The sequence below is a fragment of the Zea mays genome, chromosome 1 (genome assembly GCF_902167145.1).
Source record: "Zea mays cultivar B73 chromosome 1, Zm-B73-REFERENCE-NAM-5.0, whole genome shotgun sequence".
In the NCBI taxonomy this organism is placed as follows: Eukaryota; Viridiplantae; Streptophyta; class Magnoliopsida; order Poales; family Poaceae; genus Zea; species Zea mays.
Window position 1 is genome coordinate 232,602,977 of NC_050096.1, and position 71,680 is coordinate 232,674,656.

Sequence of the window (71,680 nt, forward strand, 5' to 3'; positions counted from 1 at the left end):
AACTTAACTTATAGCCACAAAAACTTGTTAAAGGTTAGCACAATAATTGCCAAGTGGCTAAAGAGGAGATCTTGCACAATACGACTATCACAGAGAATTCAACACAGAGGAGACACGGTGATTTATCCCGTGGTTCGGCCAAGTACAAAACTTGCCTACTCCACGTTGTGGCGTCCCAACGGACGAGGGTTGCAATCAACCCCTCTCAAGCGGTCCAAAGACCCACTTGAATACCACGGTGTTATGCCTTTCTTATCTTTATCCCACTCGCGAGGAATCTCCACAAATTGGAGTCTCTCGCCCTTACACTTAAGATTCACAAAGAAACACGGAGTAAGGGAGGGAAGCAACACACACAAATCCACAGCGAAATGCACACACACACGGCCAAGAATCGAGCTCAAAGACTATCTCACAGTTTCTCAAGAGAACGGAGCTCGAATCACTTAGAATCACAGACGGATGCGCAGAGACTTAGTGTGGATGATCAAGAATGCTCAAGAGTTGCTTGGTTTTTCTCCTCCATGCGCCTAGGGGTCCCTTTTATAGCCCCAAGGTAGCTAGGAGCCGTTGAGAGCAAATCCAGAAGGCCAATCTTGCCTTCTGTCGTCGGGCGCACCGGACAGTCCGGTGCACACCGGACACTGTCCGGTGCCCGATTTATTTCCATAAACAGCGCAGCCGACCGTTGCCAACCGTTGCAGATCTGGCGCACCGGACAGTCCGGTGCACACCGGACAGTCCGGTGCCTCCTTCCGACCGTTGGCCAGACCACGTGTCGCGCGCAGATTCTGCGGCCGACCGTTGGCTCGGCCGACCGTTGACTCACCGGACAGTCCGGTGCACACCGGACAGTCCGGTGAATTTTAGCCGTACGCCGTCGGCAAATTCCCGAGAGCAGCATCTTCAGGTCGAGGCAGCCTGGCGCACCGGACACTGTCCGGTGCACCACCGGACAGTCCGGTGCCCCAGACCGAGACAGCCTCTTGGCTGTACACAGCCAACTTTCTTCTTCTCTTCTTCTTCCTGTTTCTAACACTTAGACAAGTATATTAGTACACAAAACCAATGTACTAAGACTTAGAAACATACCTTTACTTGTGATTTGCACTTTGTTCATCCATGGGCATATATTCACATTTAAGCACATGTGTTGACACTTAATCACCAAAATACTTAGAAATGGCCCAAGGGCACATTTCCCTTTCACTTGGTTCTTGCTCATCCTCCTTTTCTTGATCATTTGCATCTCCCCCTTGATCATTGCCATCATTTTGAGGTGACTCATCTTCTTGATCTTGTCCTTCATCAAATTGAGCTTCATCCTCATTTTGAGTCGGTGGAGATGCTTGCATGGAGGAGGATGGTTGATCTTGTGCTTGTGGAGGCTCTTCGGATTCCTTAGGACACACATCCCTAATGGACATGTTCCTTAACGCTATGCATGGAGCCTGTTCTTCACCTATCTCATCAAGATCAACTTGCTCTATTTGAGAGCCGTTAGTCTCATCAAACACAACGTCACAAGAAACTTCAACTAGTCCTGAGGACTTGTTAAAGACTCTATATGCCCTTGTGTTTGAGTCATATCCTAGTAAAAAGCCTTCTACCGTTTTAGGAGCAAATTTAGATTTTCTACCTCTCTTAACAAGAATAAAGCATTTGCTACCAAAAACTCTAAAATATGAAATATTGGGCTTTTTACCGGTTAGGAGTTCATATGATGTCTTCTTGAGGATTCGGTGTAGATACAACCGGTTGATGGCGTAGCAAGCGGTGTTGACCGCCTCGGCCCAAAACCGATCCGAAGTCTTGTACTCATCAAGCATGGTTCTTGCCATGTCCAATAGTGTTCGATTCTTCCTCTCCACTACTCCATTTTGTTGTGGGGTGTATGGAGAAGAGAACTCATGCTTGATGCCCTCCTCCTCAAGGAAGCCTTCAATTTGAGAGTTCTTGAACTCCGTCCCGTTGTCGCTTCTAATTTTCTTGATTCTTAAGCCGAACTCATTTTGAGCCCGTCTCAAGAATCCCTTTAAGGTCTCTTGGGTATGAGATTTTTCCTGCAAAAAGAACACCCAAGTGAAGCGAGAATAATCATCCACAATAACTAGACAGTACTTACTCCCGCCGATGCTTATGTAAGCAATCGGGCCGAATAAATACATGTGAAGGAGCTCCAGTGGCCTGTCACTTGTCATAATGTTCTTGTGTGGATGATGGGTGCCAACTTGCTTCCCGGCTTGGCATGCGCTACAAATCCTGTCTTTCTCAAAATGAACATTGGTTAGTCCTAAAATGTGTTCCCCTTTAGAAGCTTATGAAGATTCTTCATTCCAACATGGGCTAGTCGGCGGTGCCAGAGCCAACCCAAGTTAGTCTTAGCAACCAAGCAAGTGTCGAGTTCAGCTCTATCAAAATCTACCAAGTATAGCTGACCCTCTAACACTCCCTTAAATGCTATTGAATCATCACTTCTTCTAAAGACAGTGACACCTACATCAGTGAATAGACAGTTGTAGCCCATTTGACATAATTGAGAAACGGAAAGCAAATTGTAATCTAATGAATCAACAAGAAAAACATTGGAAATGGAATGGTCAGGTGAAATAGCAATTTTACCCAAACCTTTGACCAAACCTTGATTTCCATCCCCGAATGTGATCGCTCTATGGGGATCTTGGTTTTTCTCATATGAGGAAAACATCTTCTTCTCCCCGGTCATGTGGTTTGTGCACCCGCTGTCGAGTATCCAACTTGAGCCCCCGGATGCATAAACCTACAAAACAATTTTAGTTCTTGACTTTAGGTACCCAAACGGTTTTGGGTCCTTTGGCATTAGAAACAAGAACTTTGGGTACCCAAACACAAGTCTTGGAGCCCTTGTGTTTGCCCCCAACAAACTTGGCAACTACCTTGCCGGATTTGTTAGTAAGCACATAAGAAGCATCAAAAGTTTTAAATGAAATAGCATGATCATTTGATGCATTAGGAGTTTTCTTCTTAGGCAACTTAGCACGGGTTGGTTGCCTAGAACTAGATGTCTCACCCTTATACATAAAAGCATGATTAGGGCCAGAGTGAGACTTCCTAGAGTGAATTCTCCTAATTTTGCTCTCGGGATAACCGGCAGGGTACAAAATGTAACCCTCGTTATCCTGAGGCATGGGAGCCTTGCCCTTAACAAAGTTAGACAAATTTTTAGGAGGGGCATTAAGTTTGACATTGTCTCCCCTTTGGAAGCCAATGCCATCCTTGATGCCCGGGCGTCTCCCATTATAGAGCATACTTCTAGCAAATTTAAACTTTTCATTTTCCAAGTTATGCTCGGCAATTTTAACGTCTAGTTTTGCTATATGATCATTTTGTTGTTTAATTAAAGACATGTGATCATGAATAGCATTAACATCAATATCTCTACATCTAGTGCAAATAGAAGTGTGCTCAACAATAGATGTAGAGGGTTTGCAAGATTTCAATTCTACAACCTTAGCATGTAACAAATCATTTTTAGTTCTAAGGTCGGAAATAGTAGCTTTGCAAACATCAAAATCCTTAGCCTTAGCAAGCAATTTCTCATTCTCAATCTTAAGGCTAGTAACAGAAATGTTTAATTCTTCAATCCTAGCAAGCAAATCATCATCATTATTTCTAGGATTGGGAATTGAAACATCACAAACATGAGAATCAACCTTAGCAATTAAACTAGCATTTTCATTTCTAAGGTTGGCAATAGTGTCATGGCAAGTGCTTAGCTCACTAGATAGTTTTTGACATTTTTCTACTTCTAGAGCATAAGCATTTTTAACCTTAACATGTTTCTTGTTTTCTTTAATTAGAAAATCCTCTTGGGAATCTAAAAGGTCATCCTTTTCATGAATAGCACTAATCAATTCATTTAATTTTTCCTTTTGTTCCATGTTAAGATTGGCAAAAAGGGTAAGCAAGTTATCCTCCTCATTACTAGCATTATCATCACTGGATGATTCATATTTTGTGGAGGATTTAGATTTAACCTTCTTCCTTTTGCCGTCCTTTGCCATGAGGCACTTGTGGCCGACGTTGGGGAAGAGAAGCCCCTTGGTGACGGCGATGTTGGCGGCGTCCTCGTCGGAGGAGGACTCGGTGGAGCTCTCGTCGGAGTCCCACTCGCGGCATAAGTGGGCATCGCCGCCCCTCTTCTTGTGGTACCTCTTCTTTTCTCTTCTCTTGCCCTTCTTGTCGTTGTCCCTGTCACTGTCACTTGATAATGGACATTTAGCGATAAAGTGACCGGGCTTACCACACTTGTAGCAAACCTTCTTGGAACGGGATTTGTAGTCTTTCCCCTTCCGTTGCTTGAGGATTTGGCGAAAGCTTTTGATGATTAAAGCCATCTCCTCATTGTCGAGCTTGGAGGCGTCAATTGGTTGTCTACTTGGTGTAGACTCCTCCTTCTTATCCTCCGTCGCCTTGAAGGCCACCGGTTGCGCCTCGGACGTGGAGGGTTCGTCAAGCTCGTTGATCTTCTTTGATCCTTTAATCATACATTCAAAGCTCACAAAATTCCCGATAACTTCCTCGGGGGTCATTAGTGGGTATCTAGGATTACCACGAATTAATTGAACTTGAGTGGGGTTAAGGAAAATGAGAGCTCTTAGAATAACCTTAACCACCTCGTGGTCGTCCCACTTTTTGCTCCCGAGGTTGCGCACTTGGTTCACCAAGGTTTTGAGCCGGTTGTACATATCTTGTGGCTCCTCCCCTTGGCGAAGACGAAAGCGTCCGAGCTCCCCCTCGATCGTTTCCCGCTTGGTGATCTTTGTTAGTTCATCACCCTCGTGCGCGGTCTTGAGGAGGTCCCAAATCTCCTTCGCATTCTTCAACCCTTGCACCTTGTTGTATTCTTCCTTACTTAGAGAAGCAAGGAGTATGGTTGTAGCTTGAGAGTTGAAGTGCTCGATTTGGGCCACCTCGTCCTCATCATAATCCTTATCCCCTATAGATGGTACCTGTGCTCCAAACTCAACAACATTCCATATACTTTTGTGGAGTGAGGTTAGATGAAATTTCATTAAATCACTCCACCTAGCATAATCTTCACCGTCAAAGGTTGGCGGTTTGCCTAATGGAACGGAAAGTAATGGAGTATGTCTAGATGTACGAGGATAGTGTAAGGGGATCTTACTAAACTTCTTACGCTCTTGGCGTTTAGAAGTTACGGAGGACGCATCGGAGCCGGAGGTCGATGTTGATGAAGTGTCGGTCTCGTAGTAGACCACTTTCCTCATCCTCTTGTGCTTGTCCCCACTCCGATGCGGCTTGTGGGAAGAAGATTTTTCCTTCTTCTCTTTGTGGTGAGAAGAAGATTTCTTCTCCTTCCCTTTGTTGGAGGAGCTCTTCTTCTTCTCCTTCCTCTTGGTGCGGGACTCTTCCGATGAAGTGCTCCCGTGGCTTGTAGTGGGCTTTTCGCCGGTCTCCATCTCCTTCTTGGCGTGATCTCCCGACATCACTTCGAGCGGTTAGGCTCTAATGAAGCACCGGGCTTTGATACCAATTGAAAGTCGCCTAGAGGGGGGTGAATAGGGCGAAACTGAAATTCTCAAAAATAATCACAACTACAAGCCGGGTTAGCGTTAGAAATATAATCAAGTCCGCAAGAGAAGGCACAAAACAAATCGCAAGCGAATAGTGAAGTGAGACACGCGGATTTGTTTTACCGAGGTTCGGTTCTCTCAAACCTACTCCCCGTTGAGGAGGCCACAAAGGCTGGGTCTCTTTCAACCCTTCCCTCTCTCAAACGATCCCTCGGACCGAGTGAGCTTCTCTTCTCAAATCAAAGCCGGGAATAAAACTTCCCCGCAAGGGCCACCACACAATTGGTGCCTCTTGCCTTGATTACAATTGAGTGTTGATCACAAGAGCAAGTGAGAAAGAAAAGAAGCAATCCAAGTGCAAGAGCTCAAAAGAACACGGCAAATCTCTCTCGCTAATCACTAAAGCCTTTTGTGGAATTGGAGAGGATTTGATCTCTTTGGTGTGTCTAGAATTGAATGCCTAGCTCTTGTAAGTGGTTGAGAAGTGGAAAACTTGGATGCAATGAATGTGGGGGTGGTTGGGGTATTTATAGCCCCAACCACCAAACTTGACCGTTGGTGGAGGCTGTCTGTTCGATGGCGCACCGGACAGTCCGGTGCACACCGGACATGTCCGGTGCCCCCGCCACGTCATCACTGCCGTTGGATTCTGACCGTTGGAGCTCCTGACTTGTGGGCCCGCCTGGATGTCCGGTGCACACCGGACATCTCCTGTTCATTGTCCGGTGCGCCAGTATGGGCGTGCCTGCTTTCTGCGCGCGCTGCGCGCGCATTAAATGCACCGCAGGTAGCCGTTGGCGCCGAAATAGCCGTTGCTCCGAGGATGCACCGGACAGTCCGGTGCACACCGGACATGTCCGGTGAATTATAGTGGAGCGGCTGCTGCGTGTTCCCGAGGCTGGCGAGTTCCGGAGGCCGCGCTTCCTTGGAGCACCGGACACTGTCCGGTGTGCACCGGACAGTCCGGTGAATTATAGCGCGCCGGCCTGAGAAATTCCCGAAGGTAGCGAGTTCGAGTTGGAGTCCTCTGGTGCACCGGACACTGTCCGGTGGTGCACCGGACACTGTCCGCTGTACACCGGACAGTCCGGTGCCTCCAGACCAGAGGTGCCTTCGGTTGACTCTTTGCTCCTTTGTTGAATCCAAAACTTGATCTTTTTATCGGCTGAGTGTGAACCTTTTACACCTGTATAATCTATACACTTGAGCAAACTAGTTAGTCCAATTATTTGTGTTGGGCAATTCAACCACCAAAATTAATTAGGGACTAGGTGTAAGCCTAATTCCCTTTCATAGGCAAGCGGAAAATTTTCCAACAAAAACTAGAAACGAACTGGGTAAAATCGGTTCAACCGGTATCAAAACCGATTCAACTCGTTTGCACGAGCTCAACTAAAGAATGAGATATAAAACTGAATTAATCTCGAAATTCACCCAATTAACTTTGTAAATGAGATGTTCTAGATGATCTACAGGGTTCAAAGTAGTAGATCTGAGAAGGGCACTTCTCAAAATCCACACAACAAAAAGATATGAACAATTCTTCCACTAAATGGTGAGAGAACGAAGAACACGAACAAAAACAATGAACAAGAACACAAGAGACACAAGATTTATCCCAAGGTTCGGTCACACCACCAAGGTGCCCTACTTCCTCGTTGAGGCGCCCACAAAGAGCCGGGTCTCTTTCAACCCTAATCCTTCCTTTGCCGACCATAAAGACCAATCCCATACACTAATCTTTGCTCAAATGAGTGGGTAATACAAACTTTCTTGTGGTCTTCCACAAGATTTGGAGACTCACAAGCGACACCTAGTCGTCTAGGAGCTAGAAGCTCCAAGAGTAATGAATCCACAAAGAACTCGATGTAGTACCAAAGCTCGAATCAAGAAGAGCAAGAGGGATTTAGAGATGAAGCACAAAATCCGTAGCTCTCAAACTCACTTAAAGATTTTTCTCCAAAGATTTGAAATGGGAGAGGCAAGAGATGTGTGAGAGAGAGTGGGAGGTGTTTCTCATGCTAGAAATGGAGTTCAAATCGTGCTCTCATGTGGGAGAGAGGTAGGAGTGAGTATATATAGGCGGGGCTTCAAAACTAGCTGTTGGGCTGATTTTTCCGGGGAGAACCGGTTGAACCGCCCCTGGTCTGACTGTCAGCCTGTCTGTCAGTCTAACTAGCAGACTACTGCACAGTCTGGTCAAGTTGACCAAAACCTGTTGAACCTCTCTGGGGAGGGTGGTTGAACCGCCCCTGGCATACCGGGCAACCTGTCTGCCAATCTGACTGGCTGACTGCTGGACAGTGTGACCAGAGGGGTCAGACACCGGTTGAACCGCCCCTAGGGACCAGTTCAACTAGTCTTAACCAGAAAGTTTAGGAGAGAAAACCTTAGTTCAACTGGCCCAGAGGCAGGTTCAACTGGTGTATGGTCAAAGAGGTTCACAGTTGAAGTTGAAGTTCAACTGGAGTTGAGAAAGCTCAACTGCAGCTGAAAAAGCTCAACTGCAGCTTAAGAAGCTCAACTCAGCTGAAGTTCAACTCAGTTGAAAAAGCTCAACTGCAGCCGAAGAAGCTCAACTCAGCTGAAAAAGCTCAACTGCTTTTCAACAAGAATACTCTCAGTTTCTCAATCCTAACAACAGTCAGACATATAGTGTCCAAGGGATTTTGTTTTTTTGAAATAGCTTTTGAATATAGAGGCTTGAGCTTTGGCAAACACCAACCTTCTTTTTGGATCCCCATTGATAGTATGACGATTTCTATACTCAAGTTAAATAAAATATAATTAAGTAAACTCCTTGAGTAATTGGTGTCTCGTGTGTGATTTCTCCATGGCATTGCTTCATAAGGATCACAAACATCTTTGTCTCACCTTTAGAAGCAAACACAAATCAAACCCTGTGACTTGTACCATTTCACCATATATGAGTTCAAATCATGGCTTCAAGTCACCTTACTGATGCATCAACATATTATAACTCTTCAAAGCCGATTAGTTCATCGACTTAGTGCAAGTACTCTCTTCTTCACCTTATCCATGGTACCTCGGTGCACAAGCCGTCTCTTGGACTTCACCTTCGCTTAGTTCCTCGAAGCCCTTTCCTTGCTATCTTCACCCTATCAAGCCATTATTGAGTCACATCATATTGAGCATCCATTGAGAGAATCATTTCTTCAATATTGTGAACCTTGTTTGAATGTCTTCTAGATATAACTGTTAAGATCAAACAAGCTCTAGTTTGATTCTCATAGAAGCATATATGGAATGATAGTAATATGGTCAAGCCAATTCACTATTCCTCATATCTTATTCACTTTGGCTTGACCAATCCTCTTAATCACTTCATCCTCTATTCTGATCATATGTATGTAGTGATTTCTCAGGTCTTGTCCATATATTCAAACCAATATAGAGATCATATTATATCCATTTGCATTGTCTCACTGTTATTGAACCTTGTGTTGAATCTTTGTTCACTGATCATTATACACTATTCAAGTATGTTCATCATACTGAATTTCTTGTTCAACACTTAGTAAACTTGTTATACCATTAAATGTGTTGTTATCGAAATCACTAAAACTCACAAAAGGGATGAATGCACTTTCAGTGACCTAATCATCCACTATGGTATTGGGCGGTTGAAGCATCACGGTGCTGAACGAGTTGGTGATCTACTGCTGATCCTAGCCGGAGCTGTTCCAGGCACCTAGTTTGGGGCAAGTGTAGGAGCCAATGGGGTAGCCTGCTAGTACAGGGTTGTTGTCTAGGAGCAAGCCTGGAACGGCCATAGAGCTAGACACGACTACAAAGGCATACAAACGTTGTTGTACGGGTGGCATCAGGCTAGGGAACATGGCGATGTGCCCCTACCAGGGGTGGAAGTACATCGTCCACGAGACCAATCCCTTATCGTTGGTGCCTCTGGCACCTAGAGGAGGCATGGCAGGGGTGTTGGTAGAGCCACCACGACCGCCATTGTGGTCGTTCCGTTCGTCGTTGTCGTTGTTGCGAGGATTGTTCCCCTTGCTACGGCCGTTGCCGAAATTGGTGCTGCCATCATAGTTGCCGATGCCAGAACAGGACGGTGTATAGGATTGTTGGGGACTTGTTCTCAAGTGCTAAGAGTTAAGAACAAGGCAACATAAAAAGTGTTAAGTGTTAAAATCCTTCGTCCTTCGAAGCATTATGTTCCTTCGGGAAATAATGAGTCTCGGACGAAGGTCATGAGAGACATACCTTCGTAAACATAACAAGTAATGACGAAAGACTCACATAAAGCATGAAATATGATATAAGCATCACCATAGAATCATTTCTATTTTATTAACATGGAAAAACAGAAATGATTCCAAATTACAAATGTACCTTCGGTCCTGAGAGAAGGTGAAAAATACGAGCGTGATGCCAAAAGCAAATGCCAAGTCAGCGTGAACAGTACGGGAGTACTGTTCATCTATTTATAGACGCGGGACGCAGCCCACGTAAAATTACATCCATGTCCATTACATTTGTTAACGGCTTATGGAAATCTGTCGAGGCCCCCGAAGTCTTTTCATCTTTAAGTCGGTTCCCCCTTCTGCCATCGCGCCGAAGCTTCCCTGCGCACAGCTTCGGCTACACTCGACCTTCGTCTGGTTCAGGCTTCGTCCTGGCCGTGCTCCATATTCATAATTCTGGATCCGAAAATACCTGTTCACATAATCCACTCGGAAAACATTGTCAAATCATGTTTTTGAGGACCTTCGGAGGACGAAGGCCCCCAACAGTAGCCCCTCGCAATATTAATTTGTAAATAATAAATTCAGATTGCGATATGGACGAAGGCCTTGAGCCGAAGGTCCGAAAAAACACCTTTCCTTTGCTAGAATAGCAACATTCAATGACAAGTGGGGTCTTTCAACTTTCAACGCATCAAGCGTATAAATATGGCCATGCCGCAAACTTATTTCGCACGCTTTCTGGCCAACCACTCCTGCTCATTCATTTTTTAGCTCTTGTGCACTGTGATCTGCTAAGTTTTTAGCTTTGAAGCTTCGGCTTTTAAAAACAGTTTTTTAGCGCTTCCGAAGATGTCTGAAGCTGCTAAGAAGGCTGCTGCTGAGATGAAGCTGAGTCTTGATGAAGAGAAGAACCTAGGGTTTCTTATAGCGATGTCGAAGTCCAACACAGAAAAGATTACCAAGGAAATTCTGGAGGGGCTGTCTGAAGATACTGGTGACAGTGAAAGTTATGATATGGACAGCGGTGGCGAAGACTCCGAAGATCGCCCCTGGCGACCAAGCCATTCAGTTTATGGTAAATCAACTATCAAAGAGAATCATCTTGTTAATATGAGAGGAAGGTATTTCCGGGACCTGTCCATTGTGAGGGCGGACGAAGGGGAAAAAACTTGTCCACACCCTGAAGAAAATGAAGTTGTGGTGTACCGAAGCTTTTTGAAAGCTGGACTACGATTCCCCTTGAGCAGCTTCGTCGTGGAGGTGTTGAAAATCTTCGAAGTCTATCTTCATCAACTTACTCCCGAGGCAATTATAAGGCTAAATATCTTCGTGTGGGCTGCGAGGAGCCAAGGTCTGAAGCCTGACGCAAGAAGCTTCTGTAATGTTCATGAATTATTATATGAAACAAAGCCTTGGGGCAAAGAACAGTACCATAACAACTTTGGCTGCTACAGCTTCGTTTCTCGGTCCGGGGCAAGCTGTCCCGTACCAACCTTTCGGAAGAAATGGCCCGGGGATTGGATGACAGAATGGTTTTATGTGAAGAATGACTTATCAGCACGAGAAGACATCAAAGGTATAATTATGCGTCCTATTTGGCAAAGCTTCGGCCTTCGGAGGCCGAAGGTTGAAATGAACGAAGCCGCCGAAGAGTGCCAAAGAGCCTTCGGCGTTGTCTGCTCTTTTATAGGAACAAGGGACTTAGTACAAGAACATATCGCCTTCAGGGTGTGGCCGCTTGCTGAGAAATGGGAAATGCCACAAGAAACCATGAAAGAGGCCGACGAAGGTGAGCTTGTGAGACTGAAGTACACCTTCAAATTTGGAGATAAATTTATTGAGCCAGATGATGAGTGGTTGAAAAGCATTGACAATTTAAGTGATGAGCTACTCGGGACCTACTCGAAGGCTGAAGATAATGCAATGTCAGCAGCCTTCGGAGGCCGAAAAAAGAAGAGACTGAATCGGGTATTCGATGCCATTGGGTTTGTCTACCCTGACTATCGTTATCCCACTCGAGGGCAAAAAAGAAAGAACCCAACCTCTGCAGAAGAGGAAGCTGCAACTGCTCCTAGCGAGCCAGAATCAAAGAGAAAGAGGATAAAAGTCCTCACACACCGGCCACGCTATATTGAACCAGCTTCGGTGCCTGAGTTCACCGAAGAAGCTTCTTCGGCCACCGAAGCTGAACAGCCAACCTTGCTGCCAGAAACTGCAGAGATGGCCGAAGCACCATCCACAGAAAAAATGGAAGAAGCGAAAAAACCGACCAAGGAAAAAACATTAGAAGTTTTTAGTCCTGCAGTAAATATTGAAACAGCAAAAAACCAAAAGGGGCCATCAGTGACCCCAAAAAGGAAAAGAATGGTAAATGTACTAGACGTCTTGGAGACAATTAAGTCTTCAAGCACAATTCCAAAAAAGAGTGTTGAAATTGCTGAAGCTTCTACTGAAGCTTCGGCTCAACAAGCTGAAGCTGAAGCTGGGCCTTCAGAGCCCTACAAGGAGCAACCTTTTGAAGCCGAAGCAATAAAAATTCCAGAACCAGTATTAGTTGAGAAAACTGACACCGCCATCCCCGAAGCACCTGCCAGCATGCGTGATTACATGATACGACATGCTTCGGGGAAGAAGCTATCTGAAGAAGAAACTCGTGAAGCCATCCATTATGCAAAGGAACTAAAATATCCGAAGGGGGCAGTAATATTCAATGGAACGAATGAAGATGACTTCTTATACTGCCTGCCTGACAACAAAGAGCTATCTGTCTGCCGAGAAATGGCCAGAAGTATTGGCTTCCCGAAGCTTGAATCTGGATTAAGCGCCATGACGAAAGAAGATCTCGCAGACAGTCTTGCGTACAACAGCCTGAAGGTATAGGAATTAAACACTTTCCCTATTTTTTTTTACGCAACTCATTCCTTTTTTCTTATATGAATTCTTTTTCATATAGGGCCTGATCCTAAGCAACGCGTTAAGAGCGCAAAAGAGCGCCGAAGATGAAAGTTATGAAATTGCGTTTAATAATTTACGCTCCGAAGTTATCAGACTGAGAAACGAAGCTTTGGAAAAAGATAAGATTCTGCTTACACTGGTAGATAAAGTGAGAAAAGACGAAGCTGCTTCAAAGGCCCAGGCCGAAGCTCAAAAACTCGAAATTAAAGATCTTCAGAAACAGCTGGCCAGAGCCGAAGAGGATCGCGCTCTTGAGGAAACGAAACGAGAACTTAGTGATTTTATGGTCAGCAAATTGGAATCAAGAGTTAAGGAGCTTCGCACATCTCAGAGGAAATATTATGTGAAATCTGTAGAATGTGTTAATAAAATTAAATCCAGCTTCGCCAGCGTAGGCGCTTTTTCCAGCGAAGAGAATTTCTCTCGAGGCAATCCCGAAGGTCCGCTGGAATGGATTAGCCACGAAGCAGAGGCCTTCGAAGAGATTCTGAACAGTCGTGGCGACATATGTGCTTTTTCGGGCGCCAGAGGAATTGCTTCCGTCTTAGAGAAGAAAGGTTGCGAACATGTAAAATTTTTAGCTCAATCCGAAGCTACCTTATCTTCCGAAGACATCAAGGACCCCTCGGCCGAAGCAAGCGTGGTTGGTGGCAAATTTTTTACTGATATCTGGAACGACGGCGGCCGAGGAATGGCGCGAGAGATCATTGAAAGAAGCGAAAAAGGCATTCACGATGCTAGAAGAGTAGCAGATGCTGCCGAAAGGAGTAGGGAGCCCGAAAGACAGTTAGGTACCAACTAGTCGTTCTTGTTGCGTTGTAATTTTCATTTCAATCTTTGCTCGCGATTTGTAAAAGTACTGAAGAAGTGTTCTCTTCGCTCAGAAACTGTTGGTCGATCTGCCGTCCCCCACTCAAAAGGGGATGAAGAAATTAATCAAATGGCCGAAACTATCATGGACAAGGTTGTTGACCAACTTCTGAATGAAGCCGCCGAAGCAGTATTGAGGGAAGATTAGGTGCTATTTGGAAAAAACGTTTAAAGTGTAATCTATGCAACACTTTGTACATTTGAATATAATATACAAGTCTCTTTTCATTATTGAATTCTTTACGATGCATGAAACTTTAAATACATACCACTTTTGAGCCTTCGGCGAAAAAACACCTTCCCTTCTTTTCATGCGTCGTGAAGAAGATAGCCTTCGTCAAAATTATTCTGATGAATGACATCGATGCCTCGTGAAAACATTTTCCGAAGCTATTTTCCGAAGCTATGCAACTTTGATATTGATCTGATAAAGTTCGCCCATGTTTCGTGACAATATTCCCCGAAACTGTATTCCGAAGCTATACAATTTCAATGTCACTTTTTCAAAGCATCCCTTCGAAGGTTGAGAGTGTCCCCTTCTCTTGCCAAATGCGATATGATGTATGATGCTTATGCTATGCAAAATGATGTGATGATGTTATGTTATGCATGTGACATTTGTTCCGAAGATACACATAAAATATATTCGTAAGCTCTGCATTCCCTTAGGAACGTCTTTGGAGCTTCTTCGTCTTTTACTTAGACGGCATCAGCGTTGACTTTTCGCTGTAAGCCTCCCTTAGGAGCTTCTTCGTCTTTTACTTAGACGGTATCAGCGTTGACTTTTCGCTGTAAGCCTCCCTTAGGAGCTTCTTCGTCTTTTACTTAGACGGTATCAGCGTTGACTTTTCGCTGTAGGCTCTGCATTCCTTTAGGAACGACTTCTGAGCAGAAAACTTACGCTGCGCTCCCTTTGGAACGACTTTTTGTGACCTTATAAACTTACTCTGCGTTCCTTAGAACGACTTTTTGTTACTCCGAAGGATTTTTAGTCCGAAGGTCCTTCTTGGTAACGGAAGAAATTTTAGGCTTCGGCAACTTAGGCCTGTGAATCAAATAAATTTTTCTCGTGGAAACAACGAAATTATTACATGGAAACTATCAATGTTTTTTGCTTCACAGAAAATAAAACTGAATAGAAAAGACTGCTATCAAAGGTAGGATATGTCAATAAATGTGCTTCGACTCTGGCACAGTGCTGTTGACTGTGCGAGCTTCGGACTGTTCTCTGAAGTCCCTCTGCTGTGGAGCGTATTGACTCCCTTCTGGCTGTTGACCTTGCTGCAATGGAGGTGGAGGCGGAAGCTGCTGCCAGGAAGCTTGAGGTTGACTTGCCGAAGCTACAGAAGCCGCAGGGTGGTTGTCTATGTATTGTGGGACATAAGGCGGATGAAACGAAGCAGTATGCATAACCTGCTTCGACTGAGCTTGTTGAGATGCAGCTTCGGCTAGATCCTTTTGCTTCTGGATTGTAACATGGCACGTCCTAGTGGTGTGGCCCTTGCCCTCTCCACAGAATAGGCAAAACAGTCTCCTTGGCTGATCTCCGAATCTTCCGCCGAAGCCCCTGGCGCCTCTGCCTCTTGGAGCTGATGGCCGAAAGGAAATTTGTTGTTGCCCCGAAGCCTGTGAGGAGCACTGCGGCCTGTTTTGCTGACTCCCCTTATCATCATTCTGAGTGCTGTGAATGGAACGGACATGCCTCGGGTAGTATCTTCCTCCGAAGCCCCTGGTCATCTCAGAAAATCTGAAGGCCTCCTCCCTTCTTTGGCGAAAGTCATTGTCAGCACGAATGTACTCATCCATCTTTTGGAGCAATTTCTCCAAGGTCTGAGGAGGCTTCCGAGCAAAGTATTGAGCTGCAGGTCCAGGACGAAGCCCCTTGATCATGGCTTCGATAACGATTTCATTGGGCACCGTTGGTGCCTGCGCCCTCAATCGTAAGAACCTTCGGACATACGCCTGAAGGTATTCTTCGTGATCCTGAATACACTGGAAGAGAGCTTGAGCTGTAACCGGCTTCGTTTGAAATCCTTGAAAGCTGGTTAGTAACATATCCTTCAGCTTCTGCCATGAAGTGATTGTTCCTGGCCGAAGGGAGGAATACCAGGTCTGAGCAACATTCCTGACGGCCATGACGAAAGACTTCGCCATGATTGCAGCGTTGCCCCCGTACGAAGACACTGTTGCTTCGTAGCTCATCAAGAATTGCTTCGGGTCGGAGTGGCCGTCAAACATGGGGAGCTGGGGTGGCTTATAGGATGGAGGCCAAGGTGTAGCCTGCAGCTCAGCAGACAGAGGAGAAGCATCATCAAAAACAAAATTTCCCTGATGGAAATTATCATACCAGTCGTCTTCGTTGACGAAGCCCTCCTGATGAAGGTCTTTCTGATGAGGCCTTCTGTTCTGCTCATCGTGAGTGAGATGGCGAACTTCCTCAGAAGCTTCGTCAATTTGCCTTTGCAACTCAGCTAGGCGGGCCATCTTCTCCTTCTTCCTCTGCACTTGTTGATGTAGCATCTCCATCTCTCTGATTTCTTGGTCTAGCTCTTCTTCCTCAAGCGTCGGGCTGACGGCTTTTCTCTTCTGGCTTCGGGCCTCCCGAAGAGAGACGGTCTCCCGGTTGTGGTCCAGCGGTTGTAGTGGTGCTGCCTCAGTCGCTGAAGCTTTCTTCGGCGCCATAGCGAAGGTCTATAGCTTCCGAAGGTGTTCACAAAAACTCGAAGTGGAAGTGGGTTCACCGGAGGTGGGCGCCAATGTTGGGGACTTGTTCTCAAGTGCTAAGAGTTAAGAACAAGGCAACATAAAAAGTGTTAAGTGTTAAAATCCTTCGTCCTTCGAAGCATTATGTTCCTTCGGGAAATAATGAGTCTCGGACGAAGGTCATGAGAGACATACCTTCGTAAACATAACAAGTAATGACGAAAGACTCACATAAAGCATGAAATATGATATAAGCATCACCATAGAATCATTTCTATTTTATTAACATGGAAAAACAGAAATGATTCCAAATTACAAATGTACCTTCGGTCCTGAGAGAAGGTGAAAAATACGAGCGTGATGCCAAAAGCAAATGCCAAGTCAGCGTGAACAGTACGGGAGTACTGTTCATCTATTTATAGACGCGGGACGCAGCCCACGTAAAATTACATCCATGTCCATTACATTTGTTAACGGCTTATGGAAATCTGTCGAGGCCCCCGAAGTCTTTTCATCTTTAAGTCGGTTCCCCCTTCTGCCATCGCGCCGAAGCTTCCCTGCGCACAGCTTCGGCTACACTCGACCTTCGTCTGGTTCAGGCTTCGTCCTGGCCGTGCTCCATATTCATAATTCTGGATCCGAAAATACCTGTTCACATAATCCACTCGGAAAACATTGTCAAATCATGTTTTTGAGGACCTTCGGAGGACGAAGGCCCCCAACAAGGATGATGGCTTCGAGCACGACGACATACTGTTAGAGTAGAGCATCGTTAGGGTGTCACTAGACCGGGAGGACCTAGATGGATTTCCTCCAATAGAAGGTCATCTCTAACTTTGAGGAAGGTCGGGAATTGTAAGTAATAGTGGATGATGGAACCAAGATGCTCGAAGCGCTGATTGAGTCCTTGCAATATGTTGAGGGTGAGGAACCGGTCTTCGACGAGGGATCCTAGATCAGCCACGACGTCAGTTGTGCCCTTACACTTGCGGCAGTACTCACTCACGGAGAGGTTGCTCTAAATAAAGTTGCAAAAGGCGACATCCAAGTAAAGAGTATGGGCCTCACGATTACCTAGAAATTGGTTCTTAAGACCGAGCCACAAGTGTCGCGCGGTGTGGCCACATTCTTGAACAACCTTCTGAAGATCAAGAGAGATTGTGTTGGTGAGCAAGCAAAGGACGATGCGCGTCAGACGGGTCTAGGCAGGGTCATCGGGAAAGGCGTCGTCGGACTCGACGTGGTCGACGAGGGCTTATCACGTCAGGGCCAGCATCATGAGATCACGCCAGCGAGCGTATTTGCACGACGAAGCTTCCAGAACGATATTCACCAATTGGCGAACATTCGGGGTTTTTATGGCCTAGTTGTGGAGACCGGCAATGATAGTCTCCTTGTAGGAGGTGTCGGGCGAGGCGTCTAAGGTCGAGGAAGATGGTAGCAGTTGTTTGTTGGCGACTGAAAGTCGCCTAGAGGGGGGGTGAATAGGGCGAATCTGAAATTTACAAACTTTAAGCACAACTACAAGCCGGGGTTAGCGTTAGAATTAAATTTGAGTCCGAAAGAGAGGGTGAAAACAAATCACAAGCAAATAAGACGAATGACACGGTGATTTGTTTTACCGAGGTTCGGTTCTTGCAAACCTACTCCCCGTTGAGGTGGTCACAAAGACCGGGTCTCTTTCAACCCTTTCCCTCTCTCAAACGGTCACTTAGACCGAGTAAGCTTCTCTTCTCAATCAAACGGGACACTAAGTCCCCACAAGGACCACCACACAATTGGTGTCTCTTGCCTTGGTTACAATTGAGTTGAAATCAAGAAAGAAGGAAGAAGAAAAGCAATCCAAGCGCAAGAGCTCAAATGAACACAAGTCTCTCTCTCACGAGTCACTATTTGATTGGAATGATCTTTGGACTTGGGAGAGGATTTGATCTCTTTGATTGTGTCTTGTATTGAATGCTATAGCTTTTGTAAGGTGTTTGAAGACTGAAAACTTGGATGCATTGAAGTGTGGTGGTTGGGGGTATTTATAGCCCCAACCACCAAAAGAACCGTTGGTGAGGGCTTCTGTCGCATGGCGCACCGGACAGTCCGGTGCGCCACCGGACACTGCCCGGTGCGCCAGCCACGTCACCCGGCCGTTGGATTCTGACCGTTGGAGCTTCTGACGTCTGGGCCACCGGACAGGTCCTGTAGACTGTCCGGTGCGCCTTCTGGCTCTGCTCTGACTTCTGCACGCATTGTAGCGCATTAACTGCCGTTGCAGACAACCGTTGGCGCTGTAGTAGCCGTTACTCCGCTGGCACACCGGACAGTCCGGTGCTACACCGGACAGTCCGGTGAATTATAGCGGAGCGGCTCCCAGAATTCCCGAAGGTGAGCAGTTCGGAGTTGAGTTCCCTGGTGCACCGGACAGTCTAGTGCGCCAGACCAGGGCACACTTCGGTTGTCTTTTGCTCTCTTTGTTTGAACCCTTTCTTGGTCTTTTTATTGGTTTATTGTGAACCTTTGGCACCTGTAAAACTTATAGTCTAGAGCAAACTAGTTAGTCCAATTATTTGTGTTGGGCAATTCAACCACCAAAATCAATTAGGAAAAGGTGTAAGTCTATTTCCCTTTCAGCGGCGTCCTTCTGTTTCAGGTTAGCAGTGTCAGTCTGCTCCTCCTCAAGGAGCTGGCGGGCGGCTTGAACCCGTTTCCTAGCGTCGGTGGCCTTCTCTTTCGTAGCGTCAACGACGGCGAGCAACTTGTCGAGGCGCTACTTGAGAACAGAGGCGTCAACTCTAGCGCCATGACGGTGATGAGGATGAGTGGTCACGAGTTAGAAGGGGCGGCAACAGCGATGGGGTGTGATGCCCAAAGGTGGCAGGAACGATGCTAGGGGCGGTGACAATAGAGAGGAAGAGGTGGCGTTGTTGGCCCTAGGGAGGAGACGACTAGGGGTGGTGACGACTGCATAGAGGGCAGTCGATAAGCGAAAGCGCAAAAAGAGGATCTAGGCTCTAATTGACATGTTAGATGATGGTAGGAATAGGATTAATTGATTTAGAGAAAATACAAGTACATATATATATAAGGGAGGAGGTGAGGTAAAAGAAAACCTCCTAAGGGCTTTGTTCAATTAAGGCTTGTTTGAGAGATAAAATACCGGAGGAGATTAAAAGGGCTAAATTCCCTTTCTTATTTAATTTTAAATAAGAAGAACATTTTAGTCACTTCAATCCCTCCGATTTTGTGACTGCCAGCCACAGAACCGGAGGGGATTTGAGGGGCTAAAATCCTCTCCTTATTCAATTTTGTAGAGGTAGCGATAATAGAACCTAGCTACTTCATTTTTTGAGAAGTCAAATAATTTAAGCCATGTTTATTTCAATTGAAAGCTTTTAGACCTTAAATTAGAACCTTTTAAAAGCCAAGAAAAACATCTGAGCCAAAATCCCACTTTGAGGAGCTTGGAGCCTTTTTGATTTTGAATGGTCCCACAAAACTAAGGTCCAAAAACTACACGTGGAAACAAAGAGCTTTAAAATTCAATTAAAATTATAAAGATATGCTAACATTTGTAATATAAAATAAGTATATTTAGATTAATCACAAATATAATTTATAATAAACTTATTTGAAGACATAACTGTTAATAGTATTTGTCATAGATCAAAGTTAAACTTGTTTAACTGGTATAAATTTTATAATTACATTTTTTAGGACGGAGAAAGTACATTACTCAAGAAACTGCAACAATACAGCAAACAGACAAGCACGCCGACGTCTCATTTCGAAATGAAACATAAACAGAGTGCCAAGAGGCAATACTTTCTTTTTTTCTGGAACGTGTCCCAAGGAACAATACTTGATCTCTTTTTTAATGGAACACGATCCCAAGAAGTAATACTTGATCTTTTGTTTTTTTTTCTGGAACACGCTGGAAGCTGTGTATCATTGTCTTAAAAAGAAAAAGGAGTAGAACCTTACCAACACACACCATGCGCTACTAAACCTTTGACAAAACATGAAAAGTACGTCCAGCGCTGAACAAGTAACGATGCTACACCTTTTTAGCAAGGAAAGTCACTGGTTAATAATACACTAGACAGCATAATGCAAATGTCAGTTACATATTCAGACCCCCAGAATAGCTCCTAATTCTACCAGACTTCCACAGTGGTCGTGCCACGTGCATGTGCCTGTAGACCAACCATCTGGCATGAACGGCTGAACCTGATCCTAGTAGCCTAGCGTTAGATGCATAACTATGGAACTCCATACATGTTTGTCAGGAAAGCAATTAGCAGCGAAGTTGTTGCCAAATACAGCGCTCAAACAACTTTCACCCATGAACCCCCACACATTGGGCAAGCATGGCTCCACCGACTGATCCACCAAGCCTCACGTTCATTTGTCTGATTTGGGGCACCAGGATGCGCAAATGCACAAGTTTGCCGCAAACAACGTATGCACTAGAAAGAAGAAACAACAAATTTAGGCATCGAAGTATATTAGGGGAGTAACCAGGATTCTCTAATAAAGAACTCGTCAAGGAACTATGAACCCAGACTTGACAGCAAAAGGTAAAGCGACCATAACCATACTCACCTTGTACCAATCACCATCGAGACCTGTTCTCCACACAGCCGTGACAACATCTCTTCGAGATCCCATGACACCTAGATAACCTCCAAGACCTACAGATGTTTTCAGACCAAATGCAGCATCTCTTTCAGATAACCTACGCTTTCTTGGCCAAAGATCAATCCCAATGGAACTGACAGCATCCACTTCCATGTCAGACAAATGAGAGTTGATGGAACCACTAATTTTTAGACGAGGCATATTGTCCAATGGACCAAAATCATCTGGTTCTGACCAGGGTCCACCAAACATGTTGCGTCTATGCCATTCTTCCGCAGGAGGTTGCAGTTCTAATTCTCGAAGTAGAAGTCCAGCAGCATCAGCTCCTCGTGGACGAGGCATATTCTACAGAGTTACAGACATAGGAAACAATGAAATATTGAAAATAGATGGGGAAGTAGGCATCGAGGGATCACTCAAAATGCCATGTCTAAGGCCCTGGCAGTAATAGTGCATGTTTCTATAAAAAATGGCTAATACAAAAAAGATAACTTCTGCTAAGAGAATCCTAATCAACATTTAAAGGTGGTCGTCCTGAATTCAGTTCGAAACAGGAAGACTTGCAATATCTCTGAGTCGTGCACTTGAAAATCAACTTCTACTCCTATAATTGATAGATGTTGGTAGCTCAAAATGGCCACAAATAGTACGAAAGCGACCATTAGAAACTTCCATGAGAATTTGACTAGTACCTGCATATGGGGACCAAGAGACGCTTCCACTACCTCAGGGAGCACTGTGTAGTTGCCGTCAATGTAGTGCAGCCTTATGATAATGCTACTGGAACCAACCTGAGAGGCAGGCAATGGATGCGGCAAGGTAGATGTCCTTCGACATAGGTCAACCAGTATAAGAAAAAGGACCTTGACCTACCAACAATGAAATAAAATTACAGAGATAATTAGATAAACTAGACAAAAAGAAATCTTCCAAAGAATAGAAAGACAGATCTGTAAAGCATCTGATAAATCACTCAATAGAGATCATGAACGACATATGCAATCAAACTGTTGTTCATGCTAGGCTGGACAAAATTTTAAACTGCTTAAATCAAGGGTCCAAAATAACCTACATACGCAATTGCACTCTATGATGGCTATATCGACATGTGTTCTCCCATAGCAACCAAAGCTAGACATTTCCAAAGAAATGCAGGAGCCAAAACATAGTTGTTTCCAAACTAATCACTATGTTCAGGACTTCAGGTCACCAGTTTTCCAGCGCATTTGGCACATCGTCAGCTTCTTCACACTAACTCCCAAAGTTCAAATGCCAACGATCAGTCCCAGTTTGGTAGCACTAACTCCCAAAGTTTCCTTAGTATAACTCAATATTAAACTCTGTAAAAAATACTATATCTTGTCAAGAATTTGATAATCACCTCATCTGAAGTATAACCTTGCCCAGCGTTGCCAGAACCTATTCTAACAGATTTGCCAATTGGATTTTCTTCAGGACCCTTTGCACCACCAAGAACAAATTGTCCACCACGCGCAGAGTGACCTTCTTCTACTTTGGCAGCCCCTAGACCAGATCTTACTGTCGAACTGTTATCTTCTGTCTTAGCATTCATCATGTGTTGTATTTTCTGCATGGCAGAATCTTGATTTTTTTGCGAACTGGCAAGTAACCTTGGTGATTGCCTTCTTCGGAAAAGCAGACAAAATAGCAGTAATTGACATAATCTATGAAGAAAATGGCAATCCCCAATAAGTCTCACAGCAGGTGTGCCAGGGAAAGTGCCCGTATTAATGCTGATGGGCATAAATGATGTCCTCGTGCTCATTGGATTCTGTGTTGCAGTGGCAGCACCATCAGAATTGTTACTAATCTTAGCAATTGCACCTTGGACCCACTCCTGCATTTGTGAGTTCCCTGTTGCAGATGTTGATCCCCCTTGATTACCTGAAATTTGAAGGAGCATCAAGATGCTAGCAGCACTAAATAAACAACACTTTAAGCCTCAAATTTGCAATGAAGAAAACATAAGGTTTGGATGTACTTTTTTGCGCACAAACAAGAGAAAAACACAAGATTTAGCAAGCTAGCAGGCATAGCTAACCTTGATTATTTGATGGCGAAGGAGAACTGTTTGTTGGACTTGTAACCATATTTCTAGAAGTGCCTGTGGTAGAAGATGGCCCCACATGGCTCGCCAGAGTTCGACAGAAACTCGCATAACGCCGCAAGCGAGTTATGAAATGTGATGCTAAATCAAGAACAGCATCAACGTAACCCTGCATTTGAATGCAAATAAAATAAGCTATTTCCTAGTAACATAAAGAATCCCTATGCAGATAACCTGTGCTGAAATTTATACAATACTCAACATTAAAAGGCTGTAATACACCAGTTTTGGCAAAGGATAACAGACATTGCACATGAGTTCACCAACATAACTAAAGTACCGTTTACATGGAAGTGATCTAGCATACCAATATACTGCTCACTACTTTATAAAATGAAAAAAAACGGCTCAGTAGCAAGTCTTAAAAGAATAAAGTCAGTAAAAAGAAAGAAAGAATGTTAGATAGCTGAATTTAAGTTCCATGGCTATGAAATAGAAACAACTTGCATAAAGGAGACAGCTTGACCTGGATGTTTGGAAGCAGAGCTGGCTCAACAGTCATTTTGTCAGCATCGATGCTGGATAACATATCACTGGAAGCTTGCCAGGGCTCAGGTAGCAGAGTTGATGGATTTGTAAGGGCAGACTCGATTCCTTTGCCTAGCATATCCAGAAGTAATCTTGCTTGCATGTCCAACACAAGTGCCCGTACATCTTGGGCATTTGTTCCTTCCAACAACCTACACTTAATCCTATCAAGGTTCTGCATGTACAATTGTACATTCATTAATCATAAAAGGAAGAAAGGTAGTAAATCAAACATTGAAGCCAAAAAGGTATAAAATATGAAATATCACCCAAAATTCCAACTGTCATATTAACTCATCACAACCCAAAATATCATATGAATCAGCTGTCCAGCCAGTCAATTAATTTAGAGACACCTGCTGAGATGCCAATGATTTTCAACCCAAAGGCAAACAGCCACTGGAAAAGTTTCTAGCATCATTTTGCGGTTAAAATAAAAAAATGCCACTGTTGTAAATGCCCATTAAAATGTACAATTTACACATACTTGTGGCCAGGGGCGGCCCCGGTCCAATAATACTTATATCATATCATAATTTTAGTCCATAAAATCCAACAAAAATAGGTAACAGCCTTCCATCTAACCGTGGCATCTAGCACCCGCACCCGATCTCGTCCACGCAGCCATGTCGCCACAGCACACCAGCACCAAACAGTAGTGCCGCACACACGCGCGCCTGGCCCCCATCCGTGCCATAACACTGCAGTAGTGCCAGTGCCGCATCACAAAGCCTGACGGGCAGCGCACTGTGCACCCACGCCGCCACGCAGGACACGGCCACGGACCAGCGTGCATGGCCGACACACCTGCAGCAGCTAGCAGCGTGTAGGCGCCCAGCAGCCAGCACAAGGTGCAGGCCAGCGCAAGGCGCACGCTGCAGCCAGCACAAGATTTTGAAACGTTTTTAAGGCATAAGAACTCGAAAGATAAATTTACGTTGCAACCGTAATTCATGAGGCTATGGCCAGCAGATCGTGCATATGACCGTGTAAAACATTGTTTTACACTGTAGAATGCACTATTTATAGAGTGGGGTTTGAAATATGAGATGAGGATGAGTAAGCTGATGGAGATATCTTGAGCGGTATATATTGAGTATTGTATTTATAGATTTCGTACCTACTTATTTTGTCTACATGTGTCTTGAAGATTTGAATTATACTTGTTACTTTGTTATATTAAACATTGATATATCATTTAGTTCAGCCTAAAAAAACTAACCTTCTTTTAGCAGCCCCTCCTTTGATCCATTCCTGGATCCACCACTGCCTGTGGCAGCAGAACATTAACAGTTCTATATTTGAAGAAAACAGTATATTGATCTGTGTTATGCTATAATTCACTTTAAAATCCAAAGCTATGCCAGTAGATAGACATGAATGTATATTTGGTTATAGCAATATCAAAATGAACCATATTCACTGAAAGCGTATGAACACCATCCACACTGTAGTCTAATACCAGTGGGACAAAAATATGGTTTTGCAAGCTTATTAGTTACAGATAATAGTGATGCATACAAATATAATAATATTTTTTTGCTATAAAAAGACTCATACAGTGGGTACAGATCTTTTAATAGTTGTTAAATATAAATATTATAATAAGATTTATGACCACTCTCATAAGTAGGAAATAGTGAGAGAGAAAAAAGAAATAGCAGGGCATGGAACAATGCACTCTAATGTGTTCTGCTAGTTGATATGGAAACAAGCAAAATAGAAACTGGTCCATGTGCATGAAAGAAAGAAGCCAAGGAAACAGTATGTATACCAACATCTACATAAATTTCTCATTCGAACTCAACTGTCTGACTTATAGTACTCAGATAAGAACAATAATAGTTTCAACGGAGCTATGATGGGTAGGTTTAGAATATTAATTGAGGATATGGCCCTAAAAGAAATACCCTTACATGGCAGACAGTACACATGGTCCAACCAACAAGATGTGCCTGTTCTAGTCAAGCTCGATCGAGTGTTTTGCTCAGTGGATTGGGAATTGCTCTTCCCCAATGTCCTTCAGAGTACCGATTCACATGATTCAGATCATTGTCCTCTAATCCTGGGGCTTAGTGACAATAAATCCGGAAGAAGGCGTTTCCACTTTGAATCCTTTTGGACCAAGATCGAGGGTTTTCAGGATACTGTTATTGTTGCATGGAATTCTTTTGAGCTGAATTCCATGTCCTTTTAAATCTCTGGATTTGAAGCTGCAAAACAGCCAAAAGATTGCAGGCCTGGAGCGAAAAGCAGGCTGGGCATGTGAGATCCCAACTAGCACTTGCCAAAGAAATCTTACACATGCTGGAAATAGCCTAGGATGGAAGAGTGCTCAGCCCTGCTGAGCTATGGCTCAAATTCAGACTCAAAAAACAAGCGTTATTGTTATCCTCTTTCAAGCGTACTATGGCAAGGTTGAGAGCAAGAATTTCATGGCTCAAAGATGGGGATGCAAATACAAAATTGCTTCATCTTCATGCCCATCACCGTAAGAGGAAAAACTGTGGCAAGGTTGGTTGATGCCTTGATGGGGATCAAATCCTAACCGGCCATGGGGAGAAAGCTGATTGTGTGGACCAATTCAACACCAATCTGCTGGGGATCAATAAGGATAGGGTAAGGGTGATTGAGCTGGATGCTCTTGGGATGCCTAGTTATGACCTGGCTGATTTGGAAGCCGCCTTTTCTGAGCAAGAAGTCTGGGATGTAATCAAATGCCTTCCTTCAGATAAGGCACAGTCCCTGATGGCTTCACAGGAAGGTTCTACAAGGTTTGCTGGGCAATTATTAAACCTGATATTATGGCTGCCATCTCTGCTGTTTGGGGCAGAAACTTTGTCCATTTTGGGCGCCTCAACACATATTATATCACCTTGATCCCCAAAAAAGATAGAGTTGATAATATTAAAGATTTCAGGCCTATCAGTTTGGTGCATAGTTTTGTCAAGTTAATCACCAAAATTCTTGCTAATAGATTGGCCAGCAAGCTCAATGTGATGATGTCACCTAATCAGAGTGCATTTATAAAAGGGAGGTTCATTCAAGATAACTTCATGCTAGTCCAGCAGACCTCCAGGTTGCTTCACCAACAAAACAAGGCCAGTTTGCTGCTGAAATTAGATATTACAAAGGCTTTCGACTCTCTTTCTTGGCCTTTTTTGATTGAGGTAATGAAGAAGCTCAGTTTTGGGCAAATTTGGAGAGATTTGATATGTGGGCTGCTGGCTACCTCCTCTACACAGATTCTGTTGAATGGTTTTCCAGGTTGCCATATTAAGCATCGGAGGGGACTCCGTCAGGGAGATCCCCTTTCACCCATGCTTTTTATTTTAGTTATGGACGTTCTTGTTTTCCTGTTTTCAAAGGCAGAGAAGGATGGTTTGCTGCAGCAACTTTCTAGTAGAAAAGAGCTCCATCGAGTTTCTATGTACACTGATGATGTGGTCCTTTTTCTTATGTCCAACACCAGCAGACATAGATCTTACTCTTAACATTCTACAGCTGTTTGGAGATGCCTCTGGGTTGCATAATAATGTTCAAAAGTCAAATGTGTATCCTATTAGATGCTCTGATGAGGTTCTGCTCGAAGTTCAAAGCTTGATGCCATGTGGAATTTCGACCTTTCATTGCCGTTACTTAGGGCTTCCTCTATCCTTACACAAGTTGTCTAGGCAACAGTTCCAACCAATTGTTGATAGGATAGCTGATCAGCTTCCTAATTAGAAGGCCGATTTGATGACAAGGGCTGGAAGAACAGTTCCAGTTCAGCATGTTCTCACAAGCATGACGGTGTATTTAGCTATGGCTGTGGATATTCCACAGTGGGGTTTGGATGCTATTGACAAAATTAGAAGGGGTTTTCTATGGAGAGGCCGCAAAGAAGCTAGAGGTGGCCACTGTCTTGTTGCCTGGGGAAAAGTCTGCTGCCCCCTGGAGCTTGGAGGGCTTGGTATATCTAGTTTCCCAGAATTATGTTGGGCGCTTCGAATGAGATGGCTTTGGCTACAAAAAGACTGATCCCTCTCGCCCTGGTCTGACCTTCACATACAAGTTCCTAGAAAGGCTAGAGTTTTCTTTTAAGAAGTGGTTATCACAGAAGTAGGGGATGGAACAAATACCAAATTTTGGAGGGATAAATTGTTGGAAAAAGAATTGCTAATATGTTCCCAAGGTTGTTTGGAGTTGGAGCAATACCAAAGTGATTTGTCGACTGTAGGACAGTATAGGAGGCAATTGTTAGCACCAAATGGATTTCTGATATTACAGGAGCTTTGTCAGTGGGAGTTTTGGCAGAATACCTACAGCTTTGGGATCTGATTTCAGGTTTCGAGCTGCCGCCTGAGATTGAGGATAAGCATATTTTCAGTATTGCTCCAAATGGTTCATACTCAGCCAAATCTGCATATGAAGGCTTGTTCCTTGGATCTGTGGCATTTAGTCATTATAAAAGAATTTGGAAGTCCTGGACCTTGCCAAAATGCCGATTTTTCATATGGTTGGTTGCCCAGAAGAAATGTTGGACAGCTAATAGGCTGGCAAAACGAGGCTTGAATCACCTGGAGAAGTGTCTCATGTGTGATCAAGAGGAAGAAACTTTGGACCATCTTCTTGTGAAATGCTCCTTCTCAAGAGAATTCTGGTACCTCTTATTGAGGAAAGTTGGTCTTCATTCTCTTGCTCCTCAGCCGACTGCAGACTCCTTCCTGGGCTGGTGGGAAGAGGTAGGGGGAGCAGTCTATGGTCTTACTAAAAAGGGCCTCGACTCTCATCATTTGGGAGCTTGGACTTTATGGAATCATCGGAATAAATGTGTCTTTGACCGCTGCAGTCCAAGTGTTTCCAGGAGTCTTAGAGCCGCTGATGAGGAAAGAAGATGGGAAATAGCTGGTGCAAAGGGTCTCGCTCACCTGGCTGCACCCTTGGCAGAGCTTTAGGGGGGATCGAGTAGTCTGTTTTGGTTTTTTCCTGATGGACCTCTTTTTGTATGCCTGTTTCTGGCCTCCGTAAGGAGGTTTTTTGGCTTTTCCTTTTTCTTTTCTTTTATTTATTTTTCTTTTGTTATTGGGTCTTCTATAGACCATTTCTCTATCTGCTTAATATATAATGGGGCACAGTGCCACAGTTCTCCTGTGCGTTTCGAGAGAAAAAAGTACGACCGCTGTGATAATGATGAGTTGACTGTGGTTAATACTGTACATGCAACATAGCTATTCAAGTGTAAAAATGTAAAAAGATAAAAATAATATATAGCAATCCGAGACCACTTTAAACTAGTGTAGTTCACCAAAAGCAACACTTACAGGACAGTGCTGCTGCCTCTGTTGCATAGTCGGAAGAGAATGGAAGTCCGCATCCAGAAAAGCTATCACACTGTTAAGTGAAACTGGAAGAAAAAAGTGCATCAGTTTTCCATGAACAATTATAGATCATATGCTACAAACAGATTCATTAAAGCATTAAAAACACATTCTATTTGCTCAGAAAATAACATCTCAAATGGAAATAAACTAACAAAGTACGAAGAAATACAGTTTGTAGGGGGAAAATTTCTCAAACGACGCAGGGAGCTGTGATTTCATTAAGCGGGAAAAACTGCATAGGAGAGGCATGCACTTACTCCTAGTACAAGGGAGAGACCATAGTCCACTCGCAAACACCCCCAACACACACATTTATGAGAAACAATTACACAAGCACCACAGTAAAAATGGAAAAACTACTACTCCCTCCGCTCCACAAATTATAAGACGTTTTGGCTTTTCAAGATTCATAACTTGTGCTATTTAGATACACACTATGTCCAGATACATAATAAAAGCAATGTATCTAGAAAAGCTAAAACATCTTATAATTTGGAACAGAGGAGTACTACAAAACAACCGCACAAACCTTTAGGAACCAGTGGTGAATGACTGAAGGGATATAAAAGAAAGTTCAATATATGCCAAATATAGAATTCACCACTTCAATGTTATCTCTTGCAAACAATACAAGACAAGATTTAGCAGAACCAAATATTTATTCCACTACGAAATGATGTCTCCATTATAACTGTCAAATACTAGGTCAGTTTTTTATCACCATAGAGCATAAACCCCAAAATGTGCTTGTAGAAGATGAACTGTTGCACATGAGAATCAAATTTATTGCTATAACTCAGCCTCCAACACAGAAAACACAGAAAAATTAAAACCAACTGGATAGTTAAGACTACACACTAAAGCATATCATCATCAGCAATGCCCTTACCTATACCATCTTCGGCAGCACTCTGTGTACAACCAACAGCATCCCACCAATCAACTCCAGCCAATAAACTCCACCAAAATCTGCCAGAAATATACATTATCAACAAAATACAGGAACATCAAAAGCCTTTGGCCTCAATCAAGTTGGGTTTGGGTAGACATGCACCCCAACAAGAGATACAAAATTATCTAATTATAAACTCGGCCAGAGAGGGAAAGACCATCCTCCCGGTATTAAATTAAGAGACCGAAACATGGTCCGGGCCGAGAAAACCCCCGAACCTTGGCTGCCATCACTAACGGGCCGATCAACTGCCCACTCTGCAACGGCCCAGCCGGAGGGTGCCGCGTAGGATTCCGTTCACCGAGAGCGGGCGGGGCACAGCGAGGGGATTTTTTTAACCAAGCCCGAAATTCGCTTAGGGATCGAACCCGGAACCTGGAGGTGCTACTTGAAAGCCTTAACCCTTAACCATTACGCTAGAGGCCCTTTCATAAAATTATCTAATTATCACGAAGATAGAAAGTAACACTCCCTCATATATGAGATTTAGGATAACATAATCATTTGGAGTACTAATTAGGAATCAGCGTCTATAAATTTGGTAACATACCTATCTGCTATTGCACGTTCCCATGCTGCTGAGCTGATCTTTGTTTGTGTGCTAAGAATTGCAGGAGGAAGCACACGTATTATCTTCAATATGGTTCGATCTTTGAGCGTGTCATGCCAAACTGATGCTAAGCAGCAACTGCTTGATGAAAAGGCTGGTGGAGCAATAGCAGAGCCAACATTGACATGGTAGCTGTCAACCTGATCAAAATTTGGACCTGAGAAAATGTGCACTCCTCCACGGAGGAAAGCAACAGCAACTTCACCACCATGAGCAGAATAAACTATTTGAGCTAGTTGTCGAACATCATTTGGAAGATCGTAAGGGTCAAAGCTGAGTCTGTTCGCCCTGTCAACACTGCACTCAGAGGAGCTCCGTTCATCTGATGTCGTTGGCATCGGAACATATGTTTGAGGATTTTTAAGATCCTCCGTTGGTGGAATGCTTTTATTAACTCTAGTGGACCAAACAGTTTGCATGGGAGGCTGCCCACCTAAGCTAGTAGGGCTTCCAAATATTGGATGAAGAACAACAGGTTGGCACGAAGATTCCCAGCATTGCACCCTCCATCCGGTGATAGAAGGTCCTTCATCAGGGTCATAAGGAGACATGTACTGCCCTGCAAGAAGTAATCTAAAATCATCAAAAAGTAAATAAACACCGGCTATCACAACTGATGCACAAAAGGTTAGTGCTAAGAATGTAAATTGAATAGTTGCTGGTTGAGAAATCATGTTCTAGAATATGGCACATATTGCAAGAAACATGGCGCGAAAGGGCATCTAGCCTACTGGTTAAGGCTTCCGAGTAGCACCTCCAAGACCCGGGTTTGATTCCCCTCGGGGGCGAATTTTCCGGATTGATCAAAAAAATCCCCTCGGTGTGCCTCATCTGCTCTCGGGTTACGATGTCATGTGCGCCACCCTCCAGTTAGGCCATTGCAGAGTGGACAGTTGACGCCAGTCCGTTAGTGATGGGCATAGTTGTTAAGGCGGTAAGGCGAGCACCCCCCCCCCTCTTACCTTTTAAGTGGTAAGACGTAAGGCGAGGCAACACCTTAATTATATAGTAATGCAAGAGATTAGACCAAATATTATTTATATAACACTAATTCGAAATTAATAAGCAAGCTAGCATAAGTCTAGTAGGTCCATTTCAGCCTAGTAGTAAGGAGAAATAGGAAAAAAGAAAAGAAAAAAGTCCACAATCAATCAACCCAATAGCCCAACTGCCCGACACCAGTTTTAGGTTAAAATATAAGTCCCCAATTGCAGCCGGTAGCACTTCCCCACGCCGCCAGGCGCCAGCATATCTTCTCCCCCTCCCCTGCGCCGCCAACAACTCTGGCTTCCCCTTCCCTATGCCGCCAACATTTCTTGCTTCCCCTCCCCCGCATCATTCCTCCTCTGAATGGCCGGGCGGAGCCGTGCGTTGTGCACTTCACGCCGCCGTCGCTGCGTGCTGCCCATGCAGGCGTGCCGACGCCGCAGCCTTCCCCCATGGCGTCGCTCCAACAACGCCCCGTCGACGCCCTGCGACGCGGCGGACACCTTACGCTCCATGGCAAGGCGCGTTAGATGCCTCAGGTTCTGCGCACGCCTTAGCGCCTATGCAATGCTAAGGCGACGCTTCAAGGACGCCTTGATAAGCATGGTGATGGGGGGGGCAGAGTTCAGGGATTTTCTCAGTCGGGACCAATGTTTAGGTCTCTTCTTAGTATTATACCGGGAGGGCGTCATTCCCTCTCCTGCCGAGTTTTTTTTTGTAAGAAACATGGCAGTTAGAATAAAAGTTAAGAACATGTTAGTGTACTGAGATATGTCTCTTATCTAATTTCAATTCTAGAAATATACATCAATTTAGTAAGAGTTGTTCTGATGCACACAAGCTATAGTCTTTTTTTCCTTTTTGGTGGGGAGAAGGATGGGTGGACGTACAGGTTATGTGATCATGAAGTGTAGGAGAACACTAATGATATCATATTCATGTTATGTTATGTTTCAGAAAAAATGGATAATTACTGTGACGAGATACGAAAATATATCACACTCGCACCAGAACTAGGTCATCTCCTAAATGGAGCTGTACTCTCACCTTCAACTATTACAACTGTAATGACCGATCCTCCACGAGTCGGATCAAAAGCAACTGAGGTGACCCCAGACCCCCAGGTGGTAGTAGTAGCTGACTGTGCAGCTGCTTCTGGACTGACATAAGCTGAAAAATTAGAAACTGGACAACAATGAATTGATGCAGCCTCAGTAGTCTCATTATTGTCTGTCAGCTTTTTTGTCTGTGCACCCTCAGAAACAAGATAATCTTGCAAAGAAAATAGGTAGGCTGCTAGTGGAGCAAAACCCGGCCATGAAGGGGGATTCAGAGATGGAGGAACAGAACTTGCTGCATTTATCTTTGCAGTTGCCTGAATACCATTTCCAAGACCTGGCATCACTTCCCAAACAACTACAGTGGATGGATTAACAAGGGGTACCCCAGCAACATGTAAAGCTCCAGATTCTGTTACAATAGCATCAGCAGCCATTATGCCACTGGGTCCTGCTCCTAGAAGCCCTTTGCTAGTAGAAAACCATCTAGAATGTGCTGAGTTTTGAGAAGGCCATTGTGACCAATGAAGTTGAACAGAACCTGATGAAAAAACTGAACAGACGCATAGAATACTTGGCCATCCCACTGCAACAAGAAGGTTAGGTCAGATTTTCAGGAGTAAATTATATGTGCAAAACCTGCCAAGAAAATATGTTATATAATAAACTTGGATTTGGTTCACCAACCTGCACTCTGAGGCTGTTGGGTGAGGAATTTTTCCTCGAAGGTCTTCAGGTTTGAACTAGTGGAGTTTGTAGGAAGCCATCTATACTGCAGGACCAATAAGAACAACAAATTTAGCAGCAGTTAAAGGTTTATAGCTTGGTATTTCTTATTCTTTTATCTAAAATCCCATTCTTTTCAAGCCAATAAGGTCTCAAACCTATTTTCCCTTTAGTTTCGTATTTGATGCTTTAAGGCTGAATACATTTTATTTGATGTTAATAAAGAATTCTGAGATATGATTCTATCTTCCCGATGCCCCCTCTCCACTTAGTATATGCAACCCTGTCCTAATAAAAAAGAACTTTTTGAACTGGTTGCAGCCAATCAAAGTGCTGTTGTGAGAGGGAGATCAATTCATGACAACTTTATGCTGGTTCAACAATTGATTAAGTCTCTTCACAAGAGGAAGGTCTCTAGTTTGTTTTAAAAATTAGATATTTCTAAAGCCTTTGCCTCAGTTTCATGGGCTTTTCTTATTGAAGTTCTATCTCATCTTGGTTTTGGACCTATTTGGCATAACTTGATCTCCAATCTGCTGTTCACGTCTTCTACGCAAGTGCTTCTAAATGGATCTCCTGGAGTCCTGGTAATCATATTGCTCATCGGAGAGGTCTTTGTCAGGGGGACCCTCTATCTCCTATGTTGTTTGTGTTGGTCATGGATGTTCTTAACAGCCTCTTTAGGGCAGCTGAAAGCAGAGGGCTGTTACAAGGTTTGGAAGGAGCTGGCGTCCGGAACAAGCTGTCCATTTTTGTTGATGATGTGGTCATTTTTGTTAAGCCCATCGAAGAGGATCTAAATTGTGTTAGACTTATTTTGGATAGCTTTGGTACAGCCTCTGGTTTTATAACAAATTTGCGCAAGAGTTTTGCCATTCCAATAAGGTGTGCTGGGCAAGTTGTCCAAGCTGGCTGCAATGCAGTTCGGCTTCTTTTCCTTGCAATTATCTGGAGCTGCCAATCTCTGATAAGCAGCTAAGGAGGAGTGATCTTATGGTATGGGTGGAGAGGATTGCTGATCAGCTTCCCAACTAGAAAGCTTGGCTACTCAGTCTGGCTAGTCGGACAACAATGGTGAGGTTTGTGCTTTCAGCCATTCCGATCTATATCCTTATTGCCATAAATGTCCCCAAATGGGTGATCAAATCGATCGACAAAATCGGAAGGGGGTTTCTATGGAAAGGAAGAATGTAAATGGTGGAAGTTGTCTTGTTTCATGTGAGATAATTACAAGGCCTCTGAAGTTTGGCGGACTTGGGGTTCCTAATTTACAATTCAAAAGTTGGGCATTACAGGCTAAACGGATGTGGTTGGAGAAAACTAATCCGTCCAGACCTTGGCATGGGATGAGTCTTCCTGTGCAGCAGCAAGTCAGACAGTTCTTTGCATTATCTGTATTATCTGTAGTAGGAAACGGGACCGATACTCTTTTTTGGTCAGATAAATGGTTAAATGGGAGTGTTGTCCAAGATATTGCCCCAGCTGTTGTCTGTATGGTTGGCCGCAGGGCCATTTCCTCCAGAACTGTGGCTCAGGCACTTGATAACTGGCAGTGGGTCAGTGATATTGAGAACCATCTTTCTCTGATTGGACTGCATCAATATTTGAAGTTATGGGATGCTCTGAGAGGGGTAATGCTTCCTCAAGAAGTCAAGATGCGGATAGGCATGTGTGGATGCACACTGCTTCTGGACAATTCTCTTCCAAGTCCTGCTATAAAGCCTTCTTCATGGGTTCCATTTCTTTTGAGCCATGGAAAAGATTGTGGAAGACTTGGGCTCCCCCAAAATGCAAGTTTTTCCTTTGGTTGGCAATGAGGAACAAGTGTTGGACTGCTGATAGGCTTCAAAGGAGAGGATTGTGGCACCCGGTGTGTTGTCCCCTATGTGATCAAGAGCAAGAAACAGCACATCTCCTTTGCACTTGCAGTTTTGCCAGGCAGTTTTGGCATGACATTTTGTCGCTCATGAGGCTGGGAGATCTCACTCCTGCTATTGATGAGACCTCTTTTGCTGTGCGGTGGGGAAAGGTTATTAAAAAAGTGCACAGGAACAGGAGAAAAGGCTTCAATAGCATCATAATTCTAGGGGCTTGGTGCTTATGGATTCTTCGTAACAAGGCTATTTTTGATGGAGTGAATCCTTCCATTAGCACTGTCAAAAGACTGTTCTTAGATGAATTGATCTGTTGGGATAAGGCTGGTTCTAAGCATCTTGAGAGTCTTGGGCTTGCAGCTGCCTTAACTAGGGTCTTGGCTAATTCTAGTGCTACAGTTTAGCCTGGTTGGGCCTGACTACTCCTTTGTTTTTGTTTCTTCTCTTGTGTTGTTGGAGAGGAGGGGTGCTTAGGTCCAGTTTTTTTCCTGCCCTTTGGGCTTTGTATTTTGGACCTTTTCCCTGTCTTAATATAATGATGTGCAGCTCTCCTGTGCGTTCGAGAAAAAAAAATAAGTCTATAACCGCATATCTAGGTAGTAGCACTCTTCAATGAAGGATGACTGAAATGCCCTTGAAAAGAATTTACTTGTACATAGATAAGAAGAGCAATCTGGATCTTAACAAAACACTACAACTAATTTGAATACTGTGTTTGACAAATCTAAAATGACTGAGCACTGTTATGATGCTCAAGAAATTTTCTGTGAAAACTGAAAACAAAGTCATTCAGCAGCATTGTTGAATAACCATAATGGTGCATGTTAAATAGTGAAGGTAAAGTGCATAAAGTATTATGTGTGTTACCAACATACCGGAGAAATTCCAGACAACCACTTGGTCACCACAGAAAGATCTTGACGCCATTCATGTTCACACTGCCACAAGCTTGCATCACGTACAAGATTTACAGGACCCTTCGCCACACAATGAAGTGATTAGTATGAAAATATTCTGATAACATCAAATATGAAACTTTGTTTCAGGCAGCTACCAGAGAAACACATGCTCTTATTGAACTGCAAAATTAACTCTAAAAAGAAATGATGCATCCATCTCAAAGGAGTAACTTACCTTTGTTGGTTGTGTCCATATAGTGATCCGCCCATGAAAATTTGCCACTAGCAATGCACGAGGGCAGGACCGAGGAGACCATTCAATGAACTGAACAAAGTCACGTGGAGAATCTGTTCAATTGACAATACCATTACAGTGAAACATGCTGAGTATATCTCAGATGAGCAAACAACAGAGTATCAAACTTGATTGGCATCTGCTTGTACAAGTCATAAGCTGGGTACAATTACACCACTAAATATAACAGGATTGAAATTTGGGCATGTGTGTCTAGCAAAGAACAACATGCAAGTAAACCACCATAGTTAAGAATACTTTGTGTAGCAGATAAAAAAGACATGTACCTGCTTTCACATTGAATACAGAGCATTCTGTTGGTCTCTCTGGATTCAGGATATGTATAGGAATCCAAAATGGAGGGCTTGAATTTGAGCTGTACAAATAACTTAAATTATTTTATGCCAAACAATATTTCATACCAAAAAACTGTGGATAAAAAATTCCACTAAGAGGGTGAATATTCAAGCATTCTTTGCTAGGCATTGACATAAAGAGAATCTCCATTTTACTGCTCCCAGTTTTAATGTTTTGATATTTTTTATGTTACCAATCTATATTTTCCTATCTTTTGTCATCTGTTGTAAGAGTATTTAGCGCTGCTCCGAGAGTCCTCAAACACCCCTTATACATGAGTTATAATTTTACCAGTAGGACTATTGCCCTAATATTTCTGCTCAAGTAAAGAAACAGTGTTTTCCTACCACAAGCTCCACTAACTAAGACAGCCCTCATAGTTTAAACATTTTACATGACACATGTGCAAGGCAATCAAGAAACAAAACCTATCTGAGAAAGGTGAAGGAAATATAACCTTGGAATACGTGCACAAGTCTCTGAAGCGCAAGCAATTGCATTCAGTTTTCCACACCAAGCAACTGCACTGCAGGGAAGAGCCTCACCAAAGCAAAAAGTTACCAACTAGTTTCCAGGTAGATTAGGGTAAAAATAACTAGCTAGCCTAGCTACATACCAGATAAATGAAGTTGTAGAAACAGGAAACCAGAAAAACAAGAAATAATGAACAAGCTTCAAAAGAATTTGGATCTACCCATCCCTGCTGCCACCACAATTCTCCCCCTACCCAAACAGGTGTTCAAATTGTAAGCTAAGGAAAGCAGTATCAGTTTCATAAAATGAACATGCTGAAGTTATTAGAAATAATATATGGCCACAGAAGCCCTCAAACAAAAGTTTAACAATGTTCTAGATCACGGAGAAATAATGCAATCGCAGCCACATACACCTCTTCATAATGGCTCAGAAGTCGGTGATTCCACTATTCCATGCACCCGTCGCCAAATTTTTAACATAATTCACATCCAACACTGATCCAACGAGCTGAGTTCAAAACAAACACTCGATTTTGGCACAAACAAAGAAAATAGAAACGGAAGCGCAGGGGTGCTCACCTGAAGTTTCTGCACAGCTCGGGCACGCGCATCTTGTGACGGAGGCTCGCAGGCGACTGCTTGAGCCGAATCCGGAACACGGTCGCCGGCGAGGCCTGCTGCGCTCCTCCACCCGCCCCAGCGCCTACTCCTCCCCCCACCGAGCCGCCCGCCTCCGCATCCCCCGCGCCAGAGCCCCCATCCACTTCCATAGCCTCGGCCGCAACACCAGCTAATACTCCCGCCTCCGCAGCCTCGGCGCCTCCCCCATCCGCCGCCTCTGCCTCCTCCTGGCCGCCCCCCTGCTGCTGCTGCTGCTGCGGCAGCGGAGGCGGAGGCGGCGGCTGATCCTTCGGTGATGAGGTGGTCCCGTTCGCGGTGGTGATCGGAGTGGGGACTGGGACGGGGCTAGGGTTCGGGGAAGCGGAAGAGGTCATAGGGGCTGAGAGGGACGGGGGCCGAGGGGAGAAAAGGAGAAAGGAGGGGCGCAGGTGCTTGGGTCACTTGAAGCGACCGGCCGTCGCTGTCGCGGGGAAGCGAGGGGAGATGCGAGAGGGGTTCCTGAGTTCCTGTGCGGCGGCGTCGCTATCAAGTGGGGTGGAAACGGAGGTGGTGGATGCGGCCGTGGAAAGGGAAAGGGAGGGGACGCGCAGGCGAGACCGCGAGGGTAGGGGGGGAGCGAAGACGTTGCCATTTGGACGAGGACGATGGCCGTGGGTTTTGGCATTTCGACGATGCTCCTGCAGTACAGGGAGAATTTCCTTTTTTACAGAAAACATGTGCTCTCCTAAAATAGGCATAAGATATAGAATATTATCCTCTTTGATATGTGTCTCAGTTATTTGAATTATTTGTGGTATTGTCGGGTACCGTAATTAGTGGTACCCCCAATACTCCTTAACATGACTGGAAAACATCCTCAAAACAGACCGTAAAGACTGATAGACACAGTTCAAGTTAAAGCCTCGTCTACCAAGGGACGTGATCTCATCCGAGCCCAGCCTCGTGCAATAACAGTAGTCCCGGACGGATTCACACCTCGTCCGAGGGCATCCTCAGTGGGCGCACCCTCGGCTCGCCCGAAGCCAAGCTCGGGCGAACTTTGTCGTGCAGCGACCTCGGCCAAATCGCCTCACCAACCGACCGTACCGCATGCGCATTTAATGCGGGGATCGCCTGACACCTTATCCTGACACGTGCGCCTCAGTCGGTAAGGTCGAAGTGACCGCAGTCACTTCGCCCCTTTAGTGATCATTCTGACAGGAAAACAGTACTATTCACCTCGTTCCGACTACTGTGCCAACCACCACGGTAAAACTGAGTCACGACCTCCCCCGAGTTCAGCCTCGGGCGCAACAGGGAGCTCCGCCTCGCCCGACCTCAGGCCTCGGCCTCAGCCTCGGCCTCGGGAGAAGGTCTCCGCCTCGCCCGACCTCGGGCCTCGGCCTCAGCCTCGGCCTCGGGAGAAGTCGCATCCTTGCCCGACCTCGGGCCTCGACCTGAGGAGGAGTCACATCCTCGCTCGGCCTCAGTCTCGGCCTCGGGAGGAGTCACATCCTCACCCGACCTCAGCCTCGGCCTCAGGAGAAGTCTATGCCTCGCCCGACCTCGACCTCGGACCGACCGCACCGCTGGGGATACATCATTACTCTACCCCTAGCTAGTTGCCTCAGGCTACGAAAGAACAAAACCGGTGTCCCATCTAGATTACTCCGGTAACAGGTAATGATGGTTCCCCTCGTGCGTCCATGACGTCGATGGTTCTCAGCTCCCTACGGAAGCAAGAAAACGTTAGCAGGATCCATGCTGCACCGCCAGCTGCGCTTCTACAGGGCTCAAGCACTTCTCCGACGGCCACGTTAGCACCTATACAGGGCTCAGGCATTTCTCCGCCGGCCACGTTAGCACATAGCTACGTCCTCATTGTACAGCTGGGCCATCTCCTTGTATCTATAAAAGGGGATGTCCAGGGCCTTCCTAAGGGGGCGAAAAAGGCGGGCAGAGGCAGGCAGAGTGGGAGAGACGCAAAGGAGGCTAACTCATACAGCTCACCTCAGGGCCAGGCTCTCTCTCTCTCTCTCTCGCGACGCTTGTAACCCCTACTACGAGCATCCCGGTGCAAGATAATATAAGCCTCATCCTCCCGCTTGTGTTCCATCTTGCATCAACCCATCTAGGCAGGGACACGCAGCAACAAATTCACTGGTCGGTTGAGGGTCCTCGCGGGTCCGAAACGCCGACAGTTGGCGCGCCAGGTAGGGGTCTGCTACAAACACTTTCCCGTTGAGTTCCAGATGGGTAGCCTTCAGCAGCCTCTTCAGCCCGGGACGGTGCTCCGCTTCGGGAGTCTCGAGTTCATGTCCCGCGACGACAGCTACGACATGGTACTCCTCCCCTCGCAGCACGACAACAACGACGGTCGACGACTCACCCGGCGGCGGCGAACTCGACGACGGCATCTCCCCGCGGAAGAAGAGGAACATCCGGGTTTACCCCGCCACCCTCCTCGCCGGAGGAGGAGAAGACGGAGCAACCGTGGCCAGGCACGAGGTGGCACTTCGTCGGCTGTCGGACCAGAGCGAGTCGACGACGCCGGCACCCCTACGGGGGACATGTCGGGTGTTGTCCTCGCACCTGAGACAACGACGGGTGTCGCTTCCCAGCAACGTGCCAACCTCAAGCGGACTGATGACGCCAGCACCCTCGCGAAGGACTTGTTGGGAGTTAGCCTCGTACCGAGATAACGGTGCATTCCGTCCCCGATGCGACTTCACCACCGTCCATTAACCAAGAGGTACCATCCGTTTTCCACCCCGTTCCCTTTAGATTCAGCTTCGATCCACCAAGCGACCCTGCTTCGGTGAGCGCTTTCGCAAGGGCATATCCTAACCTTCCAGGGTATCATATGTGATCAACCTGGGATCGACTGACGGACGTCTCAACCTATGGACCCGCGGGTTCCGAGGAAGAAGACGACCCCGACTTCAGTTGGGATTTCTCCAGACTTAGTGACCCCAATGCCATGCGAGACTTCATGTCCGCATGTGACTACTGCCTCTCCGGTTGCTCTGACGATGGCCACAGCCTTGACGACGAGGGTTACGACCCAAGTCGCGAGTGTTTCCACATCGATCAGGGGGATCACGGTGAAGACGACCACCTTGGCATGCTAGAAAACGACGACGCCTCTGCGCCTGCGTCTCGCGTTGACATCCCGCGGGAGCTAGCTGTGGTCCGAGTCCCTGCGGGGGGTCAGAACACACAGCTCGAGCAACTCCGCGAGATGCAGGCCAAGCTCGACGAATGAAGCGTCCCGATCCTTTGGGACTCAAATGTGAAACAATTACTAGTCCCAGGAGGCTAGTAAACACATTCCTTACTTCAAATAGTACAGAGTTTAGATAAATTTATTACAATACCGGGGTACAAGCTCGAGAGAGCCAAATAGAGAAACGCAGTAGGAAAATACACTAGCCCAAGCCACAGGCAGAACTGGGTGCAGACACAGCCCTCTTAATCAAGCATAGCAGAAAAGAAGTCCTCGGCTGCTGAAAAACATAAATAAATCTGGGTGAATACACTAGGTATTCCGCAAGCCCACCCCGCTCCCATAGAGAGAAAGAGACCTATGATGTACATGCTCAATTTGGTGGAGTTGATGTCACTCATCATTTTCTTAGAGAAAGGCAGTTGCTTAAGGTTTACCCCATAGTCTTTAAAAGTAACCAAAAACTCAACCACCACTGAGCTTCCCGCTCCCGTGGCCTTAGTTCTTTCTTAACACTTACTCATTCACACATTCCCCCTTTTTCTTGAAATTCATAGAGAAAGTTCTAATTGTCATACCATACCGGACTCATCCATACCAGTGGACACGGACTATTCGAATAGGTTTCAACTCTGCGCAGAGGGGTACACTTTACCCACTAGCCCGGTTTCTGCGATCTCACCGTCGCGAGACCCGAATGCCGGATCTCTTTCCTTACCCGTACGTCCTAACCTTAACGGTTATCCGGAAGGAGTCAGGCCACCACCATGCCCAAACCTGACAAAACTTTCCCCCTTCTTATCCTCCCGGTGCTCCCCAGCCTTCTTAACCCTGGGGTTGGACCGTACGAGTTCGGATCGAGTGACTGCCTACACAGTCTCGAGTGGTTGTACGATAAAGGAGTACAGGTAGTGAAAATGACAACCCGGTCCTTATATGAGGGGACAATCCTTCTGCTCACGCCTAAACCAGCTGAGCCAACACCTTAGGCCCTCCCCTAAACCAGGGAGTCCCTGATCACCCCACTCTTAAGGTGATGAGGGTGAGTACCCTTCATCGCATAACTTTTCAAAAAGAGGTTTTATTTGAAGAAACACTTTGCCCTACTTCCAGATCCACCTTTCGTAATCGGAAATAATATGTTAATGCGGGCCATCTCTTACTCACAATGCAATATTCCCCCATGATTCCCGGCCTAGGCAGTGGTAGAGAGAATAGGTAATTTATGCATCAAGGGAAGGATGGACTTGCCTTCGTTGAAGCTCTCCTGGCACAGAAGATCTACTTCCGGAAGTTCGGGCTCTGGTCCCTCTTCCGGGGCTACGGGTTCCGGATTAACGGTCCCCGCTTCCTCTAGGAAAACAGGCAATAAAACAATACATCAACAAGGATTCACAAATTATAGTGTGTCATTTTCTAACATCATTATTGCATGTGACCTTAGAAATTATTTTTGATAATTTTTAGTGCATAAAATATTGAGGAGACTAATTAAAGGAGGAAAGTGCTGAAAAAGGAAAAAGAAAAAGGGTTTCAGCTCTGGTGGGCCGGGTGGAAGGAATCTGGCCCAGCCAGGCGCGAGCGCGCGCGGGCGCGAATGCGCCGGCCCAGTTGCGGCCCAGGGCAAGGGACGGCGCGGGCGCGCGAAGGTGACAGCGTTGCCGCGGGCCCCACGTGCCAGAGAGAACGGGAGGGGGGAGAGAACGGCGTCAGGTTGACGGGGGGATGAACCGGCCGTCCGCGGGGGAGGACCCGGCCGCCGGTGGGCTCGGCGGCGGTTCGCCGCCGGTGGCCCGGTTTTTGGACAGTGAGTAGGTGGTTTAGCACGGCGGCAGTTGGCGATTCTTATGGTAGGTTCAATTTGGCCAGAGGGGGTCGGGAGGGGGCTGCCCACGGGGAGGGGGCGGAGTTCCGCGGCGGGGATCGCCGCCGGTGGGCTCTGGGTGGGGAACGGGGGCTGGAAAGTGGCGCTTCGGGTTCGTGGCTACGCGAGGGAGCTACTCGGCTCACTCAATTCCTTGCCGGACCAACAGAGAAGGAGAGGGAGGAGGAGGAAAGGACTCACCGGAGAGGAGAACGACGCCGGCGCTTCGCGAATTGGGCTCGGGGGAGGGGAGGAGAGGGATGGCCGGGGCTGGTGCGAGGAAGGAGGGGCTCAGGGCGAGCTTTTTATAGGCGCGCGGGGGAAGGGGGGGCGGTGGAGCTCCCTGACTCCGGCGAGCTTCCCCGTGCCGCCATAAATGGCGCACAGTGCCGCCGAGGGGATGCTACGGCGGGGCGGTACCGGCGAGGACGCTGGTCAAGGGGAGGAGGACGGAGCGGTGCCAAACTTCCCTGTGCGGCAGGATGGCAGAGGGGAGGACGGAGGCGACGGCCGGAGGTGACTTCGGCGAGGGGACGGCGGACGGACGACGAAGCAGCTGACCCGTGGGGTCGCTTGGTCAGAGGGAGCGAGCGAGCGAGAGAGCGGGTGGCTGACGGGTGGGGACGCCTTGTCAGCGAGAGAGAGGGCGAGGTGTGGAGCGGCTGTCGCGCGCGCGGAAGCAGGCCGAAGTTGGGCCGAATGCGGGCGCGTGGGGAGGGAGAGGTCGCGGGCTTGGGCCGGGATTCGGTCCAGCAGGGGAGGAGAGAGCTTTTTCCCTTTTTCTTTTTACTTTCTAATTTTTATTTCCCATTTTGCCCCTTTTTCTTTGAACAAAAATACTTTGTGAATACTCTAAGTGTTTAGAAATTAGAATCTAAGTGAGGTGCTTTGTGATCAAACAAAATGTATGCATATGATGAAAGAAAACTAGTGGAGGTATTGGAATTAAAGGATGAAGGGAGGGGAAAGGGGTAGATTAGGGTTTCAAACCTGGGTTAGGATTTTTGGGATGCTACAAACCTACCCCACTTAAAGGAATCTCGCCCTCGAGATTCCGACGGGGCTCGAGAAAAGGTAAGGATATTCCTTCCTCAGAGAGTCCTCACTCTCCCAGGTGGCTTCCTCTTCTCCATCTCTGCTCCACTGAACCTTACAGAGCTTCACTTCTGAATTGCGGGTCCTTCTGACTGCTGAGTCAAGAATCTTCACTGGCTTTTCCCGGTACTGGAGATCCTTTTGAATCTGAATTTCCTCTGCCTCGATGCGGGTTTCTGGTACTTTTAGGCATTTGCGGAGTTGAGACACATGGAACACATTGTGGATATCTGACATGGATTCTGGTAGCTCAAGACGGTATGCCACGGGTCCTATTCGGGAAATGACAGGGTAAGGACCGACGAAACGGGGTGCTAGCTTTCCTTTCATCTAAAACCTTTTGACACCACGCATTGGGGAAACCTTGAGATAAACAAAATCTCCTTCCTCAAATCTGAGTTCCCTTCGCCTATTGTCTGCGTAACTTTTCTGTCGACTCTGAGCTTCAAGTAACCTCCTGCGGATCAAAGCGACTTTTTCTTCAGCTTCTTTAACAAAGTCGGGTCCTTCTAGTGTCCTTTCCCCCACATTGGACCACATTAGGGGAGTCTGGCATTTTCTTCCATACAGTGCTTCGAATGGTGACATTCTGATGCTGGCCTGATGGCTGTTGTTGTACGAGAATTCGGCGTACGGCAAACTAGACTCCCAATCTCTGTCGAAGGCTAACACGCAGGCTCTGAGTAAATCTTCAAGGACCTTGTTGACTCTTTCTGTTTGACCATCTGACTGGGGGTGATAAGCAGTGCTGAAATCTAGCTTGGTGCCCATTGCTTGCTGAAGGCCCTTCCAAAATTTTGAAGTGAACTGCGTTCCTCTATCTGATACTATCTTCCGTGGAATGCCATGTAGCCTGACTATCTCTTTAAGGTATATTCGGGCAAGGGCTGCTCCTCCAAAAGTGGTCTTTACTGGAATGAAATGGGCCACCTTGGTGAGACGATCGATTATTACCCATATGGAATCATTTCCTCTTTGTGATCTGGGCAGTCCGGTTACGAAATCCATGCCTATTTCTTCCCACTTCCATTCGGGTATTGGGAGGGGTTGAAGTAGGCCTGCAGGCTTCTGATGTTCGGCCTTTGTTCGCTGACAGGTGTCGCATCGGGCCACATACTGTGCTATTTCCCTTTTCATCCCTTTCCACCAATATCTGGTCTTAAGGTCTAAGTACATTTTGGTGGTCCCTGGGTGGATAGAGTAAGCTGAGTTGTGGGCTTCATCGAGCAGGGTTTCTCGTGTTTCTCCCACTGGCACGCACAGGCGATCCTTGAACCAGAGGGCTCCTTGCTTATCTGTCCTGAGGTCCGGAAGTTGCTCCTTTCGTGCTCTTTCCATAAGCTTGGTTGTTTCTGCGTCCAGGCGTTGAGCCTTGCATATGAGATCTTCTAGATTTGGCTTGACTTCCAGGCCACCGTTGTCTCCCAGACATGCATTTAGCTGAGCTGATTCTTTCTTCCAATCTTCCAGAAAGTTTGCTCCCTTAACCCCGAAGGGTTTTCGGCTGAGGGCGTCTGCTACTACGTTGGCCTTTTCGGGGTGGTAGTGGATTTTGAGGTCATAATCTTTGATCAATTCGAGCCACCTTCTTTGACGGAGGTTGAGGTCCGGTTGCGTGAAGATGTACTTTAGACTCTTGTGATCAGTGAAGATGTGGCATTTGTTCCCAATCAGATAATGCCTCCAAATTTTTAGGGCGTGCACTATGGCTGCCAATTCCAGATCATGGGTAGGATAGTTCTGTTCGTGCGGCTTGAGTAATCGGGATGCATAAGCAATGACTTTCTCATTTTGCATTAAGACACACCCTAAGCCTTGCTTGGAAGCATCACAGAAGATGACAAAATCCTGGTGTATGTCTGGCAGGGTCAGGACTGGTGCAGTTGTAAGTTTCTCCTTGATGATTTGGAAACTTCCTTCACATTTGGGAGTCCATACAAACTTATTGTCCTTTTTGAGAAGTTCGGTCAAGGGCTTTGCTATGCTGGAGAATCCCTTGATAAAGCGGCGATAATACCCTGCCATTCCCAGAAAGCTTCGTACTTCACTGACATTGGATGGTTGCTTCCAATTTGAAACAGCTTCTACCTTGGATGGGTCCACTTCTATCCCTTCTGCAGTCAAGATATGCCCCAGGAAAGCTATCTTCTCCAACCAGAACTCACACTTGCTGAGCTTCGCATAAAGTTGATGTGCTCTAAGTCTTCCGAGGACGATTCGAAGGTGATGCTCATGGTCCTTGCGATTCTTTGAATAAATAAGGATGTCGTCGATGAAGACCACGACAAACTTATCCAATTCTTCCATAAATACCTTATTCATGAGGTTCATGAAAAAGGCGGGTGTGTTGGTTAGTCCAAATGGCATCACTGTGAACTCATATTGCCCATATCTGGTGACGAATGCAGTTTTCTGAATGTCTGCCTCTTTGATTCTCAGTTGGTGATACCCTGACCTGAGGTCTATCTTGGAGAAGTATTTGGCTCCTTGTAGTTGGTCGAAGAGGTCATCGATTCGAGGAAGAGGGTACTTATTCTTGATTGTAACTTCATTCAAGGATCGATAATCAATACACATCCTCATACTCCCATCCTTTTTAGTAACGAAAAGAACGGGTGCTCCCCAGGGAGACGAACTGGGACGGATGTACCCTTTTTGTTGTAGTTCTGAAAGCTGGAGTTTCAATTCTGCCAACTCAGTGGGGGCCATGCGGTATGGTCTCTTTGCGATGGGTGCAGTGCCGGGAATGAGATCTATATAGAACTCTACCCCTCTCTCTCTGGTGGCATCCCGGGCAACTCTTCTAGAAATACATCTTCAAACTCCTTGATTACAGACATGCTTTCTACTGCCAGATTAAATATCATTGGATCATTTGCGGGCGGTTGGACTTGACAGGAAACTGCCTTTCCTTGGTGATCTATGAGAAGAACAGTCTTGCTTGCGCAGCTGATAACACCCTTGTGCTTAGCTAGCCAATCCATTCCTAGGATTACATCAATTCCTTGGGATGGCAAGATGGTTAAGTCTGCCAGGAACACTACCCCACTTAAAAGGATTCTGACTTGGGAGCACCTGAGTTTGCACAGGAGGTCTGATCCCGGGGTTCGGGTGACCAAAGGGATAGCTAGGGGTGTAGAGGGGATGCCATGCTTTTCCACAAACTTAGCAGCTATGAAAGAATGGGATGCTCCTGAATCAAAAAGCACAGTAGCGGGAGTAAATTCAACAAGGAACTCACCGAGCACTACTCCCGGGGCTTGCTGAGCTTCTTGAGCGTCGACGTGGTTGACCCGGGCCCTGCCCTGGTACTGAGTCCTGCTCTGCTGGCTGTTGGAAGGAAGCGCCTTGGAGGTAGGTGCCGATGGAATCTTGGGGCCATTCACCGAGTTGGAGTAGGTTGGTCCTGGTGCCTTCAACTGAGGGCAGTTGTTCTTGAAGTGACTGGGGTCCCCGCAGTGCCAACAGGCGTTTGCTGGCGGCTGGTTGCTTGCAACGGAGGGTGCCTGATGGGAGTTCTGACTCTGCTGACTGTAGCGCGATGGAGAGGGTCCAGATTGCTTATGGAAGCTTGGACCCCTGGGTGGGAGCCCAAAGGGTCGAGTTCTCTGGTGACGTTCTTGCTGTTGAGCCCGGAGAACTTGGAACTTCCTTTTAAGGTGCCCTTTCTCTTCCTCTTTTGCCCTTTCCACCTGGATAGCCTTGTTGGAGAGGTGAGAGAAGCTGTGGAAGTCTTGGCTGGCGAGGATGGTCTTAAGCTCGGGTCTTAACCCTCTTAGAAAACGGGCCATTTTCCTGGCCTCGGTGCTGACATCCTCGGGCGCGTAGTGGGCCAGCTCTGTGAACTTGTGCACATATTCACTGACTGTTCTCCCGCCTTGGGTTAGCTCCCGGAACTCATCCTCCTTGAGTTGAACTATCCCCTGGGGTATGTGGTGCTCACGGAAGGCTGCTTCGAATTCTGCCCATGTAGCATCTCTGATGGCTTCACTGAAAGTGTCCCACCATGCTAAAGCCATTCCTGAAAGCTGATGAGCTGCCAGCTGAACACGCTGATTCTCAGGACAAGCGATGGCTTCTAACTTCCTCTTGATCGTGCGAAGCCAGTCATCTGCATCGAGGGGATTGCTGGACCCCGCGAACGTGGGGGGCTTGAGTCTCAAGAATTCTCCCATCCTGTCCTGGGGCCTTCCACCGCCTGGGCGCTGGTTTTCCAGACTTCGAGTGAGGACTTCAATGAGTCTGGTTTGATTTGCCAGCACTTGGGCTAGGTCTAGTGGTAGTTCCGGAGGTGCGGGGAGGTGGGTCTCACCCCCTTCTCCGCCAGCCTCTCCTTCAGCTCCTAGAGGAAGTCTTGCTCCAATCCCGGAGGCGGTAGGCGTGGTTCTATCCGAAGCCATCTGCCATGGGAAGAGAGTCACTATTATGCACATGCCATTTTTTTAACTAGTTATTTTATTCATTACATCAAGCCATTACATAACACAATACACTGCTACCACTAGCTCATCACACGCGGTTGCTATCTAAGGTACCCCCGAACTCTTTCTCTAACGTGTCCCCAAATTCCTTGAGAAGGTCATCAAGGCTGGCCAGGGACATGTCCTCGGCGTCGGACTGGTTCCTAGGAGGGTTCTCTTCCTGCTGCTCAGTCTGACATCCTTGGCTTTTGGTCTTCTCGCGGATTTTTCTTGCGGGGGCGAGCTTCTTCAGTTTCTTGTCGTAGTCCATTTTGAGGGTGCGGTAAGCTTCACGGGTATTGGTCTCTTCGCCTTCAGCTATCGAGAGGCTCTCTTGAAGGGACGCTTTTTCTTCTGAAAGTTCCCTGACTTTCTGCTCCAGGCTTTCCACCCGGGAGGTTAGGGAGGTGCAGTGGAGGACGAGGTCATCATATTGGTTATCAAGGGTATGAAGGTATCCAGCCATGTAGACAATGGTGGGATCATTCTCAATAGGATCTCCTCCTGATAGGGCCTGAAGTCTTTTCCTCCAGGTGGGGGTATTCTTGTTGTTGGGTGGAAAGTAGCGAAGGGGGGTTTCAATGATTACTTTGTTGTAGTTCTGACACAGTTGTCGGAGGGCTTTTCGGGCGACATTTTGGCAAGCATCTAGGAAATGGACTCCGGTAAAAGTGACTTGGAAGGAACGTTGGTTTGGATAGCTTTGGCTTTCCCCCAGGTAGACTGCCATAGAGCATCTCATCATTCCGCCCTCGATATGCTCCGTCCAGACGTATTCCGGCTTCTTGCGGATCCCCATGCGGAGCGCACAGCTTCGCAAGAGGCGTGGGAACCCTTCCACTTCTGAGCAGTAGGATGACTTAATGGCCAGAGAGTCTTCCATCTGGAATAGGAAAAGAAGGGTCTTGTTAAAACCGGGGAAGGGAGGAGAAAACTTTTCTTGAGGTAAGAGATATTTTCTTTTTAAGGTAAGTTTTAGGGTCAGGGCTGCGACCTACGGCCAGTCCTATGGCTCTGATACCACCTGAAGCGTCCCGATCCTTTGGGACTCAAATGTGAAACAATTACTAGTCCCAGGAGGCTAGTAAACACATTCCTTACTTCAAATAGTACAGAGTTTAGATAAATTTATTACAATACCGGGGTACAAGCTCGAGAGAGCCAAATAGAGAAACGCAGTAGGAAAATACACTAGCCCAAGCCACAGGCATAACTGGGTGCAGACACAGCCCTCTTAATCAAGCATAGCAGAAAAGAAGTCCTCGGCTGCTGAAAACATAAATAAATCTGGGTGAATACACTAGGTATTCCGCAAGCCCACCCTGCTCCCATAGAGAGAAAGAGACCTATGATGTACATGCTCAATTTGGTGGAGTTGATGTCACTCATCATTTTCTTAGAGAAAGGCAGTTGCTTAAGGTTTACCCCATAGTCTTTAAAAGTAACCAAAAACTCAACCACCACTGAGCTTCCCGCTCCCGTTGCCTTAGTTCTTTCTTAACACTTACTCATTCACACATTCCCCCTTTTCTTGAAATTCATAGAGAAAGTTCTAATTGTCATACCATACCGGACTCATCCATACCAGTGGACACGGACTATTCGAATAGGTTTCAACTCTGCGCAGAGGGGTACACTTTACCCACTAGCCCGGTTTCTGCGATCTCACCGTCGCGAGACCCGAATGCCGAATCTCTTTCCTTACCCGTACGTCCTAACCTTAACGGTTATCCGGAAGGAGTCAGGCCACCACCATGCCCAAACCGGACAAAACTTTCCCCCTCCTTATCCTCCCGGTGCTCCCCAGCCTTCTTAACCCTGGGGTTGGACCGTACGAGTTCGGATCGAGTGACTGCCCACACAGTCTCGAGTGGTTGTACGATAAAGGAGTACAGGTAGTGAAAATGACAACCCGGTCCTTATATGAGGGGACAATCCTTCTGCTCACGCCTAAACCAGCTGAGCCAACACCTTAGGCCCTCCCCTAAACCAGGGAGTCCCTGATCACCCCACTCTTAAGGTGATGAGGGTGAGTACCCTTCATCGCATAACTTTTCAAAAAGAGGTTTTATTTGAAGAAACACTTTGCCCTACTTCCAGATCCACCTTTCGTAATCGGAAATAATATGTTAATGCGGGCCATCTCTTACTCACAATGCAATATTCCCCCATGATTCCCGGCCTAGGCAGTGGTAGAGAGAATAGGTAATTTATGCATCAAGGGAAGGATGGACTTGCCTTCGTTGAAGCTCTCCTGGCACAGAAGATCTACTTCCGGAAGTTCGGGCTCTGGTCCCTCTTCCGGGGCTACGGGTTCCGGATTAACGGTCCCCGCTTCCTCTAGGAAAACAGGCAATAAAACAATACATCAACAAGGATTCACAAATTATAGTGTGTCATTTTCTAACATCATTATTGCATGTGACCTTAGAAATTATTTTTGATAATTTTTAGTGCATAAAATATTGAGGAGACTAATTAAAGGAGGAAAGTGCTGAAAAAGGAAAAAGAAAAAGGGTTTCAGCTCTGGTGGGCCGGGTGGAAGGAATCTGGCCCAGCCAGGCGCGAGCGCGCGCGGGCGCGAATGCGCCGGCCCAGTTGCGGCCCAGGGCAAGGGACGGCGCGGGCGCGCGAAGGTGACGGCGTCGCCGCGGGCCCCACGTGCCAGAGAGAACGGGAGGGGGGAGAGAACGACGTCAGGTTGACGAGGGGATGAACCGGCCGTCCGCGGGGGAGGACCCGGCCGCCGGTGGGCTCGGCGGCGGTTCGCCGCCGGTGGCCCGGTTTTTGGACAGTGAGCAGGTGGTTTAGCACGGCGGCAATTGGCGATTCTTATGGTAGGTTCAATTTGGCCAGAGGGGGTCGGGAGGGGGCTGCCCACGGGGAGGGGGCGGAGTTCCGCGGCGGGGATCGCCGCCGGTGGGCTCTGGGTGGGGAACGGGGGCTGGAAAGTGGCGCTTCGGGTTCGTGGCTACGCGAGGGAGCTACTCGGCTCACTCAATTCCTTGCCGGACCAACAGAGAAGGAGAGGGAGGAGGAGGAAAGGACTCACCGGAGAGGAGAACGACGCCGGCGCTTCGCGAATTGGGCTCGGGGGAGGGGAGGAGAGGGATGGCCGGGGCTGGTGCGAGGAAGGAGGGGCTCAGGGCGAGCTTTTTATAGGCGCGCGGGGGAAGGGGGGGCGGTGGAGCTCCCTGACTCCGGCGAGCTTCCCCGTGCCGCCATAAATGGCGCACAGTGCCGCCGAGGGGATGCTACGGCGGGGCGGTACCGGCGAGGACGCTGGTCAAGGGGAGGAGGACGGAGCGGTGCCAAACTTCCCTGTGCGGCAGGATGGCAGAGGGGAGGACGGAGGCGACGGCCGGAGGTGACTTCGGCGAGGGGACGACGGATGGACGACGAAGCAGCTGACCCGTGGGGTCGCTTGGTCAGAGGGAGCGAGCGAGCGAGAGAGCGGGTGGCTGACGGGTGGGGACGCCTTGTCAGCGAGAGAGAGGGCGAGGTGTGGAGCGGCTGTCGCGCGCGCGGAAGCAGGCCGAAGTTGGGCCGAATGCGGGCGCGTGGGGAGGGAGAGGTCGCGGGCTTGGGCCGGGATTCGGTCCAGCAGGGGAGGAGAGAGCTTTTTCCCTTTTTCTTTTTACTTTCTAATTTCTATTTCCCATTTTGCCCCTTTTTCTTTGAACAAAAATACTTTGTGAATACTCTAAGTGTTTAGAAATTAGAATCTAAGTGAGGTGCTTTGTGATCAAACAAAATGTATGCATATGATGAAAGAAAACTAGTGGAGGTATTGGAATTAAAGGATGAAGGGAGGGGAAAGGGGTAGATTAGGGTTTCAAACCTGGGTTAGGATTTTTGGGATGCTACAAACCTACCCCACTTAAAGGAATCTCGCCCTCGAGATTCAGACGGGGCTCGAGAAAAGGTAAGGGTATTCCTTCCTCAGAGAGTCCTCACTCTCCCAGGTGGCTTCCTCTTCTCCATCTCTGCTCCACTGAACCTTACAGAGCTTCACTTCTGAATTGCGGGTCCTTCTGAATGCTGAGTCAAGAATACTTTGTGAATACTCTAAGTGTTTAGAAATTAGAATCTAAGTGAGGTGCTTTGTGATCAAACAAAATGTATGCATATGATGAAAGAAAACTAGTGGAGGTATTGGAATTAAAGGATGAAGGGAGGGGAAAGGGGTAGATTAGGGTTTCAAACCTGGGTTAGGATTTTTGGGATGCTACAAACCTACCCCACTTAAAGGAATCTCGCCCTCGAGATTCAGACGGGGCTCGAGAAAAGGTAAGGGTATTCCTTCCTCAGAGAGTCCTCACTCTCCCAGGTGGCTTCCTCTTCTCCATCTCTGCTCCACTGAACCTTACAGACCTTCACTTCTGAATTGCGGGCCCAGGATGTCTAGCGTCGTATCATTGACGATGCCAGGGCAGGGCTGCCCCTGGCCTTCAACGGGGCCGGCCAGAACCTAGTTGCAGCGGCGATGCTACTTCGAACAATGCCGGAGCCATCCACCACCGAGGGGCGACGTATCTAGGGCGAACTCAAGGATCTTCTGGAAGATGCCGCAGTCCGACGAGCCGAAAGCTCTACCTCCTGAAGGCGAGGGTGCCCCTCGGAGCATCGCGCAACGTCCTCCCGACGCATGCGGGAGGCCTCGATCCGCACCGAGCGCACACGGGACGGGACGCCTGCAGCCCTGGACCGCCTCGGCAGCGAACAACACTGCCGCGACCATCGAGCCCGCCTCAAGGAAAGGGTGCGCCGAGGCTACCACCCTAGGCACAGGGGACGCTACGACAGTGAGGAGGATCGGAGCCCCTCGCCCGAACCACCAGGTCCGCGAGTCTTCAGCCGGGCCATACGACAGGCGCCGTTCCCGGCCTGGTTCCGAGCCCCGACTACCATCACCAAGTACTCAGGGGAGACAAGGCCGGAGTTGTGGCTTGTGGATTACCGGCTGGCATGACAGTTGGGAGGGACGGACGACGACAACCTCATCATCCGCAACCTCCCCCTTTTCCTCTCCGACGCTACCCGGGCCTGGCTGGAGCATTTGCCTCCTGCGCAGATCTCCGATTGGGACGACCTAGTCAAGGCCTTCGCGGGAAATTTCCAAGGTATGTACGTGCGCCCTGGGAACTCATGGGATCTCCGAAGCTGCCGTAGCAGCCAGGGGAATCCCTGCGAGAGTACATCTGGCGGTTTTCAAAGCAGCACACTGAGCTGCCCAACATCATCGACTCGGACGTCATCGGGGCATTCCTCGCCGGCACCACTTGCCGGGACCTGGTGAGCAAACTGGGATGCAAGACTCCCACCAAGACGAGCGAATTGATGGACATAGCCACCAAGTTCGCCTCTAGTCAGGAGGCGGTCGAAGCCATCTTCCGGAAGGACAAGCAGCGTCAGGGAAGACAGAAGGAAGACGCCCTCGAGGCGTCCGCCCCACGTGGCACGAAGAAGAAGACCAGGAAGAAGGCGCAAGCAAAACGCGACGCCGTTGACGTGGATCTCGTCGCTGCTGCCGAGCACAAGAATCCTCAGAAGCCTCCTGAAGGGGCCAACATGTTCGACAAGATGCTCAAGGAGTCGTGCCCCTATCACAGGGGTCCCGTCAAGCACACCCTTGAAGAATGCGACATGCTCCAGCGTTACTTCAACAAGGCCGGACCCTCGTCAGAAGGTGGCAAAGACCAAGGCAACAACAAGAAGGGGGGCGACAAGGAAGAGGAGTTTCCAGAGGTCCACAACTGCTTCATGATCTACTATGGGCAAGTGGCGAACGTCTCAGCTCGACACCGAAAGCAGGAGCGTCGGGAGGTCTGCTCGGTGAAGGTAGCGGCGCCGGTCTACCTAGACTGGTCCGACAAGCCCATCACCTTCGACCAAGGCGACCACCCCGACTGCGTACCGAGCCCAGGAAGGTACCCGCTCGTCGTCACCCTGTCATCGGCAACGCTAGGCTCACCAAGGTCCTCATGGACGGAGGCAGCAGCCTCAACATCATCTACACCGAGACCCTAGGGCTCTTGGGGGTCGATCTGTCCACGATCCGGGCCGGTGCAACACCTTTTCACGGGATCGTCCCCGGTAAGCGCGTCCTGCCCCTTGGGCAACTTGATTTGCCCGTCTGCTTCGGAACTCCCTCCAACTTCCGAAAAGAAACCCTCACTTTCGAGGTGGTCGGGTTCCGAGGGACCTATCACGCGGTGCTAGGAAGACCGTGCTACGCCAAGTTCATGGTCGTCCCCAACTACACGTACCTCAAGCTCAAGATGTCAGGCCTCAATGGAACCATCACCGTCGGATCCACGTACCGCCACGCTTACGAGTGCGACGTGGAATGCGTGGAGTACGCTGAGGCCCTCACCGAGTCCGAGGCCCTCATCGCCGACCTGGATTGCCTCTCCAAGGAGGCGCCTGATGTGAAGCGCCACGCCGGCAACTTCGAACCGGCCGAGGCAGTTAAGTCTGTCCCTCTCGACCCCAGCAATGACGCCAGCAAGAAAGTCAGGATCGGCTCCGAGCTCAACCCCAAATAGGAAGCAGTGCTCGTCGACTTTCTCCGCGTAAACGCCGAAATTTTTGCGTGGAGTCCCTCGGAAATGCCCGGTATATCGAGGGATGTCGCCGAGCACTCACTGGACATCCGAGCCGGTGCCCGACCCGTGAAGCAGCACCTGCGTCGTTTTGATGAAGAAAAGCGCAGATCCATAGGCAAGGAGGTCCACAAGCTAATGGCTGCAGGGTTCATCAAATAGGTATTCCATCCAGAATGGTTAGCTAACCCTGTGCTTGTAAAGAAGAAAGGTGGGAAATGAAGGATGTGCGTAGACTACACTGGGTTGAATAAAACATGTCCGAAGGTTCCCTACCCTCTGCCTCGCATCGATCAAATTGTGGACTCCACTGCTGGGTGCGAAACCCTGTCATTCCTCGACGCCTATTCAGGCTATCACCAAATCAAGATGAAAGAGTCCGACCAGCTCGCGACTTCTTTTATCACACCTTTTGGCATGTATTGTTATACTACTATGCCATTTGGCTTGAGGAATGCAGGTGCAACCTACCAAAGGTGCATGAACCATGTGTTCGGAGAGCACATTGGCAGAACGGTCGAGGCTTACGTCGATGACATCGTTGTCAAGACAAGGAAAGCCTCCGACCTCCTCTCTGACCTTGAGATAACATTCAGGTGTCTAAGAGCGAAGGGCGTAAAACTCAATCCCGAGAAGTGTGTCTTCGGAGTCCCCCGAGGCATGCTCCTAGGGTTCATCGTTTCCGAACGAGGCATCGAGGCCAACCCGGAGAAAATCGCGACCATCACCAACATGGGACCCATCAAAGATTTAAAAGGAGTACAAAGGGTCATGGGATGCCTTACAGCTCTGAGCCGCTTCATCTCACGCCTCGGCGAGAAAGAATTGCCCTTGTACCGCCTCTTAAGGAAGGCCGAGCGCTTCACTTGGACTCCCGAGGCCGAACAAGCCCTCGGAAACTTAAAGGCACTCCTTACTAATGCGCCCATCTTGGTGCCCCCGCTGCGAGAGAAGCCCTCTTGATTTACGTAGCTGCAACCACTCAGGTGGTCAGCGCCGCGATCGTAGTCGAGAGACGAGAAGAGGGGCATGCACTGCTCATCGAGAGGCCGGTCTACTTCATCAGTGAGGTGCTATATGAGACCAAGATCAGCTACCCACAAATCCAGAAGCTACTGTACGCAGTAATTCTGACACGACGAAAGTTGCGACACTACTTCGAGTCTCATCCAGTGACTGTGGTGTCATCCTTCCCCCTGGGAGAGATCATCTAGTGCCGAGAGGCCTCGGGTAGGATAGCAAAATGGGCAGTGGAACTCATGGGCGAAACACTTTCATTCGCTCCTCGGAAGGCCATAAAGTCCCAAGTCTTGGCAGACTTCCTGGCTGAATGGGTCGACACCCAATTGCCGACAGCTCCAATCCAGGTCGAACTTTGGACCATGTACTTCGATGGGTCGCTTATGAAATCCAGAGCAGGTGCTGGCTTGCTCTTCATTTCACCCCTCGGAAAACATGTGCGCTACGTTATATGCCTCCATTTTCCGGCGTCAAACAACGTGGCCAAGTACGAGGCTTTGGTTAATGGGTTGCGCATCGCCGTCGAGCTAGGGGTTCGGCGCCTCGACGCTCGTGGCGACTCGTAGCTCGTTATTGACCAAGTCATGAAGAACTCCCACTGCCGCGATAAAAAAATGGAGGCCTATTGCGACGAAGTTCGACGCTTGGAAGATAAGTTCTATGGGCTGGAACTCAACCATATTGCTCGACGGTACAACGAGACTGCGGATGAGCTAGCTAAAATAGCCTCGGGGCGAACGACGGTTCCCCTGAACGTCTTCTCCAGGGACATATATCAACCATCCGTCAAACTCGACGATGCGCCCGAACCCGGGGGGGACCTCGGCCCAGCCCGAGGTACCCTCGGGCGCCGAGGGCGAGGCCCTGCGCGTCGAGAGAGAGCAGAACGGGGTTACGCCAAACCTGAACTGGCAGACCACATACCTGGAATATCTCCTCCGAGGAGAGCTGCCTCTCGACAAGGCTGAAGCTCAGCGACTGGCTCGGCGCGCCAAGTCGTTCATTTTACTGGGTGATGAAAAAGAGTTGTACCACCGCAGCCCCTCAGGCATTCTCCAACGATGCATATCTGTCGCCCAAGGACAAGAGTTGTTACAAGAAATACACTCGGGGGCTTGCGGTCACCATGCAGCACCTCGAGCCCTCGTAGGTAACACTTTCCGACAAGGGTTCTACTGGCCGACCGCGGTGGCTGACGCCACTAGGATTGTACGCTCCTTTCGAGGGTGTCAATTCTACGCGAGACAGACGCACCTGCCCGCTCAGACCCTGCAAACAATACCCATCACCTGGTCGTTTGCCGTGTGGGGTCTGGACCTCGTCGGTCCCATGCAGAAGGCACTCGGGGGCTTCACGCATCTGCTGGTCGCCATCGACAAATTCTCCAAGTGGATCGAGGTCCGACCCTTAACCAGCATCGGGTCCGAGCAGGCGGTGGCGTTCTTCACAAATATCATCCATCGCTTTGGGGTCCCAAACTCCATCATTACCGACAATGGCACGCAGTTCACTAGGAAAAAGTTCCTGGACTTCTGCGAAGACCACCACATCCGTGTGGACTGGGCCGTCGTAGCTCACCCAATGACAAATGGGCAGGTGGAGCGCGCTAACGGTATGATTTTGCAGGAACTAAAACCGAGGATCTACAACGACCTCAACAAGTTTGGCAAGCGGTGGATGAAAGAACTACCCTCGGTGGTTTGGAGTCTGAGGACGATGCCGAGCCGGGCCACGGGCTTCTCGCCGTTTTTCCTAGTCTATGGGGTCGAGGCCATCTTACCCACAGACTTGGAATACGGTTCCCCGAGGATAAAGGCATACGACGACCGAAGCAACCAGACTAGCCGAGAAGATTCATTGGACCAGCTGGAAGAGGCTCGGGACGTAGCCTTACTACACTCGGCGCGGTACCAGCAGTCTCTGCGACGCTACCACGCCGGAAGGGTTCGGCCCCGAGGCTTCCAAGTGGGAGACTTGGTACTTCGGCTGCGACAAGACGCCCGAAGGCGCCACAAGCTTACTCCTCCCTAGGAAGGGTCGTTCATCATCGCCAAGATTTTGAAGCCCAAGACATACAAGCTGGCTAACGATCGAGGCGAAGTCTACAGCAATGCTTGGAACATCCAACAACTACGTTGCTTCTACCCTTAAAATGTTTCAAGTCGTTCATGTATCTCGTTTTCTTTATATGTATAAATAAAGTCTAACCGTCAAGGGAGGATTGGCCTTGCCTCAGCAAAAACCGAACCTCCCTCGGGGGCTAGAAGGGGGGAACCCCCTCTTGTCAAAATTTTCCTCGGAAACGTTTTCCGCCAAAATGACTTTTGTGCTTTTCGACTATATCGATAACGAAATCCTAAAAACGAGCGAGAGAGACCTTGAACGGCAAGGCCGACCGAGCCGAGGGACTCCTATGCCTCCGGGATACGGATACCTCACTCATCACCTTCCGCGAAAAGTAACTCACGCTCGGTTAAGTGGTTCTGCTACCGACGAACAAGTCCTAATGCACGAAACAAGAGGAAAGAAAACGACTTTCGTGCTTTTTGACTATATCGATAACGGAATCCTAAAAACGAGGAGAGGAACACTTAAACGGCAAGGCCGACCGAGCCGAGGGACTCCTACGCCTCAGAGATACGGATACCTCACTCATCACCTTCCGCGAAAAGTAACTCGCGCTCGGAAAAGTGATTCTGCTACTGAACAAGTCCTAACGCACGAAACAAGAGGAAAGAAAACGCAGCTTTATAATCCGATAATAAAAATGTTTAGGCCTCAGCGACCGCAAAAAAACATACGCATACTTAAAACAAACTGTTCCTGCAGGATCAGACATCGGCAGGGGGAGGAGCAGCACCCTCGGTGTCGTTTCCACCCTCGGCAGAATCTGGCCCAGCCTCAGACGGCGACACGGACGAAAGGATCTTCACCTCAAAGGAGGAAGCCAGCGCTGCGCTTGGGCCCTCGGTAGCCGCGTCAAGCCTCTGGACCTCAGCTAAGGCGGCCTCCTCTTCGTTGGGTAAGCAGTACCCCTCGTTGACCCGCTCCAGATTCACGTCGTAGTGGGAAGCGAGCACGGCGAAGGCCCGCCTAACACCATGGTGCAGCGCCCCGCGGAGTCTGCTGCGCACATGGCCGCCCAAGGCCCGCAGGTGACTCTGGGGGGAGCTACCCGAGGGGACGTCGTCGAGGCCAAAGGCCCGGCAGAAGGCCGAGATAGCCTCGGACATGGCCGCGCGGTCGGCCTCCTTCTGCTCAGCCTCCTGGGCAAGCGCCTTGCAGTTCTTAACGGACTCGTTAAGAGCCGTCTCGAACCCTGCAGACAGCCGGACAATGTTCTTCAGGCACGAGATGAAGAATGGAGACAAAAACAAAGTCACAAAGCGGGCAAAACATACCTTCGGTCCAGGCACGCTGCTGTAAGGCCATAACTTGGGCGTGCCTTTCGACTGTGTTGATAACGGAATCCTAAACACGAGCGAGAGAGACCTTGAACGGCAAGGCCGACCGAGCCGAGGGACTCCTACGCCTCCGGGATACGGATACCTCACTCGTCACCTTCCGCGAAAGGTAGCTCACGCTCGGATAAGTGATTCTGCTACCGACGAACAAGTCCTAATGCTCAAAACAAGAGGAAAGAAGCATGGCTTTATACCCAATTGTTCAGGCCTCAGCAGCCACAAAGAACAAACACACATACTTAGGGTAACTATGGTATCTAGACTTAGACGTCGGCAGCGCCCTCGGCGGTTTTCCCGACCTACGACAGATGTCTTAGTACTTGAAGCAATTACATTTTGCTCTCAGGCAAATACCAGTACATTCCCTTACAAACGAGACTCCAGCTCCATTCCCGCAGGAATTAACTACCTCGACACCAGAGGGGCTGCGAGATAACAAACTCCAAGCGGCTCGCCGGCGACCACTGCACCAGCAGTGACAACGACCTCCGCCTCGGGTGGCTAGACAGCAGCAGCGATTGCCTCACGGCAAATGCTACTGTGAAAAGGCCCTCGCTCACGTCCCCTTACGGGGGACGAGAACCAGCCATTAAAGCCAAAGAGCCGGAGGTCCGGAGCGCAGGTGGCACTGACGGTCTCGTCGGCGGAGGCAACCGCTTCTGCAGTGGGAAGCCTCACCTATGGCGACCACCACCTCAACACCGACGACAGCGGCCACCTGCGCGCCAACGCCACACCGGCGGATGGCGGCCGCCCCAGTGCGCACCGGTAGGTCCTCACTCCCGTCCTCGCCACAGGAGCGAGGACGAGACCGTCCCAGAACACGAACACCGCCCTCGTGGCGTACGACGTGTTGTGCGACCCCCGGTGCAGCCGGCGGCGCGGGAAGGACCTGGACGTGGCCGGCCCGCGCACGGCGCGACCGACACTCATGCGGCGGACGGGCAGCCACGCTCTGCCCCAGCGGTAGGAGGCGGCACCGGAAGCAGCACTAGAGCCGCTTAGGCCGGGGAGCCAGACACGCGGTAGCTGACAGCGCCACGGACGGCGAACACCCTTCTCCCCCGAATACTGAGGGAAGGAGTGGGCCGCTGCCCACGTGGAGGCGGGACCCAACTCGGCGTGCCCTCCTCCCCAGCACGGATGATGAACATCCTTGAAGCTGAAGGCAAGGGAGAGGCCACGGCCCGACTCGCTCTTCCCCACCACGAGGCCTACGGTCATCATCCTGGGTGACCGCCGACGGGGGACTGTAGCCGGGCTGCATGATGAAAATCTTTGAAGCCGAGCGATAACTGAAGAGCGCCAACCCCCACAAGGTCGCGCTCCTCCAACAGCAGCAAGAAGAAGGCAACACAGGCCCCATCGGGGGGCTCGGAAGGTGGAAAGACGCGATGAATGCGAGGAGTGTGAAGGCATGGCTACTGCATGGGAGATCGATCCCTTTTTAAAGGCGGATCTCCCCACTCGCACCCCCAAGCGTCACGGGCAAAGTCTCCACCGACGTGCTCCAGGGTTCCCACCCTATGACACGGGGGCTGGGTCCCACACGTCATACGAGCTAACCCAAAACGCGAAGAAGGCAAACCGCCGCACGCGAAGCATGTAACCGCCCCGCGGTTATACGCCCTCTCATCCTCGCCGAAACCAGCAGTCGAAAAGGCGGACCGCCATGCAAGAAGCGTGCAACCGCGCCGCGGTTGTGCACCCTTTCAGCCCCGTCACATCTGGCGGTCCAGCATGGAGGCCCGGGCCCACACGTCATGTAACCGGCGCACCAGTTACTACATGCAAAGAAACCGCACCGCCACTTGCGCCAATGCCGCGTCTTCTCAACTGCAGAACCAGTGCAGCGACTCGAGGCAGCCCCGTGTATGACCCAACAGTGCTAGTGCCAATTAAGTGCAATGATCATGGGTCAGTCAGCCGCGGGGATAGGCGCGACAGTTGATATAACCAAAAGCGGACCAGCAGTAATTGCAGCAACAGACGCGCGGAAGCGACGGTCCAATCACCTACAGGCTCGCATCCTCTCCTGAAGCGGCAGGGGAGCCCTCTCCCACAGCGTAGAGACGACACACCTGTGATTTCGTTCCTCGAACGACTCGCGCACGCGCAACAGGCACCCCGCGAATCGCCCGTCCTGTCGCATTAACTCCCTGGCAGGGCAAGCAACACCTCTGGCAGGCAAAGCGGGCGCCGTTTCACCTCCGACATGATGACCGCGTCGAAAAAGGTGCGCCACATTATTTAAATTCATATCCTTTTTCTTTTCCTCTCTCTCTCTCTTGCCACAGGGATCGGGAAAGGGGATATTTCAAAAAAGGATCCTTCTCAGCGAAGGAAGCAGCCCCCGAGCCCTCCTACTGATCAGGGGTTCGAAGGTTGCGTCCTACGGGGCTTGACAACCGCCCTAGAGTACTCGGGCTCCGAGCCCTTTACTGATCAGGGGTTCGAAGGCTGGCCCCTCGAAAGGGTTCGACAGCCGCCCCAGAGCACGCAGAGTCAGGGATGACCCTGGGTACGTCTGTTACATGGCCGAGGCTCGGGCTACGCTCCCGAGGTACCTAGGACATTTCCGAGACCAGCGGGAACGATTTGTAATGGAATCCCACCGGAGGGAGGCACCGAGCCCTTGGACCCTATCAAATGGGTCCGGGTCCAGCAAATCACCTGCAGGTACTTTTGGAGCGCGCCTCCGAGCCACTAGTCGACCCTTATCAAACGGGGCTCGGGCGTCCACTCGGATCACCCGATAGCAGCTCACTAGAAACACCGTGTCCGGTGCCCTCCGAGGGTAACATGGCGCTTCCCCCCCTTCCTCCTTGCGGAAAGGCGACGAAGGGGCGTACAATAAAAGTCGAGATGGTCCTTGATCATCCTCTCGCTCCGTGCAGAGGCTCGGGGGCTGCTCTCACACCAGGCTACGACCAAACTGTTGACCACGTCAACAAACCAGCTTAAAAACTTGGAGCCTGACCATGCACCTGGGCTACGACCAGGCTGCATGAGGGAACGACAAGGCCGACCGAGGCATCACAAAAAGAATTAAGACCTCAGAGGAGTCAAACCACTCCTCCGAGGCCTAGGGGCTACACCCGATGGGTGCGCTCGCGCGCACCCATCGGAACAAAATACAACCGAGGAAGGCTGGTCCCCTTGTAAGAGATCCGGCAGAACCTCCAAGTGAGTACCTACACTCCCTTCAAGGCTCAGGGGCTACTGTCGGGTACCGTAATTATGGGTACCCCAATACTCCTTAACATGACTGGAAAACATCCTCAAAACAAACCATAAAGACCGATAGGCACGGTTCAAGTCAAGGCCTCGTCTACCAAGGGACGCGATCTCATCCGAGCCCAGCCTCGGGCAAGAACAGTAGTCCTGGACGGATTCACACCTTGCCCGAGGGCATCCTCAGTGGGCGCACCCTCGGCTCGCCCGAAGCCAAGCTCGGGCGAACTTTGTCGTGCAGCGACCTCGGCTAAATCGCCTCACCAACCGACCGTATCGCATGCGCATTTAATGCGGGGATCGCCTGACACCTTATCCTGACACGCGTGCCTCAGTCGGCAAGGTCAAAGTGACCGCAGTCACTTCGCCCCTTTACTGATCATTCTGACAGGAAAATAGCACTATTCACCCCGTTCCGACTACCGTGCCAACCACCAGGGTAAAACTGAGTCACGACCTCCCCCGAGTTCAGCCTCGGGCGCAACAGGGAGCTCCGCCTCGCCCGACCTCAGGCCTCGACCTCAGCCTCGGCCTCGGGAGAAGGTCTCCGCCTCGCCCGACCTCGGGCCTCGGCCTCAGCCTCGACCTCGGGAGAAGTCGCATCCTCGCCCGACCTCGGGCCTCGACCTCAGCCTCAGCCTCGGGAGGAGTCACATCCTCGCTCGACCTTAGCCTCAGCCTCGGGAGGAGTCACATCCTTGCCCGACCTCAGCCTCGGCCTCAGGAGAAGTCTCCGCCTCGCCCGACCTCGACCTCAGACCGACCGCACCGCTGGGGATACATCATTACCCTACCTCTAGCTAGCTGCCTCAGGCTACGAAGGAACAAGACCGGTGTCCCATCTAGATTACTCCGGTAACAGGTAATGATGGTTCCCCGCGTGCGTCCATGACGTTGATGGTTCTCAGCTCCCTACGGAAGCAAGGAAACATCAGCAGGATCCATGACGCACTGTCAGCTGCGCTTCTACAGGGCTCAAGCACTTCTCTGACGGCCACGTTAGCACCTATACAGGGCTCAGGCACTTCTCCACTGGCCACGTTAGCACATAGCTACACCCCCATTGTACAGCAGGGCCATCTCCTTGTATCTATAAAAGGGGATGTCCAGGGCCTTCCTAAGGGGGGCGAAAAAAGGCGGGCAGAGGCAGGTAGAGTGGGAGAGATGCAAAGGAGGCTAACTCATACAGCTCACCTCAGGGCTAGGCACTCTCTCTCTCTCTCTCTCGCTCTCTCTCGCGACGCTTGTAACCCCTACTACTGAGAGCACCTAGAGGGGGGTGAATAGGTGATCCTGTAAACTTCAAAACTTAAGCCACAAAACTTTGATAAAGTGTTAGCACAGTTAATGCCAAGTGGCTGGAGAGAAGATCTTGCACAATATGATAATCACAAGGAGTTCAACACAGAGAAGACACAGTGATTTATCCCGTGGTTCGGCCAAGTACAAAACTTGCCTACTCCACGTTGTGGCGTCCCAACGGACGAGAGTTGCACTCAACTCCTCTCAAGTGATCCAATGATCAACTTGAATACCACAGTGTTATGCTTTTCCTTTCAATTTCCCGTTTGCGAGGAATCTCCACAACTTGGAGTCTCTCGCCCTTACACTTGAGATTCACAAAGAAATACGGAGTAAGGGAGGGAAGCAACACACACAAATCCACAGCAAAATGCGCACACACACGGCCAAGAATCGAGCTCAAAAGACTATCTCAAAGTTCTCACTAGAACGGAGCTCGAATCACTTAGAATGACAAACGAATGCGCAAAGACTGAGTGTGAATGATCAAGAATGCTCTAAGGTTGCTTGGTCTCTTCCTCCATGCGCCTAGGGGTCCCTTTTATAGCCCCAAGGCAGCTAGGAGCCGTTGAGAACAAAACTGGAAGGCCATCCTTGCCTTCTGTCATCGGGCGCACCGGACAGTCCGGTGCACACCGGACACTGTCCGGTGCCCAATTTATTTCCTTAAACAACGCAGCCGACCGTTGCAGATCTGGCGCACCGGACAGTCCGGTGCACACCGGACAGTCCGGTGCTTCCTTCCGACCGTTGGCCAGACCACGTGTCGCACGCAGATTCCGCGGCCGACCGTTGGCTCGGCCGACCGTTGGCTCACCGGACAGTCCGGTGCACACCGGACAGTCCGGTGAATTTTAGCCGTACGCCGTCGGCAAATTCCCGAGAGCGGCGTCTTTAGGTCGAGGCAGCCTGGCGCACCGGACACTGTCCGGTGCACCACCGGACAGTCCGGTGCCCCAGACCGAAACAGCCCGTTGGCTGTACACAGCCAACAATCTCCTTTTCTTCTTCTCTCTGTTTCTAACACTTAGATAAATATATTAGTACACAAAACCAATGTACTAAGACTTAGAAACATACCTTTGCTCTTGATTTGCACTTTGTTCATCCATTGCATAAATTCACATTTTAAGCACTTGAGTTGGCACTCAATCACCAAAATACTTAGAAATGGCCCAAGGGCACATTTCCCTTTCAATCTCCCCCTTTTTGGTGATTTATGCCAACACAACATAAAGCAACTAGAACAAGTGCAAAACCACTTCAAATAACACTTAAATTTATTTTGATTCATGTTTGGCATATATGGATCATCCTTTGCCACCACTTGGTTTGTTTTTGAAATCAAACTCAAATCTCTATCTCTAAGTCAAACACACATGTTGAAGCATAAAGAGAGTCATCCCAAAAGAGATTGATCAAAGATTTCAAAAACTCTCCCTATTTCCCATAATCAACACTTCTCCCCACAAGAAGCCAGCTTTTGATAAGAGAGACAATAAGAGACAATAAAAGAGTTTGCCAAAACAAAAACACTATTCTACTATTTTCAAAATCTCTCAAGTGGTAGCTGATCCATTTATTGCTTTGGCCTTTATTTTCTCCCCCTTTGGCATCAAGCACCAAAACGGGACCAATCTTGGCCTCTTTAACCCCATTGCCTCACCAAAATCTTCAATTAAGAGCAAATAGGCAATAAGAGTTTAAAGATGAACTTGGAATAAGTTACCCTCTCATCGGAGTGCAGTGGAAGTCTTGCATGGTTCAAGTCCACCTTTTCCCTTTCAATCCTCCTTCGAGACTAAATCATCAACTCAAGCATATGGTTAGTCTCAAAGGATCAAGTTGTAACACATCTCCCCCTAAACATGTGCATCACTTTGCAACGGACTTGTGAGGTCCAGGAAGTGTTTGTACAACTTGAGCACCATAATAAGCAACAAAATGCAAAAAGGAACATGATCAAAAGCATAACTACATGTATTCTACAATTCAATCCAGGTTCCGCGAATCTAAGACATTTAGCTCACTACGCAACCTGCAAAAGGTCTTCTCATCTAGAGGCTTAGTGAAGATATCGGCTAGCTGGTTCTCGGTGCTAACATGGAACACTTCGATATCTCCCTTTTGCTGGTGATCTCTCAAAAAGTGATGCCGGATGTCTATGTGCTTTGTGCGGCTGTGCTCAACAGGATTTTCCGCCATGCGGATAGCACTCTCATTATCACATAGGAGTGGGACTTTGCTCAGATTGTAGCCAAAGTCCCGGAGGGTTTGTCTCATCCAAAGTAGTTGCGCGCAACACTGTCCTGCGGCAACATACTCGGCCTCAGCGGTTGATAGGGCAACAGAGGTTTGTTTCTTAGAATTCCATGACACCAGGGACCTTCCTAAGAATTGGCACGTCCCTGATGTACTCTTCCTATCGACCTTACATCTAGCATAGTTGGAGTCTGAGTATCCAACCAAGTCAAAGGTAGACCCCTTTGGATACCAGAGCCCGAAGCAAGGCGTAGCAACTAAATATCTAAGAATTCGCTTCACCGCCACTAAGTGACATTCCTTAGGATCGGATTGAAATCTAGCACACATGCATACGCTAAGCATAATATCCGGTCTACTAGCACATAAATAAAGTAAAGACCCTATCATTGACCGGTATGCTTTTTGATCAACGGACTTACCTCCTTTGTTGAGGTCTGTGTGTCCGTCGGTTCCCATCGGCGTCTTTGCGGGCTTGACGTCCTTCATCCCAAACCTCTTTAGCAGGTCTTGCGTGTACTTCGTTTGGGAGATGAAGGTGCCGTCCTTGAGTTGCTTCACTTGGAACCCAAGGAAGTAGTTCAACTCGCCCATCATCGACATCTCGAATTTCTGCGTCATCACCCTGCTAAACTCTTCACAAGACTTTTGGTTAGTAGAACCAAATATTATGTCATCGACATAAATTTGGCACACAAACAAGTCACCATCACATGTCTTTGTAAAAAGGGTTGGATCGGCTTTCCCAACCTTGAAAGCATTAACAATTAGAAAGTCTCTAAGGCATTCATACCATGCTCTTGGGGCTTGCTTAAGTCCATAGAGCGCCTTAGAGAGCTTACACACGTGGTCGGGGTACCGTTCATCCTCGAAGCCAGGGGGTTGCTCCACGTACACCTCCTCCTTGATTGGCCCGTTGAGGAAAGCACTCTTCACATCCATTTGGAACAACCTGAAAGAATGGTGAGCGGCATATGCTAGCAAGATACGAATTGATTCTAGCCTAGCCACAGGAGCAAACGTCTCCTCAAAGTCCAAACCTGCGACTTGGGCATAACCTTTTGCCACAAGTCGAGCCTTGTTCCTCGTCACCACCCCGTGCTCGTCCTGTTTGTTGCGGAACACCCACTTGGTTCCCACAACATTTTGCTTGGGACGAGGCACCAGTGTCCATACTTCATTGCGCTTGAAGTTGTTGAGCTCCTCCTGCATGGCCAACACCCAGTCCGGATCTAGCAAGGCCTCCTCTACCCTGAAAGGCTCAATAGAAGAGACAAAGGAGTAATGCTCACAAAAATTAACTAATCTAGATCGAGTAGTTACTCCCTTACTAATGTCACCCAAAATTTGGTCGACAGGATGATCCCTTTGAATCACCGCTCGGACTTGGGTTGGAGGTGCCGGTTGCGCATCTTCCTCCATCACATGATCATCTTGTGCTCCCCCTTGATCACACGCCTCCTGTTGATGAACCTGTTCATCATCTTGAGTTGGGGGTTGCACCATAGTTGAGGAAGAAGGTTGATCTTGCTCCAATTGTTCCTGTGGTCGCACATCACCAATCGCCATGGTGCGCATAGCGGCCGTTGGAACGTCTTCTTCATCTACATCATCAAGATCAACAACTTGCTCTCTTGGAGAGCCATTAGTCTCATCAAATACAACGTCGCTAGAGACTTCAACCAAACCCGATGATTTGTTGAAGACTCTATACGCCTTTGTATTTGAGTCATAACCTAATAAAAACCCGTCTACAGCTTTGGGAGCAAACTTAGAATTTCTACCCTTCTTCACTAGAATGTAGCACTTGCTCCCAAATACACGAAAGTAAGATACATTGGGTTTGTTACCGGTTAGAATCTCATATGAAGTCTTCTTGAGGAGGCGATGAAGGTAGACCCTATTGATGGCGTGGCAAGCCGTGTTCACGGCTTCCGACCAAAAACGCTCGGGGGTCTTGAACTCTCCAAGCATAGTCCTCGCCATGTCGATTAGCGTCCTGTTCTTCCTCTCTACCACACCATTTTGCTGTGGTGTGTAGGGAGCGGAGAACTCATGCTTGATCCCTTCCTCCTCAAGGAACTCCTCCACTTGAAGGTTCTTGAACTCGGACCCGTTGTCGCTTCTTATCTTCTTCACCTTGAGCTCAAACTCATTTTGAGCTCTCCTGAGGAAGCGCTTGAGGGTCCCTTGGGTTTCAGACTTATCCTGCAAAAAGAACACCCAAGTGAAGCGGGAAAAGTCATCAACAATAACTAGACCATACTTACTCCCTCCTATGCTCAGATAGGCGACGGGTCCGAAGAGGTCCATATGCAGCAGCTCCAGGGGTCTTGAAGTAGTCATCACATTCTTGCTGTGATGTGCTCCTCCCACTTGTTTACCTGCTTGACAAGCTGCACAAGGTCTATCTTTTTCGAATTGCACGTTAGTCAAACCTATCACGTGTTCTCCCTTTAGAAGCTTGTGAAGGTTCTTCATCCCCACATGTGCTAAGCGGCGATGCCACAACCAGCCCATGCTAGTCTTAGCTATTAAGCATGCATCTAGATCGACCTCTTCTTTTGCAAAATCAACTAAATAAAGTTTGCCGTCTAATACACCCTTAAAAGCTAGTGAACCATCACTTCTTCTAAAGACAGACACATCTACATTTGTAAATAGACAGTTATATCCCATATGACATAATTGACTAACAGATAGCAAATTATATCCAAGACTCTCTACTAAAAATACATTAGAGATAGAATGCTCATTAGAAATTGCAATTTTACCTAACCCTTTTACCTTGCCTTGATTCCCATCACCGAATATAATTGAATCTTGGGAATCCTTATTCTTGACGTAGGAGGTGAACATCTTCTTCTCCCCCGTCATATGGTTTGTGCATCCGCTGTCGATAATCCAGCTTGAACCCCCGGATGCATAAACCTGCAAGGCAAATTTAGGCTTGGGACTTAGGTACCCAACTCTTGTTGGGTCCTACAAGGTTAGTGCAAATTTCCTTAGGGACCCAAATGCAAGTTTTGTCTCCCTTGCATTTTGCCCCTAACTTCCTAGCAACTATTTCCTATCCTTTCTACAAATAGCAAAGGAAGCATTTAGTGCATGATAAATTGTAGAAGGTCCATGAACTTTCCTATGAGCATTAACAACATTTCTCCTAGGCATATTGTGAATAACATTTCTTCTACCAACATTTCTATCATGCACAACATGAGAACTAGAAGCAGTCATAGCATAAGAATCATAAGCATGTGAAAAAGCATCATAATTTCTAAAAGCATTTCTAGTATTTTTTCTATCATGATATAAAAAGGCATGGTTCTTTTTAGCACTAGTAGCCATAGGGGCCTTCCCTTTCTCCTTAGCGGGAATGGGAGCCTTATGGCTTGTTAAGTTCTTGGCTTCCCTTTTGTAGCCAAGTCCATCCTTAATTGAGGGGTGTCTACCAATTGTGTAGGCATCCCTTGCAAATTTTAGCTTATCAAAATCACTTTTGCTAGTCTTAAGTTGGGCATTAAGACTAGACACTTCATCATTCAATTTAGAAATTGAAGCTAGATGTTCACTACATGCATCAATGTCAAAATCTTTACACCTAGTGCAAATCACAACATGTTCTACACAAGATGTTGATTTACTAGATTTTTCTAGCTTAGCATTTAAATCATCATTAACGCTCTTTAAAGTAGCAATGTTTTCATGACAAGAAGATAATTCACTAGAAAGTACTTCATTTCTTTTAACTTCTAAAGCATAGGATCTTTGTGCCTCTACAAACTTATCATGCTCATCATACAACAAATCCTCTTGCTTTTCTAAAAGCCTATTCTTATCATTCAAGGCATCAATCAATTCATTAATTTTGTCTATCTTAGATCTATCTAAACCCTTGAATAAGTATGAATAGTCTATGTCATCATCATCACTAGACTCATTATCACTAGAAGAAGCATAAGTGGAGTCTCGAGTACTCACCTTCTTCTCCCTTGCCATAAGGCATGTGTGACGCTCGTTGGGGAAGAGGGATGACTTGTTGAAGGCGGTGGCGGCGAGTCCTTCATTGTCGGAGTCGGAGGAGCAATCCGAATCCCACTCCTTTCCGATGTGTGCCTCGCCCTTGGCCTTCTTGTAATTCTTCTTCTTTTCCCTCTTGTTCCCCTGTTCCTGGTCACTATCGTTATCGGGGCAGTTAGCGATAAAATGACCAATCTTACCGCACTTGAAGCATGAGCGCTTCCCTTTTGTCTTGGTCTTGCTTGGCTGCCCCTTGTGACCTTTTAGCACCGTCTTGAAGCGTTTGATGATGAGAGCCATCTCTTCATCATTAAGTCCGGCTGCCTCAATTTGTGCCACCTTGCTAGGTAGCGCCTCCTTGCTTCTTGTTGCTTTGAGAGCAAGAGGTTGCGGCTCGTTGATTGGTCCATTCAAGGCGTCGTCCACGTACCTTGCTTCCTTAATCATCATTCGCCCGCTGATGAATTTTCCTAGGACTTCTTCGGGCGACATTTTGGTGTACCTGGGATTCTCACGAATATTATTCACCAAATGAGGATCAAGAATGGTAAAGGACCTTAGCAATAATCGGACGACGTCATGGTCCGTCCATCGCGTGCTTCCATAACTCCTTATTTTGTTGATAAGGGTCTTGAGCCAGTTGTATGTTTGGGTTGGCTCCTCGCCCCTTATCATTGCAAACCTTCCAAGCTCGCCCTCCACCAACTCCATTTTAGTGAGCATGGTGATGTCGTTCCCCTCGTGAGAAATCTTGAGGGTGTCCCATATCTGCTTGGCATTGTCCAAGCCGCTCACCTTATTGTACTCGTCCCTGCACAAAGAGGCTAGCAACACAGTAGTAGCTTGTGCATTTTTATGAATTTGTTCGTTAATAAACATAGGGCTATCCGAGCTATCAAATTTCATTCCACTCTCTACAATCTCCCATATGCTTGGATGGAGAGAGAATAAATGGCTACGCATTTTGTGACTCCAAAATCCGTAGTCCTCCCCATCAAAGTGTGGAGGTTTGCCAAGAGGAATGGAAAGCAAATGCGAATTCGAACTATGTGGAATACGAGAATAATCAAATGAAAAGTTTGAATTGACCGTCTTCCTGTAGTCGTTGTCGTCGTCCTTGTGGGAAGAAGTAGACTCGTCGCTGTCGTAGTAGACGATCTCCTTGATACGTCTTGTCTTCTTCTTCTTCCCATCTTTACGTCTGTGGCCCGAGCCGGAGTCGTTGGATTTGTCATCTTTTGGCTCGTTGACGAAGGACTCCTTTTCCTTGTCGTTGATCACGATTCCCTTCCCCTTAGGATCCATCTCTTCGGGCG

General features: G+C 48.1%; 1 protein-coding gene across 5 annotated transcripts; it reads right to left on the bottom strand.

Annotated features, from left to right (window-relative positions):
- Positions 1 to 20,193: 20,193 nt before the first annotated feature.
- Positions 20,194 to 38,459, bottom strand: LOC100216950 (uncharacterized). 5 transcript variants are annotated; one of them, XM_008666578.3, is made up of 16 exons: positions 37,792 to 38,459; positions 37,194 to 37,262; positions 36,667 to 36,755; positions 36,320 to 36,432; positions 36,061 to 36,162; positions 33,273 to 33,357; positions 32,575 to 33,171; positions 30,481 to 31,099; positions 29,868 to 29,947; positions 28,919 to 29,001; positions 23,554 to 23,790; positions 23,022 to 23,196; positions 22,341 to 22,864; positions 21,652 to 21,828; positions 20,924 to 21,304; positions 20,194 to 20,787 (listed from the first exon to the last, which is right to left on the bottom strand). In XM_008666578.3, the coding sequence occupies exons 1-16, from the start codon at positions 38,205 to 38,207 to the stop codon at positions 20,647 to 20,649; spliced, it is 3,888 nt and encodes a 1,295-aa protein (XP_008664800.2). In that variant the 5' UTR covers positions 38,208 to 38,459; the 3' UTR covers positions 20,194 to 20,646. The 5 variants fall into 5 exon arrangements, with proteins under 5 accessions (XP_008664800.2, XP_020402682.1, NP_001304306.1 ...); XM_020547093.3 differs by having other exon boundaries at positions 36,320 to 36,409; positions 37,792 to 38,422; XM_035964319.1 differs by lacking the exons at positions 32,575 to 33,171; positions 33,273 to 33,357; positions 36,061 to 36,162; ... (2 more) ...; positions 37,194 to 37,262; positions 37,792 to 38,459 and adding an exon at positions 24,838 to 24,885 and having other exon boundaries at positions 20,212 to 20,787; positions 30,481 to 30,937.
- Positions 38,460 to 71,680: the final 33,221 nt, after the last annotated feature.

Excerpts from the sequence above, each read along its gene's own strand:
- LOC100216950 (XM_008666578.3), bottom strand. The coding sequence starts at position 38,207 with ATGACCTCTTCCGCTTCCCCGAACCCTAGCCCCGTCCCAGTCCCCACT. Across the intron at positions 33,358-36,060 it reads GGTTGTCTGGAATTTCTCCG|TATAGATGGCTTCCTACAAA; the intron begins GTATGTTGGTAA and ends TTGGTCCTGCAG. Across the intron at positions 33,172-33,272 it reads CCAACAGCCTCAGAGTGCAG|TGGGATGGCCAAGTATTCTA; the intron begins GTTGGTGAACCA and ends TTCTTGTTGCAG.